Source organism: Chenopodium quinoa, unplaced genomic scaffold, assembly GCF_001683475.1.
Source record: "Chenopodium quinoa cultivar QQ74 unplaced genomic scaffold, ASM168347v1, whole genome shotgun sequence".
Classification (NCBI taxonomy): domain Eukaryota; kingdom Viridiplantae; phylum Streptophyta; class Magnoliopsida; order Caryophyllales; family Amaranthaceae; genus Chenopodium; species Chenopodium quinoa.
The window spans coordinates 4,355,486-4,427,574 of NW_018744502.1; the positions used below are offsets into that span (position 1 = coordinate 4,355,486).

The 72,089-nt window shown below is 36.0% G+C and overlaps 1 protein-coding gene and 1 long non-coding RNA gene across 3 annotated transcripts; one reads left to right on the top strand and one right to left on the bottom strand.

Annotated features, from left to right (window-relative positions):
• Positions 1 to 6,172: 6,172 nt before the first annotated feature.
• On the top strand, positions 6,173 to 8,901 carry LOC110698017. 2 transcript variants are annotated; one of them, XR_002506637.1, is made up of 3 exons: positions 6,173 to 6,928; positions 7,016 to 7,241; positions 8,022 to 8,901. XR_002506637.1 is itself a non-coding variant. In XM_021875420.1 (2 exons), the coding sequence occupies exons 1-2, from the start codon at positions 6,713 to 6,715 to the stop codon at positions 7,238 to 7,240; spliced, it is 441 nt and encodes a 146-aa protein (XP_021731112.1). In that variant the 5' UTR covers positions 6,173 to 6,712; the 3' UTR covers positions 7,241 to 7,660. The 2 variants fall into 2 exon arrangements, 1 of the variants encoding a protein (XP_021731112.1); XM_021875420.1 differs by lacking the exon at positions 8,022 to 8,901 and having other exon boundaries at positions 7,016 to 7,660.
• Positions 8,902 to 17,518: 8,617 nt separating this feature from the next.
• LOC110698193 lies at positions 17,519 to 19,247 on the bottom strand. The gene is made up of 3 exons (XR_002506681.1): positions 18,790 to 19,247; positions 18,589 to 18,656; positions 17,519 to 17,609 (listed from the first exon to the last, which is right to left on the bottom strand). It is a non-coding gene; the product is annotated as an uncharacterized LOC110698193 (long non-coding RNA).
• Positions 19,248 to 72,089: the final 52,842 nt, after the last annotated feature.

Sequence of the window (72,089 nt, forward strand, 5' to 3'; positions counted from 1 at the left end):
ATAATTTTTATAATTAGTAAAATATTTGGTAAATTAAAGTAGAGGTTACAACAAATGTTATCAAATGATATCAGTTATATCACTTACTAGTATAGAAGTATATGTTAGTAGAGTTGTAAATTTCTAACCCGAACTGTTAAATCCGATTGCTTCGAACCGATCCGAAAAGGAATCAAGCCGTTAAAAACCCATTTTTTTATAACTGAAAATGACCCAATCCAATTTTTTCCAACCCGAAACTAAACTAAACCGAATTTGTGCTAACCGTTAATGACCTGACTTGTTATCAAGTCAAACCGTTACAACCCAAAATCGAAAGCAACCCGAACCGATTATATCCGAACCCGATAGTAACCCAACCCATTTTAAACCGAAAACTGTTTAAATCGGCAAAAATCCAATAAACCTGAACTGTTCCAACATGTAACCCGTCGTGACCAAACCGTTCATAATCCATAACCCGTTAGGACCGAACCGTTTTCAACTCGTAACCCGTTGAGATCGAACAGTTTACAACCCATAACCCGTTGAGACTGACCCGTAACCCATTATGACTGAGTCGTTTACAACTCGTAACCCAATATGTTTATAATCAGATCCGTTTCAACACACTATTCGATAAACCCAACTTATTTAAGACTTAACTCGATAATAACTTGACCCGTTCCTACCCATTATTTGATTAACCTGACTCGATAATGATACAACTCGATTTTAACCCAATATGATTTAAATTGAAACCCGCTTCAAATTACCCAGTTCAATCCAAACCGATTATGACCGGAACCAATAATGACCCGACCTGATTTCACCCGATCTGTTTCGAACCGGATGTCGTTTTCAAATCGACCCAGTTTAACCCAAACTGATTACGACTTGAACCGATTACAACCCGACCCGATTAGGACCCGAACTGTTTTAAACCAAAACCCGCTTTAAATTGGCTAAACCTGTTTTCAAACCAACCCAATTTAACCCAAACTGATTATGACTCGAACCGATTACAACCTGACCCGATTAGAACCGACCCGAATAGAAACCGCAACTAAAAATAACAAACCGAATTGACGTAATAATTTTCAAAACCGACTCAAACCTACCTGTTAATCATTTCAACCCGTTGTAAATCAATCCGTTATAACCCGAAACCGACAAACCCAACCCAAAACTAAACCGTATACCCGAATTGACACCCTTATATGTTAGTTATCCTTTCTTGAATAGGAGATGAAATTAAAGTGGGTCCATTGCCATAAACTAAGCTACATAGAAATAGCCAACACATATCACTACATGTAGCTTAAGGGTGTGTTCTAATCACATGATTTTCACTTATCTAAACTTATCTGAATTTAAATGAATTTATCTGAACTTATCTAACTTTAATTGAACTTATCAAAACTTTTTTTAATTGGGATTTGAACTTGGGTAACCCTTATCAACAGAACTTATTTTTCCTGAAACGAACTTATTAAAACTTATTTTTCCTGAACTGAACTTCTTATAATCTGAACTTATTAGACCTGAAATAAGTGAAAATAAAGTGAACAGTACAACTTCTCCTTATTTCTGCTAAACCAAAATTAATTTTACTGAAATGACATTATTTTCATTGAACTAAAATTATTTTTACTAACCTGATATTAATTTTACTGAACTAAAAATTAATTTTACTGAACTAAAAATTAATTTTGTTGAACTAAAATTAATTTTATTGAATTGTAATTATATTTGCTGAATTGATATTATTTTATTGATTCTCTATAATATTTCTTCTTGAAAGTTACTGATTTTAATTGAACTGAATGTATTTTTACTCATTTAATTTTTTTTTACTGAATTAAACTTTATTTTCAATAAACTGAAATTATTTTTACTGTACATTTTTTTTACGATATAGTGTACAGGGCCTTACTGTGATTATTATCCTTTCAAGTCACATAATAGAGGTTATTCCTATTCAAAATTTCTATTTTGATGATCTTAGAGTATTAGACATTCCTAATTAGAATAAGGAAAAATTGGCTTTGAATAACTCGTATTTTGGGCGATTTTATTTTTAAAATCCCAATAACTTTCAATTATTCTGGAATAATCCCAACTTTAGGGTGCATTTTTTTTTATAGTCCAGATGACCAGCGACCAGATGAAAAGATTAAAAATTTTTAAGAAAAAACTTTGCCGCATGTCGAATGCTAGCTAATTGGTAAAAAAAATCAAAAAACTGGCAACCTATCCACCAACCACCACATCCCCATGGATACCCTCCTTCCCCATCCTCACCAGAAACCACCCCTTTCCCCCAAAACCACCTGCAACCTTACCCCTTCCCCCGAAACCACCGATTCACCTGTCCCTTTTTTCCTTCGAAACCACCGCAACCTCACTCCTTTCCCTCAAAATTAAACCACCAAACCTGAACCTAGGTTTTTAAGGGGGTTTTGGGTGGCTGGGGTTGGTATCTATGTGGTTTCAGGATGGGGCTAAGGGAGGGAAGTCAGTGTTTTTTTGGGGGGAGGGTGGGGGGAAGGGAGTGGTTCCGATTGTTGTGTGCGGCTAACGAGGGGTGGTTGCCGACAGTGGGGTTGGGGTGGGTGGTTTTATTTTTTAATTTTTTTTTTATTGTATTAGACCAATCGTGTGTTGACACGTGTTCATGTAACCTGGTATAACAAGTTGTTGATTAGTTTTTGGCCGGTTGAGCTTGATAAAAGAAAATATCCTCTAAAGTTTGGATTATTAAAGAATAATAAAAAATTAGAATTATAAAAGGAAAATTGCTCAAAATTAGGATTATTAAAACCAAATTTTCCTTAATATTATGTCACATCTTAACTACCTAACATTCATTTGTCCTTGTCCCTTTATTTGCCTCATACCATGAATTTCTTCTCTGATCTTAAATAGGTATATATTCTTTTCCTCTTTTAGGAGGAGGCTTTAAGACCTTTACTCTTTAGGCATTACCAAAATTGTCGGCAAACTTTCAATTGTACTGCTGAAAATGGAGCATGATGATGCAGCATAGCAAACTCTAATTTACAATTATTTTTTTTGTTTTTTTTTTTTTTTTTTTTTTTTGGTCTTAAGGAGGATCATTAATTAGTAGCTGATCTTATGAGTTAAGTATATTAAATAATTGAATGTGCTGATCAGAGCTCCTATTTAAATAACCTATATAAATCTTGACTGGAATAGACCAACACATGGAGGGATAAGAGCAAAATCGATCAAAATGTTTTGTTTTTTTTTGTTTATATTAGCCACGTACAACCAAACTTATAAGGAAGGTAATCCCTATTAGAGATGGCAATGGATCGGATTCGGATCGGTAGAGTTCCCGCATCCATCCATTATTCTAATCGCTCTATCCACATTCATCCATCACCCGCTTCACCCATCATCCATATCCATCCGTCCATCATCCGTGGATGAAACGGGTGGAGCGGATGACTAATAAATGAGTATTAAAGTGAAAAAAAAAACTCACATAAACTCTAATTTTCGATTATTTATACAATAATTTTTTTTTATTTTATTCATAAAAAAGAAAATAATAACAATGTATTGTTTGAAAAATTAATTTGCAACAAAAAAACAAGTAATAACCTTATACATTTCATATTTTATTATTAAAATTCTTAGATTAAAAATTTAATGTATGTTAAACGGGTAGGTGGATGATTAGCGGGTGAAAAAAGTATCATCATCACCCGCTTTATCCGTCACCCGTTTCTCATTCATTTAATTCGGATTTTCGTACATTTATTTTAAATGGGTGGAGCGAGTTAGCGGATATCTACTTAATATTACCATCCCTGCTCCCTACGTTTTCTAACTTTTTCTAGAAAAAGTGTTAAACTTAAAAAGAACGGATGGAGTGTCATGACTCTTGAATGACATCATATGTAGTCATGAACTCATGATTATAGGTTCACTTGTACGGAGTATACATTTCTCACTTTCAATTAGAGGTGGGCAACGTAACCTGCTCGGTTGTCACGGGCCGTGTCTGATGGTGGCTCGTGTCGTGCCGTGCCGTGCTTGCATCTTGACGTGTCGTGTTGTGCCGGGCCATCATTTAATATACCTTACTCCACGGTACGGCACGGCCCACGTGCCTGGCGTGCCGTGTCGTGCCGGATATCAGGCCTATAATTTTTTTAATTTTTTTGAGCAACTTTTAAAATGGATATACTACTTAAATAATTTATTAATTTATATTTATGTTTTTTTATTTTTATATTTTTATTGTTTATTTTATTATTCTTATAATTATTATTATAGTTCTTTATAATTATTTATGTTATTTTATGGTCGTGTCTGGCGTGCCATGCTGGAGGGCCAAACTATCGTGCCGCCAGCGGGTTCGTGTCGTGCGCTTGTCGAATTCTTGAAATCGTGTTCATAGCACGGCCCACGGCCCACTCCTCGGTCACCATGCCGTGTCGTGCCGGGCAGGGCCAATCTCGTGCTGGGCCCGTGCCGCCCGCGAGCCGGCACGGCCCATGCCCACCTCTATTTCAATAGCGATAATTTATACTAGTTTTTTTTTTTTTGAACTATTTATATAAGGATCTTGCTAATGAACTTCCTTAGAGCGTTAAATAAGTATCTAACATATTTTCTAAAATAGTATTAAATTATTAATTTGGGAATACATGTCAAAATCGCTAAAATAACAGTTTGCACAAAAAGTAATTGTTCCTGAGAGTGGGGGGTAGCTTAAGTAGTGGTTGGAGCTTCCGTTTCGATTTCAGGAGATCCTGGAATCGATTCTCATCATTTGCCCTTATGACTCTCTAAACACAAAAAGTTATTGTTCCTAGACATGTTGTGTACATTTTATTTTAATTAAATAATGTCCAATAAGTGAGATTAAGAATTACTATATCTTGTTGCCTAAAGTTGATTAATGTGCGGTTTGAAAGTTACGGTGTAATTTTCAAATATACTTCGTAATAGAAAATTACTAAAAATATATTTAATTTAATCGGTATAAATAATTTTAGTTTATTAAAAATATTTTTTTTTTAGCAGAAATCAAGTGAAGAGCTAGATTTGACTTGTACCTTATGTACTTCTCATATTACAAAGTAAAAAGGTTCTATAATAAATGGGTTACAACTTATTGCAAAACATTGTGTTTGGTGTCCAAGTTTTTCTTTTACTTTAGTATTTGGGGTCTACGGTGGAATTTTCGATGAGTTAACCTCACTTTAGCTCACCGTTAACCATATGCAAAAATAGTTAGACCCTTGTTAAAAAGTTATACCCCTAAACAAATAAGTTAGTCCCCTAAGCTAATAATTGAGTTTAATTATAACAACAATTAATAATTGGGAAGACTATTCAATGGCTACAATAAGGGAGTGTTTGATATAGGGATTTTATAGGGATGGAAACGGAATCATATTAGCGTTTCCGTTACATTGTGTTTGGTTACGGACTAAAGTAACACAAACCGTTAGTTAGGGGTAACCCAATCCACCCAATTGTTTCCCCTGTAATAGGTGAGGAAACAAATCCCCTTTCCTTCCTCTAACACAAAAAATAAAGAAAATTCTTGTCTCTCCTCTTCACTTGCTTGATAATTTTTTGAAAATTCCCAAAAAATTTCGACGATTCTACGAGGAAGATGCAATTCTCCAGATCTTACTCCTAAATTTTCGATTTTCTTCTGCAAATCTTCAGAAATTATCACAGGTTTGCTATCTTCATTTCTCTCATTCAATTTCTAGGGTTCATGTAGTATCAATTTTTGCGTTTTTGGTATGAATTTATTACTTGCGTGTTCAATTGTAACTTCAGAAAGTTGTTTTCGTTCAATTTCTAGGGTTCATGTAGTATCAATTTTTGCGTTTTTTGGTATGAATTTATAACTTGCGTGTTCAATTGCAATCTTAGAAAGTTGTTTTTGTTTGATTTTTGATTGTATTATTATAATTACTTCAAGTTTCAGCTACGAATGTTATTGTTTTAAGCTTCAATTCACTTGAAATTATTTAACAAACATTGGAGTTTTGTATAATTTCTTCATTTGGTAATTATATCTATGTTATGAATGTAATAGATTATTGGTGGTGCTGAACATGTCTTATTTTGCTCCATATGTATGCATTACGATGAGAAAGTTGCTGCTACTATTTTGAGTATATAGACCATAGTTTTCTGGTGCTATACATGTCTTATTTTGCTCCATATGTGTATGCATTACAGTGAGAAAGTTACTGCTACTATTTTGAGTATATAGACCATGGTTTTTTGCTTAATTTTGCTTGTTTCTTGAGTAGTTTACTCCTCATGATTTGGTTGACAATATTTGTTATTTGATTAACTAGAGATTGATATAACTATTGTTTTGCCATTTATCAGGTTCAATTGCCATTTATTTTCTGTGTTTCTTGTACAATGCCTCGACTTATGCATTCTATAAGGAAGAAAAAGCTAAAACAAATACAAATAGTAATTGCAATGGTTATTATTATGTTGATGATGTATTGGATGTGGTATATAATTAGCGTTGTTACAATAAGGGGGGTTCAAATAAAAGATAGGAAAAGAAACAAAAAATTGTTACGGATGTTAGTATTGAGAGGGCTTTATAGGAGAGTGATGTGAAATGCAAGAGTGAGCTTCGCGTTAATAGAAAAACTTTCAATATTATTTGTGAGATGCTTAGAGACATTGGGGGTTTGAGTGGAACAAAAACATGTCGCTTCAAGAGATAGTAGCCATGTTTTTATACACGTTGGCTCATCATAAGAAGAATAGGTCTATTGGACATTACTTCTATAGAAGTGGAGAAACCGTGAGCCGACAATTTCACCTTTGTCTAAGGGCTTTTCTCAAGTTGCATGAAGTACTACTTTACAATCCCACACAAATATTGGATGATTGTGAAGATGAAAGGTGGAAATCCTTCAAGGTATTGATATTTTCAAAGCCCCTAAATTTTGCTAGGATTTTCTTATTTTTGCTTGTTTGTAAGTAATATTTTTTTCTATTTTTGTAGAATTGTTTAGGGGCATTAGATGGGACTTACATTAATGTAAATGTGCCTTCAAAAGAACGACCAAAGTATAGAACAAGAAAAGGAACGATTGCTATGAATGTATTGGGTGTTTGTGCACCTAATATGCAATTTATTTATGTTCTTCCTGGTTGGGAAGACTCGGCCCATGATATGCGTGTACTTCGAAATGCTCTTTCTAGACCAAACGGTTTTAGAGTACCTTGAGGTAAGTGAAGGCCTTTTTTGTGAGTGTATATGTTTTATTAGTTTTGGTTGGAAGTAATTATTTTTTTCAATAACTTTGAAGGTAATTATTATTTGGCTGATGCGGGGTATACGAATTGTGAGGGTTTTCTTGCTCCATATAGAGGTCAAAGATACCATTTAAAAGAATGTTTTATTAGTGTGTTTTTATGTATTGTTGTAATCCCATCATTCTCAATTCAAGATTAGTTAATCCTATTATGTTGTTTTGATTGTAAAGTTTGGTGTACATTGATCTTGTATTGAAACATAAGGCTTCATTGGTCTAGATTTTCTATTAGGATTTTGTCTTGGACATTATATTTTCTAGTTTTCATTGATTTGTACTAGTGTGCTTCATTGCCTTCATGGTTATAGGCTAGGAAATTTTGCTAAGGCACTTTAATACTAATGCATCTTAGGCACTCCAGCCTCTTTTGACACAATTGATGGATCTTTGGGTGCTAATTAAATTTATGTACCTTTTAAATCTATTGTTGAAAAAAAAAAACTCATTAATCTCATAATCTCGATAATTTTACTCTTAAGTATTGACATCTCATAACCTCTACTAGTCTGCTTGTTATCCTTTCAGTCTTTATTGCATCTGTACCACTACCTTTTTTATGGTGTTATGTTTTTGTATGTTAACATTTTCAATGGTGATTGTTAAATGATGTCTTTATTTTAAAAAAATCAGCATTAGGTCAGTAGTAGCTTCAATTGATTTTTGGTTTTTTATTTTTTGTTTTTAATTTTTCAGATGGAGGCTAGTCAAGCTAAGGGTGAGGCAAGCAATCGAGGTAGAGGTAAAAATAAAAGGTATTGGACGTATGAAGCTCATCATCTTCTATCAAGCTCCAACTAATATGAAGAAACAATATGCAATTGATCTTCTTAAGAAGAAGTAGAAAGTTTTGTCCTAAGTTGTTATTGGAGTTAATGTTTTAATGGTTTTTAAATACTTTTTTTTTATTATTTTTTTTTTTTTGAGAATACTAGAATTTCAATGCTTTTGTAGTCAACAACTTATGTGACTTTGCCTATATATCTAGCATATGATATATTATGGTAATCGGTTCAAAAAATATATATATGTATATTATGGTAATTAGTGTTGCTCTACATTGTATAATGTATATCAAAAGTTAGCCAAGACATCAAAAATTAGAAGGAAAACTATTTGTTTCCAAGTTATCTATGCCAAACAAGAGGAAAGGGATTGATTACAATTATTTACGTTTCCTTAGTAATACCAAACAACTAGTAAGGGTAACACTATATATTACCCTTTCCCCTTCTAATTTGTTTCCATTCCCTTACATTTACTAATTTGATACCAAACACCCCCTAAATGTGTAACCATTGTAATTGTTTTCAATCTCAACCATTAAAATTTTAAGGATAAATCTTGTTCACTTATTTGTTTGACTATGAAAAAAAAAAATATTTTAAAAATAACTGTTTGTTTTTATGAAAAAAATATCATGTTTTTGTCGCCAAATACAAGCAGTTTCGATTTCTCTACCAAGCAAATCTCTCAATCTCCATTAATGGTACAACAACAAATTACCATTGTTAAATTATCATCGAGAATCGAAATATTAGATATTTTATCCTTAACTCAGTAAGTCAGTATCATCTTTCCCACAAATATTAATATCACCAACACTATTGTTATACGAAATACATTTTACAGAAGTCGAGTTTCGGAATCAAACGAATCAATGGATTATGGAATAAAGGGTTCGAAAACAAACTTTATGGCTTTCTTTTAGAAGTAATCAACTGATTATCATCACTCATTTTATTTCAAATAAAACTAATTTTTTTATTTTTATTTTATACAAATATGAATGGTCAAGATTTAATATCAAATTTTAAAGGTCCAGATTGAAATTAAAGATTATAATGGCTACAATATTATTGTGGTCATTGCAAAATTTTCCCTAATAATTGTCATAGAAATATTCCAAATTCATCAGCTTATAATAACTGTCAATTTTTTATTTTTTTTATACCAATTTTCCAAATTAATTTGATTCAAGAAATTAGTTTGAATTGTTTTGTATGTAATTAGTAATGTTAAAATTTTATCATCTAAAACTAATATTAGAATTTTATATCAAAAAAATAACATTAGAATTATTTACAAAATCATTTTTATTTTTCGTTGTATTGGGATTTTCTAAAATAAGGGTACGTAGAAGCATGAGATAAAAAATGACTAATCAGTTTAATCTTTTGATTGAGTTCCTCCTTCCTCTCTCCTAAACCCTAGCCTCCATTGTTGTTTTTTTTAAGAGGCTTCCATCGATTTTAACCGGTGGAAAGCCCCAATCCTTGTTTCTGTAAAAGTTTTTTTAGGTTTATAATAATGTTTCCTCCTTTTGGGAAGAATTTTTCTTCCCTGAAAGAAAGGGTTTCCGATCTCTTTCGAAAGACAAGGATTTTTCGACCTCCTACGAAAGACAAAGTTTATCTCCTCTTTTTGGCGGAGAATTTTCTTAGGTTTGAATCCATGATATTAGATCTAATGAATTGTCGTGAAATTATTTCGTTAGTGAAAAATTATGCGAGATCGCAAGAATTATCAAGCTTTCAAATACAATTGGATGAATCAGAAGGAAAACATCCTCATGGCTACAAAGGACCGTTAGATTGTCTCTCCAACAAGGCTGTATTTACCAGCGATATAAGTGGGAGATGTTCCACGATACAAGATCTACTCGACGATCGTAGTTTTTATAAATTTTTATTTGATTCAATATCTTATGTATTTGTTAAAGTCGAATCTCTTTTGTAGATGTCATATGAGTTTTATTAATGAATTTTTTTACTATAAAAAAATAAAAAATAAGAATGAGATAAAATCTCACAAAAAAATAACACAATAACTTGATATATCAGTTATGCAAAAAAATAAAAAAATAATAAAATAAAATAATAAATAAATAAATTTGGAAAAAAAAATTCTTCTTTTGAAATCTAAGTGTATAAAAAAGATTCATATTTTATTGATTTCATTTGAAATTTGATTATATATTAGAAGATTTATATTTGAAATTTGGGGTGTTTTTATCCCAATTAATTGTTAGCAAAAAGTTAGACCCTTAGTTTAAAAAGTTGGACCCTTCTAGTTAACCAAAAAAAAATATATATATATATTATTTTTCTTTTTTTTTTAATAAAACAACCAATCAAAAAAATCGAAAAACTTGGACCCTTTCTAATATTTTTTTTGGTACAGTTATATCAATTTCTATATAATACTTACTAGATTTAAGCCCGTGCGATGCACGGGTTTCTATTAATAGTTAAATTTTAACATTTAATATTCAATCATAATAACAAAATATAAATACATAATATTACTATTTTTTAATCTTATACACAATAAAGGTTCACGCATATATAAATACGGTATATTTTGTAAATTATTGTTTATACAACAATACAAACTAATCCTTGAAGAAAAATAGAATGAAAATAAAATATGTGAAACTATATGTATTTGTTTAACCAAATTTTTTTTTCAAATTGTGAACACCCGGTGAAAATATAATCTTCCAAGCTTCCATCATCCTTTGTAAATCAATCGTTGATCGTGTCGATAGATAAGTTGCATAATTAAACCCGCCCCTTTGCAAAATTAACACTTATGACTGAATTGACTTCTTAATTATGAACATTGTTCATCGTGTTGGACATTAGATGAGTTTATATAGGATTTAAAAAATAATGGATTTAAAGTGGTTATAAAGTTTATTATTAGCTATGATAAATTTTGTTAACGTAGAATTTAATCTTTTAAACGAATATATAATAAATGATGAACATTTTTTTTTGCTAGAAAATGAGAAAGGATATTATTTTAATTTCAATGTTTTTTTCTTATTTTTTTGTATCTAATCCAAAACTGATATTTTTTTTTTTGAGAGAAAATTGATATTTTTCTTTTAGTTGAAGTGATTTCATTTTTTTTATTAGTATTTTTTTATAATCACTTGTCGTATTTTCATTATTTTTTTTATCTAATCCATTTTTTTTAAAATATCAATCGAACGTGAATTTCATTTTTTAAGTTTAATACAATAGTATATATATATATATATATATATATATATATATGTATATATATATATATATATATATATATGTATATATATATATATATATATATATATATATATATATGTATGTATATGTATACGAAATAAAATAAATTGTTTCTTTTCTCTTAGATAAAATTTCCAATTTAAAAAGATAGTATTTTATTTCTATAATAAATTAAAAAAAAAAAATTAATCTTACGTGGCACATTAAAATAATAATCCTATGTGGCATAATCCTACACGTAACGCTCTAAAAATACTAATCCTACATGGCGCCGTAATAAATTAAAAAAAATCAGAATTCTAGGTGGCTCTCTACAATCTTGGGAAAAAACTCCCCTTTATATACATACTAGTTTTGTGCCCGGGCGATGCCCAGATTGTTGATAAAATTTTAAGATGAATATTTTGACTTGAATGTTAATTACGGTCATATGATCCATTTGGATAATATAGGATATTTAGACATACGATACAGTGTAGTTTTTGTAGTTTTGTTTCTAAATAGATAGCTATGTTATTATAGACTTGAAATTATTTTATACATACTAAAATTATTTTTACATACTGATTGAAACTTATTTCTACCAATTCTGTATTTTTCTTTTTTTTTTTTGAAAAAAATTAAATATAATTATAAATGGATCTTACTTTAAAGAACTATTCAAAACTTATAGGATATTTATTATTAACTTGAAATTATTTTTATTGAACTTTTTTTTTTTTTTTTTTGAAAAAAGGTAATTTTTTTTTTATTAATCACCAAAAAACGAATACACACAAACAAAGTCCCCTAGATACAAGGAACACAAAAACAAACAGCCTAATAGCCCCAAAGTCATCCAGCAACCCAACTCGAACAAAATAGACAAAAACAAAAGAAACTACACAATAAGTTTCTTAATCCAATCCCTATTCTTCCTACTAGATTTCATAGGCATGATCTGAGTCAGTATATTGTAGATGTCTCTTAAGAGATTCTTCACCACTCTTTGAGGACTCTGCAAACATTTATCCCAAATTGCCTTATTCCTTTGCTGCCATATCACATATAGCATACCAGTGTAGCAGCTGTGAGCAACTCTTCTCTTGAATCTGCCTGTAATACTCAGAAGATTTGAGTTGCAATCTTCCTAAGATTTTGGATTCTGCATACCCAAAATCGACCCCATAGCACTGCAGCAAGCTTGACTGTACTGACAATCAAAAAACAGATGATCAACAGTTTCTTCATGCTGTGAACATAGAGGGCAATCCTTCTGAGCTAGTCTAGATCTCACTCTTATTCTTCTCCACATAATCATCCACCCAATAAAACTATGTTTGGGGATGTTAAACCTGTTCCAAATCCAGAAACACCAAGAAATATCAGGCAAGTCAGCTTTTAGCCATCTGTACCCACTAGCAGCAGTATACCCTTTCTCATTTGCAAGCCAACTTTGACCAATATAACCCACTTTAAACCTTTCCTTCAGCGCCAAATCTGCTTCCAGTTCCATCTAGCAGTTTTGGCACAAGGAACTCTTTTCCAGCATCTATTTCTCATACAACATCTATTTCTCATATATAAGTGGTCAATCCATCTAAGCCACAAACTATCCTGCTTCGTTGCAATATTCCAAATCTGCTTTCCTAAAGCTACTAAGTTCCAGAGCTGACAGTCATGAATCCCTAGCCCACCTTGTCTCTTACTTCTGCATACAATGTCCTAAGCAATAGGACGGGTCCTATGAGAAACATGTTTCCTATCCCAAAGAAAGTTTCTGCAGACAGCAATAATACCATCCAGAATACTCTTAGGTAGAATAAAGATGCTAGCCCAATAGGAATGCAAAGTCAATAGGACAGAATTCACCAATTGAGCTCTCCCTGCATAAGAAAGAGTTCTTGAACCCCAGGACCTAATTCTTGCTGTTATTTTATCAACTAGCACCTGGCAATCAGTCTTATTCAGCTTCCTTGAGCTGACATTAACCCCTAAGTACTTAAAAGGAAGAAAATCTTCCTTAAAGCCAGAATTCAAAATAATCTCCCTTTTAGTACTAGGATTAAAATTGCAGCTGTAAATGTTTGATTTTCCACTACTAGCAACCAAACCTGAGGCAGCGGCAAAAGTAGCAAGGCATCTCATAAGCATCTCAACTGCGCTTTTAACACCCTTACTAAACAAAATTAAATCATTTGCAAAAACCAGATGATTTAACTTCAAGCTTCTACATTTTGTATGAAAAGAGAAATTTCTGTTATCTCCCACAAGCTAAAGAATTCTGGTTGGATATACCATGCATATCACAAATAAAAAGGAGACATTAGATCTCCTTGCCTTATCCCTCTCTTGCCTTGAAAGAATCCCTCCAATCCACCATTGATACTCAAAGAGAAGGAAGTAAAGGTCACACATGTCTTAATCCAATGAATGAACTTCTCTGGAAAATTCAAAGCTTGCAACATCTCCTTCAAAATATCCCATTTCATTGAGTCATATGCTTTTTTTGATGTCAACTTTCAACAAGCAATTACTTAGAGCACTTTTCCTCCCATAATGAGCCACAAGATCTTGGATAATACTGATATTATGTAAGATATGCCTATTTTCAACAAAACTAGTTTGGTTAGGAGAGATCAAATCAGGAAGCACACCCTTCAATCTCTTGCATATTAGCTTTGTAATGCATTTGTATACTACATTACAACAAGCTATGGGCCTAAATTCCATTACAAAATTTAGCTGATGTACCTTTGGGATAAGAGTCAAAGTGGTGCAGTTCACTTCTTTAAGTAATTTGCCATTATCAAAGAAGCTAAGAACAACATATGTAAACTCCTCTCCCACAACACTCCAAGCTTTCTTGAAAAAGGTACAAGAATACCCATCTAGACCTGGAGCTTTGTCACCTGGAATGGAAAAAACAGCATCCCTGATTTCCTTCCTTGAAAAAGGAACACAAAGATTCTGAGCATGCTCATCACTCGGAATACTTCCCTTCTGAAAAATTTCCTGTGCCTGAGCTTTATAATACTCAACAAAAGCTGAGTAATAGAATCTGGAGTATTACAATCAACACCCTTTCCATCTTTAACAGCCACAAATTTCTTTCTAAATTGTCTAAGCTTTATGCTTCTATGAAAATAGGTAGTATTCTCATCTCCCACCTTCAACCAATTAATTTTATCTCTTTGTCTCAGAGAACCAAAATAATCTTTCCTGACTCTCCCATACTCCTATAAGGTGATTAGCTCTAAAGCTCTCAAATCCTCATTCTCAACATCAGATTGCATCTTCCTTTGAATAACTTCGAGCTCAGATCTTAGCTTCATGTATTTGATATCCAAATCAGCATATGACATCTTATTCAACTTTCTCAATTCATACTTTAACTTTCTCAATTTCACCACCATTCTATACATAGGGATACCAATAACATTGGTATTCCACACCCCCTTTAACAATGTCCCCAAAATTCTCATGATCTGCCCATATATCCAGAAATCTAAAAGGTTTTCTCCTCTCATTATCTTGTGTAAACAGATGCAACATGGCAGGACAATAATCAAACCACTTTTCTGGCATGTAATGAAAATAAGAGCAAGGAAACTGTCAAGCCCAGTCTTCATTTATGAGAGTTCTATCAATTATGCTGTAAACCATACTCTCCCCATTCTGCTTATTATTCCAAGTACCTACCTTATTCAAGTCTGTAACACCTTAGTACTGCACACAGTCCCTAAACTCAGCAATCTCACCATTAGTGATACTGCTGCCCAATCTGTCTTCAAAATTCAATGGACAATTAAAATCTCCAGAAACCACCCAAAGAGAAGTCATGTTATCACTTATAGAATTCAAGCCTTTCTAGAGTTCAACCCTTTCAATAGCATCATTCATTCCATAAACCACAATCATGCAAAAAGTCCTATTCACAACAATATTATTTACAGACATGTGAATGTATTGTTTAGTAATATTTACAGTATTCACTTGGAAGAATCCTAGTAACCAAGCAATCAAGATTCTACCTCCTTTGCAACACTGAAAATTAGTTGAAATACAATAACCTTGCAGCATTGAGTTATGAATCTTAGGAAAATTCTTAGCCTTGATCTTAGTCTGTAATAACCAGCAAAGACCAATCTTATTCTGCAAAAGGAAAAAGTTCACTTCCTTTTACTTATCAGGGCTATTCAAGCCCGTAACATTCCATATTAGTATCTTATCCATGATCTAAGTCTATCTCCACTCCATTTCCAGGAGCAACACCCAAATTTTCATCATCTATCCCATTCAAGTTGCTAAACATCAGTCCTTCCTTCTTTAAGCTGCCAAAGGTATTTCTGCTAGGAACTTGGACAATAATTTTATGCACTTTTGCTGCCTTCCTATGAGTGTCTATCCATCCTTCTTTCTCCCCTTGAACACTCACACTCTCCACAGGTTTCTCCACTTGCGTAGCAGGTTCCACTTTGTCCTGCTCCTGTACTATCTTAGGTCTCCAGACTTTCTTTCCATTCTTGCAGTCTCTAGCTCCATGACCTATATTCTGGCATACCTCACATTTTAATGGCTTCCATTCAAACACAACTTGTTTTTGAATGCAAGTCCCATTTTTAGACTCAAATTCAATAATCTCTTCAAAATCCCCATTAACATCCACCTTCATCATCTAGCATATGCCACTCTATCCTTCATCTGAGCAGCTGAGTCAGGCTTAAGAGGAGACCCAATTAAGCTTACAATCTTTTCTAGGCATGATTATCCCCAATACTTCAAAGGTAAATTTGGATGATGCACCCAAACAGGGACCTTCGTAAATTCAGCTACATTCAATTCCATCCCATCTTCCCATTGTTTCAAGAACATAGGTCTCTTATCAAACAACACTTGAACAACATTCAATGCCTTCTCCTTCGTTTCATTATTCAGGAATCGAATTAGGAAAATACCCTTTTATAGTGGTATCACCTTATCAACATTCTTATCCCCCCAAATTCTCTTACATAAACACATAAAAGCATTCAAATAAGGTTTATTACCCATGACATAAGCAACAAACCCTAACTTCCATTAATCAAGTTCAACAGAAACATCATCAGATGATAGTTGCAATCGAGGTTTAATCGGATTTCTTACCTCAACCTCAAGTGCTCTGTTTTCCTCCAATCGAATAGTACCTTGACCCGAAGGAGTAGCCATTACATTCAACCACTCATTTAGCTGAGATTTTTGCCTGGATCCCTGAATCAGCTCCTGAATCGATTGAGCTGGAGATAGAATGAGATTCTCCAGTTCATCAGAATAATCGAAGTTCAATTGCAGAATACCTTCTCTAATCATTCTCGATTTTGTCTTTGAAACCGTGTTCAATGGATTCGCCATCTCAATCCCTTCACGAATCTGTGATTTTTCTTAACTTTCTCGCACTCTAGCCAATTCTTTGTTTGCTCGTTTCCACGCCATGGCAGAGGTTTAGAGAGAGAAAAAAGTATCATGCCTTTTTTAAGGATCTTCTTAAATTAAATTTAATTTAATTTGTTGAACTTAAATTAAAGTATTTTTACCAATATGGATCTTCTTTGAACCAAGTTATAGGATATTTATTAAAAGTTATGATAATTTTGTATCTATAAAATATTAGATGTATATCTAATACAACTCTTTATAACAATTTTATCTTAAAAAATCTATCCAAAATTCTTTTACTTAGCATCATGTGTCACAGTAGTACCTATTTGTCACCTATGTGGTGTGACACTTGACAAAAAAATGAAATGCATATGGTTGATAAACTTTTATGGTTAAAATAGTATTTAGCCCTTGCGATCCATTGGTTAAACTTGCTAGTTAAATATTTTTGAATAATTTGATTAAAGATTTATTGTATTGTACACTTGGATTGCTCTACATTTGATTCAATTCAAATTATATGTTTATATAAATTGCATTGTAGAAATACTACTTATAATTTAATTCATTATTCTTAATTAAAAAGTTGTATTATATCATAAGAAATATGCGTGTTTATTGACCGTCAAGAACAATTTATATTTTTATTTATGCATCCAAAAACATCATTAAGAATAATTAAACACTAATACTTTCAATTTTGATTATTATATTATTTAACACTATTGAAAATGCAAAGGAATATACAATCATTTGTACATAACTAATCATATAAATAATCTTTGATGTAGCTACCATCCAATATATTGTTCAGTTGTTGAATAATGAATTTCACCTGCAAAACACACAAAATCACAATTAATAAAAAAATAAATCAACAATACTTAGAGAAGTAAACCAAATCAACCTACCAATTTTTCATATGAATTTTGTCAAGTATAAATTTTAGAGAAGTAAACTATTATTACTTCAAAATAGTACATTTAGAATCACTAAATTTCGGAGAATAGCCATGCCTACCTCACCTTCTAATGATCCAAAAATAAAATGAAACTATATTATAGATACAATTGAATTTGATTTTCATTTGTCAACAAAAAAAAGGGGGATTATACAGAGGAATTCATTATGATATTTCTTAAAAAAAATAATTACAATAGAGGTATTCATCAATGTATTTCTTAAAAAAATAAACCCATCAAATAATAATATTAATCTTCATTAACAAAAAAAAAAAGAGTTAAAATAGAGAACAAAATCAAGGGAACAAACAACATTATTCATGCATCTAGCCCAGAAAATTATGGAAGATATCAAATGAAATAAAACTTTCTATCATCCTTAAAGCAAAATAAATTTGTAATAACATCGCCTTATAAACTTAAACTAACCATACATGTTCAATCCTTTCAATACTGTAAGATTTAAAAAAAACATAGAATCAGAACAAATTCAACCTTAACGCATATGAAACATGTTTTTGGGAAAAAAAAAAAACACAAAATATATTTCTGTCCTAACAAATCGACTAAACAAGCCATATAGAAATTGAAAAAATAATATAAAACACCTGAGACAAAATGTTCTCAAATTTCTAATAATTTTTTTTTTAAAAAAAAAACAAAAATAAAAAGTAGAATCAAAATAAGGAAACACCTTGAAAAATAAAATAATTGATTAAACTCCAAACCGGGAATGAGAAAAGGCAAGAGAGATAGTATTCTAACCCAAATTTAATTAAGGGTAGTAAAGAGGGAATACTGATTAAATTCATTGGTAAAACTAAATTAGGGAAGAAAAACTAAATTCATTACCAATTAATTGAAGAATTGTCGCCTCAACACCACCAACATTCAATCAATTAAATCCATTTATCATTTCCCTGCAGCCAAAAACAACATTTTAATCAACAAATTGAAGAATTTTTGCCTCAACACCATCAATCAACACAATTATCAGAAAAGGAATTGTTTAAAAAATATGAGAAATTCAAGAGAAGGAAAATCATAACTAACCTTGAAAAATCAGATTAAATTGTGAGGAGAGAAAAAGATGATTGATAAAGTAGTAGTGAAGAATTTGGAATCAATTTATCTATGAATATTTAAGGGAGGAATTAGAGGATAATAGCGTAGTTTGGGGATTACAAACTGATAAGAACAAATACATCGTATTTTTTTTTTTTTTTTTGAAACCGAACAGATACATCATTTGGGAATTGGGATAGAAGGAAAAAGAGGATAGAAATTAGAAACAACGTTTGATTGAGAATTTTTTGTAAAAAAAAAAAGTATTAAAAAAATGGAAAAAAATGTTCTTTTTTTAAAAAAAAGAAAAAGCAGAAATATTTTTAAAGCAGGAAAAACAGGAAGAGGACAAGTGTCCTTCCAACTTCCTGTTTTAAAATATTAGTGTTAATTTTTGGCTTGAATTTTATATACGGTTATGTAGTAATCCTTTTTGATAATGCAAGATATTTAGACATACTAATATCGTATTTTTAGTAATTTTGTCTGTAAATAGAAATCTATGTTGTTATTAACTTGAAATTATATAAATTGATTCTCTACTATTATTTTCTTAAATAAATTAAATATAATATAAACGGATATTATTTTAAAGAACTTTTTAAAACGAATTTTATAATGAAAATATAATCAAGTTATTGGATATTTATTAAAAGTTATGATCAATTTTGTAATATGAAATATTAGAAGCTTATCGATGATAAAATTCTATACGATATTTTTATCTTACAAATTCTATCCAAACTTCGCTTAATTAGCATCATATGTGTCACAATAATACCTATTTTTCGTCTACGTGGCGTGACACTTGGCGAAAAAGTGAAATATCAAGTGTCGCGGTCTCATGGCCTGGCTGCGAGACCGACTATATATATTAGGTTATTATAAATTTAACTTATTGTTGTGTTTTTTTGGCAGTGTTGACGTACTTTTCAATACATATTTAGCTTATAAGATCATTTAATTCATATTTCATTTTAATAAATATGTGAGATTTTGAAAAAATAAATAAATTAATTAATTATATTTCATAATATTTATTTTTAGACATTTTCCTTAATTTAAATAGTGTAAAATTGAAAAGAATATCACAAACTCTTATATGTGGTTGGCCACACTGTGTGACTTGCTATAATAGAGGTTACTTTGTTAGTGTTACTGACTTATTGGGGTTACTTAGTCAGTGTTATAGGGGTTACTTGCTCTTGTAAAAAAAAAGTTATAGGGGATACTTAGTCAGTGTTACAGGAGTTACTCAGTCAGTGTTACATGGGTTACTTTGTTAGTGTTATAACTTTATAGGGGTTACTTTGTTCTCTTACAATCGGCCACACTGTGTGACCAGACACACACAAAACGGGCTGGAATAATATTTAGAATTAAACTAACAAAAGATCTTCTAATATCTAATCAAATTTCAAATGAAATCAATAAAATATGAATCTTTTTTATGCACTTAGATTTCAAAAGAAGATTTTTGAAAAAATAAAAATAAAAACTGATATAAAATAACATAAGAATTATTTATAAAATCATTTTTATTCTTCATTGTATTGGGATTTTCTAAAATAAGGGTAGAAGCATGAGATAAGATTTCAAAAAAAAAAAGGTGACAGTATAAGCTGATGAATTTGGAATATTACTATGACAATTATTAGTTGTTGTTATAATTGAATTCAATTATTAGCTTAGGAGACTAACTTATTTGTTAAGGGGTCTAGCTTTTTAACAAGGGTCAAACTTTTTTCGTATATGGTTAACAGTGAGTTAACCTTAACTCACCGGAAATTCTTCCATAGACCCCAAACACTAAGTAAAAAAAACTTGGACACCAAACACAATATTTTGCAATAAGTTGGAACCCATTTGTTATCATAACTCACAACATATATATCTCATTCTATATACTTATTAAAACTTCGCTTTCAACTATTTTTTTTTTTTTATCAATTGTCGAAATTCCTTTGCAGAGTTCTCATGTGACATGAGGGAGAAAGATAGGAGAATAATACCCTTATAAGTTAGAGAAATGAGCTATTCCTATTATATATTATCAGCAATTAATTAATTTTAGTATGAAGCTTTATTGGACTTGTAACTGATTCTCGAACTCTCTTCCTTGTTTAGATAGCCGGACAATTTCGTGTTTTCTTATACTTCGTATTACATAAAACATCCCTTTCTCTCCTACTCTCCTTCCGCTCATTCACCCTTCATCTCAATTCGTTACATGACCCAAAAGATCATGGTCATATATATCATGGTATCAACGACACAATCAAAGTAGTGATCACCACATTACCATTAAAAATATCACTATATTTAGTGCTTTAGAGGAATCGTTGGTGCGTGGCATGTATAACAAATCTTCAAATTCAAAGATTAAACAATGAATATGACTATTATTATTCGAATGTTTGAACGAGAAATATAAAATAATGTAACTTTTAGAACCTCTGTTTATATGCTTGATGCATGTGTATGGTTCAAATTAGATGTACTCTTAGAAAAGTAAAAACCTTAGTATATATAGTGATGAAATGGGCATCTAATCTTGCTGTACCCTAAGTCCCTAACCTACCAATTAACCTGCTAATCTCTTCCTAAATTACGTTAATTTGTAGATTAGTTTCAATATTCTGTAAAATTATTATTGGACCTCTTATCTTTCTCTAGCCCTTTTTTACACTTGTACTTTAAGTGGTTTTACCTTTTGAGATATTTATCTTATAAAAATAAAAAAACTTTAAAAATGGTTTTCACTTTAAGCCAATGTTTTTTGTGACATTATTTAGAGAAAATGCATGGGGATCCATTTTTATAGTTATAATAATGTGTCGTAACACTTTTAAATTCTACCCCTTAGAGCAAGATTAGCCCATACCCGTAATAATAATGTGTCCCACTTTAAAATTCTTGTTATAATAATGTATGGGCTAATTTTGCTCTTAAAGTCTCATTTGCAAATTGTTGCACTAAGGGTAGGCTTGTGTGAACTTAGTAGATGATATGGGGTTGTGTTATGTTGTGTGAGTTGTGACTTGTGTCTTATGTTAAGCATGTGTATCTTGGGGATAACCTATGTTAAATGAACTCAGGTAGTCGGATACCCATGTTCGAAACAAGTACGTGTCAAGTATCGTGAAAAAAATCTATGATTTTGAACTAAAAGTGATGTAGTCAAGAGTCATACCCTCCTTCATACCCATGTTTGAGAGTCAAAGATCCAATATGGGTATTTGAGGAGAAATGAAAAGTCCATGTTACATAGCCCACCATCTAACCCATTAGTTAAGTATCATGTTGTGTTATGTCACACATTTCAAAAGAATTGCTCAGTCACCAATAAGTCTTAGCTGCACATTAGTGTAGCCACACCATATAAAATGAACATTTAGATAAAAAAAATATGAGCACGTTAAAAAAAAAAAAAAACATTCATTTGTAAAATATGAACAAATAAACAAAAATGAACATGTTAAAAAAGTGATCATTTAGTATTAAAAATAAATATGATTATCATATCATTATAAAATTGTTGGACCACAACCATAAAAATGAACATTTAGTAAAAAAAAAAAAAAAATTTATGAACATGTAAAAAAAAAAAAATAAAAAAAAAAATGAACATCTAGTAATTATTAGAAAAATGAACCCGTAAACATTTAGTAATAGAAAGTGAACACGTAAAAAAAAAAAAAAAGAACATTTAGTATATTAAAAATGAAAATATACCATACAATCATTGAATAACTAGACCATACCTAATAAAATGAACACTTCATAATAATATATGAACACGTTAAATAAAATGAACATTTAGTATACAAAAATAAACACGTAAAAAAATGAACACTTAAAAAGTACAAAAAAAAAAATGAAGATTAGTATATTAAAAATGAACATGATTTTCATATATTCATATAGGTTCAAAATCATGGTATATAATTGTTAACGAAAAATAAAGATAAAATAAATTATTAAAATATGTTCATAAGTACTAAATGTTCAATTTTAAAATACTATGTGTTCATATATATATTTTTATTTTTTATTTTTACAGAAATTATACACAAGTTTGATATTAATTATTTTAACTCTAAAAATTTGAATACCCAACTTAAATCTAATCTTGATTCATCATAGACACAATAATTATGGATCAATAACATAATAGATTAGGAATCACAATTGCAAAATTGTTTTGACATTCACATATTTATAAACACAAAAAATAACCCTCAAAATTACCTCAACATTCACGATCGCGATGAAGATAATGACAATGGAGAATGCTATAATGGTGACGAATTATAGAATATCCGAAGTAGAAAGACAAGAAAGTTTAAAGATTGAACGAAATTTCTGTCAAAAAAAAAAACTTGAACGAAAGTGAGGTAAGAAAGAAAACTAACCTATAAGAAAAGGAAAAAAAGAGGAGAGAAAAAATTTCGAATGGAGCAGAAAACAAAGGAGAGAGAAAATTAATAGAGAAAAGAAAGAAGAAGAGAGAGAGTTAAGATAAAAGGAATGGAAAAAAAAACATATGTTCATTTTTCAACTGCTATATGTTCATATATATTCTTGTTGTAGCTAGCTTAGCTACACAAGTGTAGAGATGACAATTGATTGAATTCGGATCGGGTGGAGCTTCACCCGCATACATCCATTATTCTAATCGCTCCATCCACATCCATCCGTCACCCGCTTCACCCATCATTTATATCCGTCCGTCCATCATCTACGGATGAAACGGGTGGAGCAGAGGACTAATGGATTAGTATTAAAGTGAAAAAAACCCACATAAACTCTAATTTTCGGTTATTTACACAGTAATTTTTTTATTTTCTTAATAAAAAAGGAAACAATAACAACGTATTGTTTGAAAAATTAATTTGTAACAAAAAAAAAACAAGTAATTTTCTTGCACATTTCATATTTTATAATTAAAATTCTTTGATTAAAAATTTAATATATGTTAAACAGGTAGGTGAATGGTTAACTGGTAAAAAAAGTATCATTCACATCCAATCCGATTTATCACCTGCTTCATCCGTCACCCGCTTCTCATCTATTTAATTCAGATTTTCGTCCATTTATTTAAAGTGAGTGGAAGAGTTAGCGGATATCCACTTAATATTATTTTTTCTACACCAGTGTATAGCTAAGAATTTACCCCACAATCATGATCTAAGCCCTAAGCCTATGTGTCCATAATATATATAATCATGATTGTTAGATATAATTGGTATGATTTAAGTGGGCCAAATGTTGGGCCGAGTATTGAATATTTGGCAATAGTGTTTTCTGGTCCAGAAAAACTTCGAACTCAACGTATATGCACAAAAGGAGCATTTTAGAAGTATCTCAAGTGTTAGTGTGTGCCAATCATGTTAGAAAATTTAATTTCCTTAGCTAATTATCTTAGCAATGTCTAGTTAATTTACACTTTATGGAACATTGAAGGCACAATTAATATAAATTGTTAACTAATTATCTTAGCAATGTCTTGTTAATTATCCTAGCAAGTATAAGCTCGTGAACAAACTCTCGAATTTTTTTTTTATTTTTTTTTTGGTGTGTAAGCTCGTGAACAACAATATACTTCATTAAATAATTTGGTAAGGTGTATATCATCAATATTCAGTTTGGTGTAAAAATAAAAAAATCCTTGACTAATCTCACTTTTTTTTTTTTTGGACCAAAAATATAATTACTTCATTTAATATTAATAAGTTGACACATTTTCTTAGACTCGTTTGTCAATGCATAATTTAAAATATTATTATTTTCAATCATGTATAACAAACTATTACGGAGTATAAGATTTTGATATTCGGAAAATAGACGTTGAGACTTAACACAGTTCGGGTGACAACTCATCCCTACATTTGTGGGTCGGGAGCGTGCCAACTCCTAAAAACAAAGAAAAAGAGTAAAAGGAGCTATCGCTCGGCCCACCCTTGAATCTTTTTCTTTGTTTTTCTCGGTTACTAGGGGTGTTAACGAGCCGAGCTTGCTTGTGAACTGCTCGAGACTTGGTTCAATTAAAGCTCAATATAGGCTTGGCTCGAGTAGGCTCGACTTGAACTCGGGTTTGGTTCGAAATCTTAACGAGCCAAGCCTGAGTTATCCTTGGCTTGAGGCTTGGCTCGAAAGCTCATGAATAAGCTCAAGTTTTTTGTATAATTTTTTTTTTATTTTTTATTTTTTTTGTAATAAACCAATTGTTAACGTAAACTTTGATTCATATTCAAGACTTAGGACGAATCTAAAATTAATCTTCAAAATTCTAGTTTATGTTCTCGCTGAGTGCTAGAGGTTTCGTTCATGGCATATGTTGTTGTTTATGTAGTAGAAGAACTAACAAAAGAAAGAGAAAGGAACTAGTTCCACATCGAAAGATAATAGTTAGGGATAAAATATACTCCCTCTGCATTTTTTTATGGTTTTTTTATCAGATACCCTTGAGTAATTCGTTGATTCACCATATACCCATGAAACTTTTCAAATACACCACATACCCCCCAATTTAACAACAATGTCACCAAATGACTAACGACCGTCAACTCCGTTAGTCATTAAGGTTAATTATGCCACGTGTCAACATGTAATTGACTCTACTTTAAATTATTTAATATATTATTAAAAATTAAAAAATTAAAAACCAAAAAAACCCACCACCCAGCCAACCACCCTCCCCCTACTCCCGGCTAACACCCAAACCCTTGCCCCCACCTTCTCTGGCGCCTAGACCCACCCTTGCTGGCACCCAAAACCTTACCCCTACCCTCGCCGGCGCCCCTGGTAGCCCCCACCCCCAAGTCCTCTTTTATTTACGCAAAACCCTAAATCCTATCCTTCCCCTGCGACGGGCTGACGACCCCGCCTTGTTCTCTCCCCTACGTTAGGTGTCGTAGGCTGTTGCCCCTCCCCTCCCCCGACGCTGGCGGTCTTTTCCCTCCCCTATGTTGCGGCGTCACCCCTCCTCTTTCCCCTCAAGCCATAGAACCCGATTTTCGATCTAGGGTTTAAAAGGTGAAGGATTCTCGATCTAGGGTTCGAGATGGTGGTTAAATGGGGAAGGGGGCGATGGAATTGGGTAGTGAGGGTGCAATGCTGGTTGTGGGAGAGGGGGATGAGCTAGGTAGGGGCTGTGCTGGCGTCGGAGCGCCTAGGGTGATGGTCGTCGGCGTTGGGGAGGCTTGGAGCCAGCGGGAGGGAGTGCGGCCGGCGTCGGAGTGGGGTCGGAGGTAGGGGGGCTGGTGGTAGTGGGGCAAGGAACGTGGCTGGGGTTTGGGTTGTTTTTTTTTTTTAATTTTAATTTTTTTTTTAAAAATTAATTAAATAAATTTAATAAATAACCAATCAGCGGATTCCACGTGGCACAATTAACCCTTAATGACTAACGGAGTTAACGTTAGTTAGTCATTTTAGGTATTTGGGGTATTTTTGTTAAACTCGAGGGTATATGGTGTATTCGGAAAGTTTCATGGGTATATAATGAATAAGCGAATTACTGAGGGGTATTTGGTGAAATAACCATTTTTTTTAAGTGTTACACTTTGACCGCCATATAGTTTTAGGCAATTTGATTGATTTAAATAAAATAAGAAGTAAGTGGGGTAATTAGAGACTTGGAGTATTAAAATATTGTAAAATAAAATAGTGGAGTTAATAGTTTATTAAAAAGTAATGAAGTGAGAGGAAAGAGACATATTAAGTAGATATATTACATGAAACAAATGTTTTCTTTCCTTTTTTACTTATCATTTACTTCTATTTCTCTCACACCACATATAACTTTATTTTTCTCCCTCCATTATCTAGCTCTCACAAACAAAGTTTACCTAGATGTTGGTGAATGTTACATCGTTGTAAATAAATTGAAACGGAGGTAGTAATAAAAAAGTAGTAATTGTTTAGGTGGGAACCATAAGAGGAGAGAGACACATTAAAATGTATTTTTTTTTTGCCAAAAAAGGATATGTAACACTTAAAAAACACAGCCATATTTGGTAAGTATAACGCTTAAAAAAAACACAGAGAGAGTAAGAGTTATAAAAGCAAAATTTGATTGTTTTTAAAGCAATGGCTATGGGCAGTTGGGCATCATTTGGGCTTGAAAAGCCTTGATTGAGCCTAGATCCTTGAGCTGACCCGAGTAGAGCTCACCTTAAGATGTCTCGAGCTTGTGCCAAGCTTAATTTTTCCAGGCTCGCCGTGCTTCGAGCCGAGCCTGAGCTCACAAGCTTCGAGCTGAGCCTACTTACGTCTCGCTCGACTAATTAAAACCCCTACCTCACCCCTACCTCAGAAAAATTATTCAAGACCTCATTTGACTGTGTTTTTAATATTTTAAGATTAAATCACAAAATAGAGTCAAAGTAACTTATATGAAGAGTGACGAAACTTAAAATATGTCTACATTGGAGCAAAAGAAGTAATTTTAGTATGTATTAAAATCATGGGAGAAGCATCATTGGGGCCTAAGAGGGCCATGGCCCTGTGTTACTTCGTCTTACTAATCGCTCAATAGTCTAGTCATTCTCCAATGCTGGCATTTTTATATTTAAGTGGCCCTTGTGGCAATATATCTTTATTAGACTGACCCTCCTCCTCAAAATCATATCTGGCTTCACCCCTTGTTAAAAGGTAGCAACTTAGCAAATATTAATATAACGCTGAGCATTATTATAATCATTGATTACCAATTGTTACATCTAAAATTTAAATTTTTAACTTTTCTTGACTTTGGCCTGTTGACCAAGGAAAATGGACCTTAGAATTATATTAAGGGCCTTTGGTCTAACGATGGATGTTAGGAGAAATGGGTTGGATTCAGTCAAAAGGCCCAAGAAGATGACCGAACCAGTTTGGAGGCAAAATAAGGCAATTCGATTTCAAAAGGGGTTAGCGCCAAGAGGTGTAATTGCACAACAGTTACTTGAGTCAGCAATAACCGCTCTAAATTGTCTATAAATAGAATTGAAAAAATCGAAGGAAGGACATCAGCAAATCAATCAACAACAAGAATTTTATTTTTTGTAAGCTTTCTTCTTAGCTTTCTTAGTTTATCCTTGGCTTAATAGCCAAGCGATAATTCAGTTTTCCTTAGCATGTATTGTAATACCCTGTAAATTTCCTTCTTTTAAAACTCCCTTTTTACTCTAAATAAAACTCATTTTAGGAAATAATCAAAATATTATCGCCACTGTGATGATGGCTAAGGCTCTTTCAAAGTCACACAACGAAAGTCTAAAATAAAAACTAACTTTTTAAAGATAAATAACTTGAGTTCACAACCTCAAAAAATAAGTAATTTAAAACGTTCACAAATGTGAACCAATATAAACATGACCCTTCAAAAACCAATTTAAAATAAAGCATAACAATGTTAGTCTACAAATAATAAATCAAACAATTCAAAATATAAAACTAAGAAAGCATAACAAATTACTCTCTGCACTCATTCTCATCATGCTTCAAGTACCTGTCACTATCTCTTTATTTCAATCCCTCTACTCACCATATAAATGGGTCGTAGTAGGGCCTATTCAAAGGAAATCCAAACACAAACACAAAAGTACGAATCAGCAAAAGTTGGGTACATATGCACCTATGGAGCTAACACACTATCATGATCATCCTAGCAATAATAATTAAAACATGCTCGCCAAATAATTTACAAGTCAGCTTACATTTGACTCATAACTAACAATATTAATTATTAATAAATAGGTTTGGATTATGCATCGAACGAGTTTTTTTTCCTAAATAGCCCTTTTAAAATATTGAGCTTCCAATTAGGGAGCTACCTAAATTGGCACCTACTATGTCATTCTTGTGACGGAATTCCAGCGCATTAATAATAAAAGAAAGTACAGTGTCCTATACCCTTATAAAAGCTATGGTTAAATATAAAACCCCATAATTCCCCCCATATGTTCGTACTCTAGGTATATACGTTCCTAGAGTTTTGGTGCGTATCCTCTTACACTTTAAGTGATTTACCAATTTAACATGTGATGACTCCAACCAATCAATCAAGAATAAACATAACACTCATCAACACATACTTCCATTTTATTCTTGAATTAATTAGTGAGCACATAATTTATTTAATTCAGGTTCCTTGCCTAGTTTTGTGCACAAAATTTCACTATTACTACCTTGGTGCATTAGATGCACCAATAAATTTCCTTGACTCAATCTCAACTTATATGTGAGTAAATAAATAAACTAACTTCTTGAATCAACTCCAATAATATATGGGTGAGAAATAAATCATGAATCATTCTCAATAATTATAATCTTAGCTCTTTTAAACATATATAAGCCTTGCTTATTAATTTCATGCTTCCTTGATACTTCAAAATAAAACTTACTTCCATGATTCATACATATTCAACTTGTATCATGCTCAAATAACATATTCACATGTTAGCATAATAATTCATTATCAACTAACATCAAGCATTTAATCAACCAAACATTCTACTAATTCATCACTTAATACATACTTTACATCCTTAACATGATACCACGCATACACAATCACCTTTACGCGCATACGTACCTTGAATAATGCCTAAACTCGGCCACACTCGCTAGAAATCACCTAGCTAGAAACTTTCTACAAATAAAAATACATAACCATAATCAATCCATTGTTCTCACAAATTTCCGGCTACTATTATGTTCTATAAACCTCACTAATTAACCTAATTTGATGGTTTAAAAGCTTTAAAACCTTTTCTTTAAGTGGGTACTTAATATTCTTTCAAAAAGAGTTAGTTTTCATAACTTAAATAAAATCCCAGCGTACTTATTTAATATAAAACATCACTAATAAACCAAAAAATCATATTTAAATCATTAAAATCCTTTTTCTTTTTATGGTAATCAAACCCTAACATAATAATTAAAATGTAGTGTGTGTAATAAAATTACAAGATTAATTGAGGGCTTAAAAATCATTAAAAACATGTTCTAATCATTAATTTAACAACCACAACAACCTAGTATCAAACCCTAATCATAAACATTAAATTCCCAAATTCCAGGGTTTGTAAATTGGAGTTTTCAATTAAATTAAAATATGAAAATATTAATAATAAATTAACAACATCAATTACCTAAAACAACATCAAAATATAATTAAAATCATGGTTTGAATTATTTAAACAAGCTTAGAAATTAAAATAGGAGAAAAGAGTTCTTTTTTTTTTAATACTGAAACTGCACAAGGGGAGAGAGAGAGAGGAGGGGACGACCGCCGGTGCTAGTGGCTGCCGCTGGTTGCCGGCGTGAACGGTGGCCGATGGTGGTCGCCAATGGGTGGTGTCGGCCCTGAGAAAAGGAGGAGAGAGAGTGGCGTGGAAAGAGAGGAAAAAGAGAGAAAAATAAGAGAGAAAAAGTTTGGGTCTTGTGAGAAATCTGAAAAATGATTTTTGAGTGTAAAACCCTTGAGTTTTTCGGGTATTAATTCCCCTTTTAAAAACAAAAGCCATTTATTTACACAATTGCCACTACTAATCCTATTCCTCATTGAACTCTTCTTTGGGGCTAACTTGTTGGGTCCTTAAAAACTCTTTCATTCCCAGCAAGCTAGTCCAATATTTTGAGTGATGTTGACCCAATTTGAAATACTGTATTTCCCTAATTAATAACTCATAGTATTTTGTACAAACTTATTTTATAATTAAGTAATTAATTTATTTAAAATGAAATGAATCATTTTAATTTATAAATAAAATAAAATTTATATATAAAATATTATAAAAATACAGAGTATTACAGTCTACCCCCCTTAAAAGAAGTTTTGTCCTCGAAACTTGAGCACGAAAATAGTAAAACTCTTGTTTAAAATTGTTTAAAATTGCACTTTTTCACCCCTTTAATTAAAATTTTCTCTTGATACTCATAGTTGTTGTACTATTTGTAACTCTTCTTGCGACTTTCTATCTAAACTTTGTATAAAATTGTGCAAAATATTCTAAAAATGCACAAAAATACTTGAAATGAAGGTAAAAAGCGCGAAATTCTACCGCATTCTAACCCCCTTAAAAGAAAACGAGTTACGACCCCGTAACACAACTAACCTAAAAAAATTCTAGGTATTTCTTTCTCATTTCATCCTCGGCTTCCCATGTCGCTTCCTCAGTTTCTTGATTCGACCACAAAACCTTTACTATCTTAACATCTTTCTTGCGTGTACTACACACTTTACTATCAAGGATCCTTAGAAGTCTTTCCTCATAGGTTAGATTTTGATCTAGTTCTATGGTTTCAGGTTGTAACACATGCGACTTATCTGGGATGTACCTTCTTAATTGAGAAACATGAAACACATCATGTACCTTACCAAGGTCTATAGGCAATGCCAATCTATAAGCTACTTTCCCTATCCTTTGCAAAATCTCATATGGTCCAATGTACTTTGGACTCAATTTCCCTTTCTATCCAAATCTCATGACTCCTTTTATTGGTGATACCTTAAGCAATACTTTGTCATTAACTTGGAATTCCTCTTCCCTACGCTTCAAATCTGCATAACTCTTTTTCCTGTCCTGAGCTGCCTAAATCTTAGCTTGGATTTCTCTCACTTGCTTCATGGTTTCTTCTATCAATTGAGGACCTAGAATTATTGTCTCACTTATGTCACTCCAACATAGTGGACTTCTACACTACCTTCAATACAAGGCCTCAAATGGTGCCATGCCAATACTTGCATGGTAACTATTATCATAGGAAAATTCTGCCAAGTCTAAGCTATCTTCCCATCCTCCTTGATAATTTAAAACACACGACCCTAACATATTTTCTGGATAGTTCTTTCAGATTGTCTATCCGTCGCAGGGTGGAATGCCGTACTCATCTTCAATGTTGTACCAAAGTTCTCCTGCATGGTTTTCCAGAATTTCGAAAGAAACCTAGAATCCCAATATGAAACGATATCCTTAGGAACTCCATGTAGTCTCACAAGTAGTTCCATTTTCCAAGTCTCTTTTATTGGTATAAACACTACCGATTTGCTAAGTCTATCCACTACAACCCAGATGGTATCATTTCCATTCTTCGACTTAGGTAAACTAGTGACAAAATCCATCAAGATGCAATCCCACTTCTATCCTGGGATCTAGAGTGGTTGTTGCACTGTTTCCTGTGATCTCTTGTGTTTTATCTTGACTTTCTGACAGGTTAAGCACTTAGCTACGAATTCAACTACCTCTAACTTCATTCTAGGCCACCAATACACCTTTTTCAAATCCTTATAAAGCTTATCTCCTCTTGGGTGTATTGAATAGAGTGTATTATGTACTTCTTCCATCAGTTTATTCTTTAATTCCTTACACTTTTGTGGTACACACCACCTGAATTCAACTACCTCTAACTTCATTTTAGGCCACCAATACACCTTTTTCAAATCCTTATAAAGCTTATCTCCTCTTGGGTGTATTGAATAGAGTGTATTGTGTACTTCTTCCATCAGTTAATTCTTTAATTCCTTACACTTTTGTGGTACGCCAGCTAGCACCAGCCAGCAAGCCCCGCATCACCCCAGCCAGCATATGCGTGCTGTGCTGGGCAATGCTCGTGCTGCTGCTGCTGCTGCATGCTAGTGCTAGGTGCTGCTAGCTGCTAGCGTTGGCCCTAGCACTCACACTCGCACGCAAGGCCCTGCTAACGCGCACACCCATGCAAGGCCCAACATGCGTGCTGCTAGCGAGCCACGCATGCTGGATGGCTTGATTCTTGGCGATGATGCTTGACACACACGCACACGCACACACGCAAGTGCCCAACACTGCGATGGTGCTATGTTGCGTGCTGCGATGGTGCGACAAGCCTAGGCACAAGCACACGTACACACGCACAGGCCCATCAATGCGATAGTGTTGTGCTTGTGCTGCGATGGTGCGATGGGCTACGATAGTGCCTAGACACCCATGCATGCATGCTGCGGTGCTGCTGTGCCATGCGAAGGCACGCAAACACGCACATGGTGCTGCGATGGGCAGCCTAGTGCGCCTAGCACTCATGGCTCGCCTAGCACACCATGGTGCGCTTAGCACACACATGGTACGCTTAGGCTTGCGATGAGTTAGTCTAGCCTAACACTTCACATGGCTAGGCCAATGTGATGCTACGGCTATGCTCGTACTTGTTGCTTGTGATTTTGCGACGCTCGGCCTCGACGCCCTAGGCTCGATATCCGACGTGTGTGTTCGTAAACCTACGACAACTCATTAAATCCTTCGGATTAATTCTTCGTCTTGGATTGGTTGTTCGATTGGATTCGACCCGAAGGGTTCAGTTAAGATTAAGCCGTGATAATAATTATACCTTAATATTACTGATACCTTAATATTACTGATCGGAAGCGACCTCCACCTAGGCATTCCGATCACTTGACCTTACTGAAGAATTAGCTTTGTAATAATTATGAACCCTCTATCAGAATAATACACTTGTTGAAAGGACACCATTCCTTTCACATTTATGCATTTGTCAGTTTTCTCCCCGAAAACTTATTTGCGATCGATGAGTCTTTCACCCTTCATGCAAATTAATCAAGTTTCAAACATGATTTTCAAACATGGAGTCTATTTCGGACTTTATGGCCTCTAACCATTATTCGGAATTTGGATTTGTCATAGCTAATTTACAAGACACTATTCCTTCACCATCCAATGGGAAGTAGTATGCTTGTAAGTCTTAGGTTTATTTCTAACTTAATAGAAATTTATAGGATTCAATCCAAGCCTTTGGTGAATTCTATATCTATACGGGGTAATTGCATCAAACACTAAGTTTTAAGGTGCTTTTAAACCCCATGATTATATTGATCTTACTCCAACACTTCTAAAGTTTTGTGAGGACTGAATTCTCATTTAAGGCACTTGTGAAGTCCGTTGAGTATTCTTGATCAATCATTCTCATGAAGCCCTTCTAAAGTCTTCGGAGATTCTCAGTTTAAGTTTGTTGCTAATCTCAATAGTCATCAAGTTCATTTTCCACCCACTTGTCGTTTTGGAAATGTGTTACTTTCTAGAAAGACACCACTTAGAGCAACAAATACCATGTTCTCAATTATGTTGTGGAAGTAATGCCCATAGTCTTACTTGAATGCTTACAAAGAGACATGTATATAGTCTTTGGGTAAAAGTTCTTTGTGAAACAAACAGTTAACTCCCACTCGAGCTACCTTAGCCCTTATGAGCCACTTAGCTCCCACTGAGCCAGTGAACTACCACTAAGCTATGAGCCCTAGACATATACTTGAAAAGATGCTAGAAACTATTTCTATCCATAACTAAATATAGTGTCCTTTCTTAGCTTCGACAATTTTGTTTAGTGTAACACTAGTCATTTGTGCTAATCTTTAAGAACTTTATAAGAAGTGATGTGATCCATCATCATTCGAGTCATTTCAAATGGCTTCGAGGTCTCCGTCAAGATACTATATATTCTTTGTAGAGCTAATTATGAAATTTCAATTTCATAACTTTGATATGATCACTCTTGGCTCAAGCAAACATTGCTCGATCTGATCTAGACGTTTTTGATATCTTGCCAAGTCGATTCTATACTTCACTAAACTTTTGAGCTACTCAAGGTCCAGTTTGTTCACATTTGATGAACATAGCCATATTTTTTCAAATTCTTGTGAGACATTGAAGTAATGGAATACTCTTTAGCTTTCGGAGTCAATTGTGTATACCAAGTACAATAGATCCTTTCTTTGTCGATTTTAACAAGTAAGACTTGCTTGTCTTAGAACGATTCCGAATAGATCAACTATCAAGAGTCTATCTAATAGAGCCTTGAGTACGTTCTTGTCGATGTCATATTGCTAAAGATGTTTGGAACACAAATGATGTCCATGACTTGAACTTTGTGAGTTTTTATGTTAGGGAAATTTTGTTTATAATCTAGCATTCTTGACTCATGGCTTAGACAACCATGCCATTCAAATAAAACCCGCAACTATTTCTATCTCCAACCCAGGTCTTCAAACCTTGGTCCGTGGGTCACACCATGGTTCCGGGAACTCGTAGTAAAGTTCCTCATCTCCTTGCAACACAAACTGATCGAGCGAGCTACCCTTGCGTGCAATGATGTGGTGGTGAATGTACGTCGATTATTGTGGGATGCAATGGACTCTATTCAGTGGACTGTCCTCGCACGTGTAAGATTGGCTACCCTTCTCCGAAAGCTCCGCAGGACCACCTACCACTAGTCTTCGGCCGGCATCGATCGATTGGCTTAGAAGTTGGAACCTTCTTTTCTCAACGCGAAGGCTTGGTTCCTACCTCGCAGTACCGAGGGAAGCCCCAAATTCGAATTGGTTCCTGGTCCTGGTCAGAGACCACTGTGTTCGCGCCGCGCTCCGACCCGAGTCCCCACGTCCGCTTTTTCCGCCCGCAACCCAAGAAGTTGAGAGAATCAGCATCCACTTCTGGCTTTCATGGCCACCTTCTCCTGTTGAGCCAGCCTGATTGGTCGAATGAAAAGCCCTTCAAAAGCAAGCCGTGAACCGGGCGTACTACTTCCCAACCTTCTGGCCCAGATCGTACGCTAAGGTCCCTAAGCAATCACTTAGTGGAAAAGGAAGTGATCGAGCGATGACAACCAGGAGGTGGGCTTGGAAGCAGCCATCCTTTGAGGCGAAGACTGATCAGTGGGCGAACACTCGGCCCAGCGGGCGAACTTGCCGGGCTCCGGCTGCAGGCGATAGGGGCTTTGGGGGATAAGATTCATCGTATAAGCCTGAACCCTATTAGCGAGCCTATACGCGAGGCGCATCCCCTCCCTTTTCAGCTAGCGCACACTACATTTCAATTAGCTGCCCTGCTCTTCTTTCTTTATTTCCTCACTGAGCTCTCTCCCCTCTGCCAGCAATTCATTGAGCCTTCACGGGAAGAAGAGGATCGCCTTGCAAATGTCGCTGCCTATGATATGCCAACAGGTTTGAAAGAAGCTTTCTGGGAAGCCATCAGGCCCAGGAGCTTTGCCCGAGAGGGAAACAACCCAGATCGTACGCTAAGGTCCCTAAGCAATCACTTAGTGGAAAAGGAAATGATCGAGCGCTGCTCGAAAACACCCAGTGCTGACCACACTGAGAGACGCGAACGCGCAGGTAACGCCAGTTGGCGAAGTGGCGTTAAGCATCCCTAGCGGTACGAAAAGAGGGATGGATTTAGGAGTCTTTGTGCGAGCCGTATGCGGTGAGAGTCGCACGTACGGTAACGAGGGGGGTTCGGTAGAGGAGCGTTCCGTGTTAGGGAGAAACGCGCGCGCGAGCCGTGTTGGACGAAGGCGGCGCAGGACGTTCGCGGAGTCCATGCCTTCCGTACCACCACAAGAATGGTCGTTCTTGGGGGATCCCGCTGCGAGGAGCCAACCCTAGTACGAGAGGACTGGGTTGGGCCAACCTATGGTGTACCGGTTGTTATGCCAATAGCAGCGCCAGGCAGCTAAGTTGGTATGGAAGAACTGCTGCGCCGCGGGGCTCGCTTCGCTTTTGTTGCGCCGGAGCTTGCTGCTTTTCATTTTGTTAGGAGTAGGTGCTTGCTGCTCGCTCGCTGTCTACTAAATGAGCCTTCACGCCTCGCATATGGGTAGCAAGAGGGCGCTTATGCTCAGACGGTGGGGCCTTATGGGGAAGAGCCCGGCCCAATAGGGGCAGCACACCCCCCACTTCAAGCGCACCGCTCTAGAAAGCCAAAGCCCTTACGGCTTGAATTCCTGATTCTGATTGTATGGGCACCCCCCTTTTGAAGATAGGGCTAGCTCTGGGGGGTCGAGTCCTCGCCTGTACTTTCATTTTTTGGGGCCTCCCCGGGGGGCTTACCTTACGGCTCTATAGTAAGCTCCGGATAGTTCGAGGAAGCCCCGAGCGCTTCCCATGTGTGGGGCGTGAAGGTCTCTCTTTCCCTTCTCTTGAGCTTTGAATGTGAGTTTTTCCGTGTGTAAACGAATCGCTTGTTGATTATGGAACACAATAACCACTATTCGTTCCAACCTTAGCTTAAAAGGTCTTTAAACAGAACAAATGACCTTACAACTGATGTAGCACTACTTGCTTCATTCTAAGCTTGTAAGTCAATAACTTAGATTAACTTCAATGGTTAGAGGTCACTTTCAAAGTAAAACACTCAAGCAGTATCTGATACCTGTGAAGATAACAAGTCGCTAAGTTAACTACAATAACATGAACTCATGGGTATAAAAGGAATCTTATACCTTTTCTTTGGTCCTTGCTTCCTATATTTCTTATCATACATATTCTCACAACTTTAAGAACCATTTCTTTAAGTAATTTGACTTTTATGCTTTGTTAGGCATAACTAAGCGTATAATGCGCTGTAATACAAAGTTCCATCTTTTCTTTAATTCATACATGAATTACTACATAATTGAGTCCTACTCATTAGTGTATGAAGCGAAAAGATATGTTGGTTATCAACTATCACTACAAGAAAATAGCTCAATTCTGACGGAATTAATCCGTCAAAAACATTGAAAAATCTGTCGGAATCGGCCTTTCCAATGGAATTTCGCCGGAAGTAGTCTATCGCAACGCCCCTTGTCAAAAAATGAACGTTTTCCTATGAAAATTCCGTCGGAAGTTACCTTTTCGACGAACTTTCAGACGGAATACCGTCTATCGGAGCTGATTTTGAGTTAAATTGAAAGTCCATCGCAACGTTTTGACGAAATTAATTTCGTTGTAAATGGAAGGCTTCCGACGGATATTTCTGTCGTAACAAATGATCTTCCAACGGAATATTCCCTCGGAATATCTTACCTTCCGACGGAATTGTTCATCGGAAAAGTAGTTCTTCCAACGGAACTTTTTGTCGGAAATGAATACTTTTCGACGGATTTATTCGTCGGAACATAAACAATTCCGACGGAATATTCCGACGGAACTGCTTATGTTCCGACGAATAAATCCTTCGGAAGGTATTCATTTCCGACAAAAAGTTCCGTCGGAAGAGTCCTGTTTAATAAGCAAAAAACAAATTATTTAATTCGATTTTGCTCACCTATATCCTGCACCTAATTTGTGTTAATTTTGAATTGACGATTTAAATACGAAAATATTTTCATATATATATTAACAATAATATTAATGTATATATTTTAATTTGTGTAACTATACAACATAATTTAAAACTAAATACATGTCCAATTATGTACACAAATTCTAAGCTACAGTTGGAGTACCTATCCCTACACCGCCGCTACCAGGGTCGTCGTTCGTGGGGTCTCGACGCTGATGTGGAATGTTGGAACATGAGTCGTTGCTGGAGAATCAACGCATCATCTCTTCATACCTCTCTTAGTTTCTCCTTGCTATTTCGGCCAATCGAGTCTCCATCTCGACTTCCATTTCACTCCGCATAGCTTGCACCCTCTCCTCCAACCTCTGCTCCACCCTCTGGTCCATCTGATCTTGCATCTGGGAAAGAAAGGAAGGCGTGTACTGCTGGGAATACTTGGAACTCTTCCGGCTGCCGTAATACAGCTCCGCACCTTGGCCAAGTCCCTTCACACGACCCTTCTTGTTTCGACCACCTACAGTTTCCCAGTACAACTCATTTGGACTCTTCTGAATCCCTTGGGTTCTTGCTTCTTCAAATTTCTTCTGGTAGGCCTCCTACAAGATATACATATGAAAAGTTGCACAAATTAAAGATGTAAGTTAAAATCAAAATTCTTTGCCTATTTTCTACATTTCTTAATAAATGAATCATTTCTTTGTCATACCATGTTTATTATAGATAGTTTTAGATGTATATGCCGTGAAATCACAAAAAAAACTGACACCCTAAGTTTTAGGGACAATTTTGACCCAACTAGAACCAATAAACCCCTAAATGACCTATCCTTGGCCTATTTTCTACATTTCTAACCAAATGTACAATTTCTTTGTCATAAAATGTCTATTATAGGTAGTTTTAGACATATATGCCTTGAAATCACAAAAAAAACCAAGTCTCTAAGGTTTGGGAGCGAATACGACCAAAGTTCAACCAATTGAGGCCTATATGACCTATCCTTTGCCTATTTTCTACATTTCTAACTAAATGATCCTTTTTTTTTGTCATAACATGTCTATTATAGGTATTTGGGGTTTTATATGCCTTGAAATCGCAAAAAAAAAACCAATTCTCTAATGTTTGGGAGCGAATTGGACCAAAATCCAACCAATAGACCCCTATATGACCTATACTTTGCCTATTTTCTACATTTCTAACCAAATGAACCATTTCTTTGTCATAACTTGTCTATTATAGGTAGTTTTAGACGTATATGCCTTGAAATCACAAAAAAAAACCAAGTCTCTAAGGTTTGGGAGCGAATACTACCAAAATTTAACCAATTGAGGCCTATATGACCTATCCTTTGTCTATTTTCTACAATTCTAACTTAATGATCCATTTCTTTGTCATAACATGTCTATTATAGGTAGTTAGGGTTGTGTATGCCTTGAAATCACAAAAACAACCAATTCTCTAAGTTTTGGGAGCGAATTAGACCAAAATCCAACTAATAGACCCCTAAATCACCTATCACTTGCCTATTTTCTTCATTTCTCACCAAATGAACCATTTCTTTGTCATAACATGCATATTATATGTATTTTTAGGTGCACATGCCTTGAAATCACAAATACAACCAAGTCTCTAAGTTTTGGGACCCTAAAATACCAAAATTCAACCAATTCACCCCTAAATGACCATTCCCTTGCCTATTTTCTAAAGTTCTCACCTAATGAACCATTTCTTTCTCATAACATGCATATTATAGGTAATTTTAGGTGCACATGCGTTCAAATCACAAAATCAACCTATTTTCTAAGTTTTTTTTTTCTTATAACATGCATATAACTGTTGTAGGTGTTATTGAAGTTAATACCGCAATATGCTGTGCTTTGGTGTTGGCTGGTACCGTGCCTTTCCCGGGCACTTCCTTGAACTGCGTCTTCATAAACAGCTCATGAGCTGTTGGGAGCTGCCCTTTATTCTTCGCCGCCTTTGATTATACATGTAGAATATGATAAACTTTAAATGTTAGAGCACCTGTATAAAAGAATAAACCCGACCCTCCAATTTAAAAGGAATATTCAACAAACTTACCATTCCTTTAGCATGTTGTACAGCTGACATCGAACCCTGATAGTGGGTAGCTTCAACCGGACTTTCCATTGACCCACCCCTCCTGTTATTCTTGTTTTGGGACGACCTTGCCTTGAAAGTTGGATCGGCGGCAACAATATCCATCATCTTCTTGTGGACGTCCTCAATGAGCCAGGCTCGCCTTGCGCCTCTCATCTTGTGTGTGACTGTGTAGAACATGTCACGCAACCGAGTAGCAAGCCTCTTTTCAAACGTGTGCTTAACATCCTCGGTTAACTGAGGTGCCCACGTGAATTCCTTCTGCAATTTATAAACGTTATGTCACATTTCCAAATTCAGCTCAACATTTTAAAAAAACATGTTTTCAATTAAGTTTATAATAGCTTACGCAGAATAGGTTCCACCAATGTTCCTTGGTTGCTGCATCCACCTCGCCGTAATTCCTCCAAGGCTGTCGATAGTACCCGGTTATCGCCCGGATACCGCAGTCCTGACCTTGTTGTCGTCAAACCTACATGCAATGAGGAAACCACAAAGTTAGATGATCATGAACTACAAGTATTGAAAAACTTGTTACAGGTAATAAATAGGTTTTTTTCTATAAAAAATATTCAAATCCCAATGCAGAAAATGTATGTACGTACTAGAGCACAGTAGGGTCTAATACCGGCAAATGTGAACGCTCCTGATTCTAACCTCGTGATGAGCTCGAAGTCGGCTCCTGAGTATTATCCAAATTATAAGCATCCTCCATGTCATCATCGGAATCGTCGATCTGCCTTCTCCATTTACCTGTGTCTTTACCGCCCGCCATGAACACCTACAATTGTTGATAATAACATTACATCATACTATAAGTTACAAGGGACTCAGACAATGCAATAACATTTCAGCGTAAAAGTAATGATCGATTTATTAAAAGACCAATTCATTTGTCTATTTTACAATAATAAGCAAATTCAAAGAAGGAGAGTAACAAATTCCCCTATTCATTAATGTCATCACTACTACTATCACTACTGGAATCATCGCTACTATCATCTAATAATACATCGATATCAACATCCTCGTCACTATCACTGGAGTTGATGCTAGATTCATCATCTTCATCGCTCGAGATAACAAAGCCATCGTCATCTTCCTCATCATCATCATCTTGGATATAGTGTTGAATATCATTCGGTGGGAAAAGTGTTGCATGTAATTGTGGGGATGGTGCCTGCAATAACTCTAAGTCCACCGGAGCATCAACCACTGATCTTGCTTGTGTTTTAAAAACAGCCCACCATTGTATTCGATCCTGTTTCAGGCTTGGGTATGATGCGTAGTACACTTAAGTCACTTGGTAAGACAAAACAAAGGGATCGTACTTGGGGTAATTCTTAGTATGATTCACTTCGACAAGCTTATACTTTTCATGTATGTTCATTCCCCTACCACAATCCATCCAACTACACTTAAACAAAATAGTCTTGTACTCTTTTTCAGGACCAGTGTAGACCAGTTCTATAATGTCGTCTAAAATGCCGTAGTACTCTCCACCATCCTCACTTGATACACACACCCCGTAATTCATCGTAGATTTGTGCTTGCCAAGGGCATATGTATGGAGACTAAAGCCACCAACAAAAATCTGCTTCCAAGTTCGAACACGCTTGAAAGGGCGCATGCACAATGCTCGCAGGACATCCGAGTTTTGTTCCTCCTCAATAACCTATAAACGTTTTAAATATAACCGTCACATTTCCCTAAATGAGTAAATTAAATAGCAACGAATAGTAAATCATAATTATCCTACGTTTAGAAAGTGGACATCACCTTGCGATGAAACCAATCAGGGAATTCAGCTTCGCATTTCTCCATTACTTCTTCTCTACGCAGATAAGGTCGAGTACTAAGGAAATAGTCCTCAAACTTCCTACGAGGGAAAAATTAATGTAAATAAACATTGTAATCATTTTAGATGATCATATCATCCAACTACACTTCATTACTAAACTATGTTATACCTTTCATATTCACCAAGAATTCCGGTGTTTCGTAGCACGAACAGATGAGCACAATCTAGTTATTTTTCATCCAAAAACCGAGTTTTGCCCTCAGTTGACACACGACCGCTATCCTCCTTGAACAACTCTGGAATTTCAGCGTCGTCCACTGTGGAGTCCACGTCGGCATTCACATTTTGACCGAGATCTCGTGTTTTAGTGTCAACCATCGCCTGGAAGTAGTTACTACAGAAGTTTTCTATCTCTTCGGTGAGATAAGCATTGCAAATGGATCCTTCAACTCGAGCCTTGTTTCCAATTTTTCGTTTCAAATGGTTGAGGAACCTGTAATCATATTTATGTAAATATATAAACACGACATTACATTGAATTTGATGTAAGAAATAGGATGTGCATGGGTCTTTGATTTACCTTTCGAACGATACATCCATCTATATCGCACAGGACCACATAACTTCCGTTCTTATGGAAAATGAATGGGTAAATGCTCCATGGACTTAAAGAATGCAGGGGGAAAAACCTTCTCAAGCTTGCACAGTATATCAGCTATGTTATTCTCCAATCGCTCCATGTCACTAACCGTTGTTGTATAGCAACACAAATCGCGAAAGAATTGGCTGATCTATGTTATTGCATTCCAAACATGGCAAGGGAGCAATTCCCGCAGAGCAGTAGGCAACAACCTCTCCATGAACACGTGACAGTTATGGCTTTTCATTCCATGGAGCTTACATGCTTGCAAATCGACGCATCTGCTCAAATTGGAGGTGTAACCATCAGGAAACCGCAGCTGTTTAACCCACTCACACAAAACTTTTCCTCTGAGCATTGTCTAGAGCAAATGGAGCCATTGGCATGAACTCTTTTCTCCTATCATCCTGTTGAAGAAGAAGCTGCGGACGTTTACAATATTTGGCAATGTCATTTCGAGCGGATGGCGTGTCACACGTCTACTTTTTCACAGCCATTACAGTGTGAAATAACTGATCAAAGAAGTTCTTTTCAATGTGCATGACATCTAGGTTGTGACGAACAAGCAGATGCTTCCAATATGGAAGCTCCCACAGTATGCTTTGCTTGAACCACCCCTTCTTTTCTTTTTTGAGGCGTTGAAGTGACTCGGGCCCATCTGTAGCCTTCGAAAGGTCTTTCACACATTCCCACAACTCCTCTCCAGACATAATATGTGGAGGGGCACCCTTTTCGACTTTGTTTCTGCAGAACGCAGTTCTACTATTCCGAAAAGGGTGATTCGTCGAAAGGAACTGGCGGTGGGAATCAAACCAAGACACCTTACAACCATTTTCTAGCCAAAATGCTTTGCTTTTGTCCATGCAATATGGACAAGCTTTCTTACCAGATGTGGCCCAATCGGACAACATACCGTGAGCCGGGAAGTCACTAATGGTCCATAGGATGGTTGCTTAAAGATTGAAATTCTGTTTCATGGAAATATCGTACGTATGTGCACCAACTTCCCACAACTGTTTCAACTCCTCAATCAACGGTTGCATGTACACATCTAAGTTGCCCTTAAGATTTTTAGGACCAGGAATGAGCAACGAAAGGAACATAAATTGTCTTTTCATACACATTGAGGGAGGCAGGTTATAAGGGGTCAAAATGATAGGCCAACAATATTGTCCCCCAAACTTGCCATGAGGAGCAAAACCATCTGTACACAAACCAATCCAAACATTACGAGGCTCGGAGGCAAACTCTGGAAAGTAGTTGTCCAGGTGTTTCCAAGCTTCACTATCACTAGGGTGTGCCATAGTGCCTTGCACACGAGGATTTTTCGAATGCCATGTCATTTCCTCCGAAATAGTCTTGGTTGTAAACAACCTTTGTAACCTTGGTGTGATCGGGAAATAAAACAAGACGTTCAAAGGCACTAGGCTACCCTTGGAAGTCTGCTTGTATCGATCGCTGCCACACGCCCTACATGTAGACAGCTGGGCATCATCCTTCCAAAACAACATACATCCCTTCGGACAAGCGTGAATCCTTTCATGAGGCATTTCCAAGCCCTTCACAATCTTTTTCACCTAATAGAATGTGTCGACCACTTGATTGTTGTTAGGAATTGCTTCAGTGAGAAGTGAAACAAACCCATCGACACATTTGTGCGGAAGATAATACTCGCACTTTAGACTTGTGATTCTAGCGGCCATCTCCAACACAGACAACGAACTACCTTCGTATAATGGCATTTCAGAAGCCTTCAACAAATCCAGAAAATGCTTAGCTTGGGCATTAGGCTCCTCCTCTGATGAAACACTAGCCTGCTCATAATTCCCATGATCTTGACTTTGACCAAATGCATCGAAAACCATTTCACGATATTCGTTGGACCCACTTGGAGGAACTGTCGGAAACCCTTCCCCGTGACACATCCACTCATAGTAATTAGGTACAAAACTCGCCCGAAACAAATGAAGTTTAACCGTATCTGGGTCCTTAAGCCGTTTGTTCTTACATTTAGCACATGGACACCTAACTTCATCCGGGTTACTACTTTCGGGATTATCTTTGACGTATTGCATGAATTCATCAATCCCTTTCATGAACTCTGGACTAACATATGGCCCTACCTTCCTTTCATACACAACTATGTTCTGTTCGTTTCATGATTACAACTTCTACACAACTCACGCATATTAGTCACAAAGCGTACTTCCTAAGCATTATCCATCAATCATTCATGAAAATGCAAATGAGATATGAAATGCTTCCAAAGGGTCCTTATCACTCCAACCTAACCCATCCTTGTACGTTTAATCCCACTAGTGAATGTAAGCCAGGTTTTCAATTCTACGGAAAATCCGCCAGCATTTCCCTACAGTTCTCCAAGTACACGATGTAGGCAATTAAACACACCTACATATGTACCCAGAGAACACTGTAGAGAAATGAAAAGACACGATGTTCCGTAGAATTAAAAACAAGGCTTACATTCACCACCTAAGTGAGAATAAGCGTACAAGGACAGTCCCAACCAGGGAATATTCAAGACATACTCCTACTGTGTATGCCTTGAACGGGTATCTAGGCAAATGATTATGCAAATGATTCATTTATTATATATATATAAAGTGAAGGTCACATGCATTATACTAAACAGATATTTATCATAATTAAACTAAACTAAGCAAATATATTAGCACAATTACTAAATATTATATTCAACATTATATCAAAAAAAAAAATTAAACTAAATACACTAACAAACACTACATTAAACTAAACTAATGGTGAAATAAACAAAACTAAAATAAAATAAACTAAACTAACATACATTATCATAATGAACTAAACAAAACTATGTTAACATGTTATAATACAACAATTAAAAACTAAACTTAAATAAACTTAACTAAACTAACATATCATAACATAAAGACATTCATTTCAAATATTTCAACATATCAAAATATAAATAGAACTGATTGTATACACTACACAAAAAACAATAATAAACTAACATATATCTAAATACATTTATCGACTAACATGCCAAGTATAAAATAAACATATAATTTTTGGTTTTATATAGTCTCTAACCTGTAGATCTGCACTAATTATTGCCAAAGAATCAAGAAAATCTACAAATCCTACAAAAATATTCAAATTAAACAATTAGGAACTAAGTTTGTGCTGCCTATGTATATTGAAAAACGAATAAATGCTATAAAGTTATAATAAAAAAAACCAAAAAAAAAATAAAATTGAAACACAACCTGCTGTCGGCGGTGGCTGGGCGTCGCTTTGGTTGCAGACCGGCGGCAGGCTGGTGTCGTGGTTGAGGGGGTGGTGGCTGTTATTAGGCATTCCATAATCACCAAAAACCCCCAAAAACCCCAAAATAGTAAATTTTTTTTTTTAAAAAAGGGCTAAACACTTACCACGGCGGCGCTTTGGGTGAATTCCGGTCAAGCCTCGGTGTTTGTGGTGAAATTTGGCGCTGCTATAGTGATTTCCGGCAAACCCTAGATGGTGGTGGTGGTGGTTAGGGTTTCCGCAATTTAAAAAAAAAAATCCGTAGACTTACCTACACCGGCGGCGACCACAGGCGCTAGTGGTGGAGCCGGAGGCGAGGTCTCCTTCTCCCTTTCTCCTTCTCTCTTTCTCTTACTCCCTTTCTCTCTCTTCCTCTTTTTCCCTTTCTCTCTCTTATTCTTTGATGCTGTTTTCTGTCGCAAAAAACGCAGAAAACTGAAACCTTTTTTTTTAATTTGCTGTACGCTTCCGACGGAATTAATTCCCTCGGAATAAAACCTGTTCCGACAGAGTATTCTGCCGAAAATATTTTTCCGACGGAATATTCCGTCGGAACAGGTTAATTCCGAGAGAATTAAATCCGTCGGAAGTATACCTACGAACTTTTCCATCGGAAAGTCCCGGTTCCGACGGATTTTTCCTACAAAGCCAAAATCCGCCGGAAAGTTTAAAATTACCGAGGGGATTGCAGTCCGTCGGAAGCATTCCGTCGGAATTTAACCTATTTCTAGTAGTGTATTGACAATTTGAGTTTTTCAACTCAATACTTTATGTTCAACAAAACTACCTAGTAGTTTGAATACATGATATCCAACCGTCCTTTCGGACTTTAGATATAAAAGTCATTTATGAGAGTTGTATTTTAGAAATGCTTTTCCTTTCTTTGATAACCATCCTCAAAGAATTCCTTTACCAATCATTGAAAACAATATATTTGACTAAGAATTCTACAAATATAAGTTCAAAGTATAACCATTTATCAAGATACTAACATAATAAGTTTGAAATTTAAAGCATACATGCAAATTTTCAATCTTATTACGCATCATATCCAAGCATTAAAATTTGTCCCTTTTCGGCGAGAATAAAACGATTCCAAGATCCCAAAAATCAAAAAGTGATTAAGCATGATATGGCTTGTCTTAACACTTAATATTTTAGGGTAAGCAATCCAATTGCTAATAGCTTTAAGCTACTTCTAGTTCGATAAAATGTCGCATCTAATGCTTCCTTGACGTTTTATCTACAGTGCCACGACATCTAAGGACTCCTTACTGATATCGTTGAGCTTAACCAAGACCAACTTCTATACCTAGTATACCTTACATTCCTAGGGAAGTAGTGTTGCCTCGCTTTGGCATAGCCCATCACTTTGCGCATTAGTTCGGTAAGTGTTGTTCATGGAATGACAAATTTTTGCTCAATTTTAAAGGGATCTAGGCTTTCTATGTTGGTTGATTTAAGTGAACTTAATTAATCATCGCAACATTCGAAGTCCTAAACATGCATCTATTATACCATTCATCATATATAAACACAATTATATATATAAAACACAAGTAAAAGATGCATTTGGCAACTAGCATGACCCCTTGAGTCTTCAAGGATCTTCGTTGCATCCTCTTGACTTGACTTCTTAGAAACGCCGTCTTCGAGACCTTTTAACCAAATATGCAATTTGTTGGGTTTCGTAGCGTCTAACATTACGCGGAAGAGAAACCCGCCAAGACCCGCCCACTAATTAAAGAAACTAAGCATGCAATCACATAATCAAACAACAAAAGAAAGAGAAAAGGAAATGACATTCTTACCCTTGATGCGTGCTTCGATCTTATAGAGCTCGGACTTCAAAGCCTTAGCTCCGCAAGCGCGAGAACCTCCAACGGAGTCCACCCTTGAGACCCGAACCGAACGACCTCTACCCCGAAGGTTAGTCGGGGCTAGAACAAGAAAATACTAGAATATTACGAACTTAAAGGTTTTCTTACCTATAGGGAGATGCCTTATTGAGTTCAACTCAAGTGATTTTTCCCAAACCCAAAACTTGGGTATTTATAGGGAATAAAGACTTGATCTCTCTTCTCCCATCAATGTGGAAGATTTGCACTTTCCTCTATTTTATTTTAATAAAAAACAAAATAAAATTGCAAGGCAATCAACAAGCTCCAAGTGTTACATGCAAGGAGAGAGTAGGTGAGGACCACCAAAAGGGGGGGACCAAATCACCTTGCTCCCCAAGCCAAACACCAACCCCTTTGGTCCCTTCCCCTTGACCGGCTGACCATGCCACATGGCTGCCTGGCAGCCTGCCTTGGCTACCAAGGCTGCTAGCTGGCGCCTAGCACAAAGGCTAGGCTGCCCAGCCAGCACGCCCACGCATGCGTGGAGCTATTAAGCCACGACTGCGGGTTGATTCTCCTAGGCGCTACTATGTGCGTGTGCTGGTGCTATTGCTATGCGATGCCTAGCACGCATAGCCCACAGAACAAGCACGCACAGTATATTGCTATGGCTGGGGATGCTAGGCTAGAAAGCACGCACAACCACACACACGCACGCATGGCTTGCGATGCTCGGTGCTTTGATGTGTGATGCCAAGCTTGCTACGATGGCTGGTGCTGCTTAGCTAGCAAGAATGCACAGACATGCACGCATAGCCACAACACACACACGCATGGCACGCAGCTTGCTATGCTCGTACTGTACGATGTGCGTGTGCTTGGGGATGCTTGGCTCACTACCATGCAAGCGGTTTGTGGCCTTGCCTAGCTTAGCACTTGCATGGCTAGGACAATGCGAGGCTACAACTTATCACGTACTTATCGCTTGTTGATTCTACGTCTCGTCGAATTCTAAATTCGACTTACCTTGCGATGCTCAGTCTTGACGCTCTAAGATTGATATCTGACGTCTTTGTTTGTAATACTCTAATGACTCGTCTAATCCTTCGGATTGATTCGTCATCTCGAATCGGTTACTCGATTGGGTGTGACCTAAATGGTTCAGTTAAAATTAAGCTGTAATATTAATTACACATTAATATTACTGATCTGAAGCAGCCTCCACCTAGGCATTCCGATCACTTGACCTCACTGAAGAATTAGATTTCTAATATTTCTGAACTCTCTATCGGAATAATACACTTGTTGGAAGGACACCATTCCTTTCAATCTCCAACTTGTCCTCCCGGACAAGTGTGCATTTAGTGTATAGCCCGTTTCTTATGTCGTTTAATGTCTCTTCGTAAACTATAAGGTAAGATTCTTTATCATCCTTATTACGTCCAGAAGTGTTTCTCGATTCTCGAGTTTGACTGTCAATAAGCAGATGATTTCTAAAATCCATCTGAGCACGGTCATGCATTTTCACAGTCTCGCTCTTCGAGAGGCCTTGTAAACAACAAATACATGTTCCCTATTATTAGTAGTGGGACATTACTAGTCTTTCATTGTTAGCTTCCCTTACTAAGAGGACCTAGCTGCCCGAGTTTTGCCATTATAATCCCCATTTACGGCAGACATTTGACAAGAGAACTTACAATACTCATGGTCGAGGAAAAAGGTTCCGATAACTATAATAAGAAATATACTTATGACGATTTTAAATCCCTTAAAGTATTCTCATAGGTCGATCCGGTATAGTTCCAAACCAATACCTGTGCAAATGATTTATTACAATCATGTCCTCGTAGCACAAGAAACGATGCTATTAATAGTACTACACAAAAATCTCAAGTGGTCATTAATTGTCCATCATTTAAATGACCTTGATTAGGGATAATTTTCAATTGTAATATTCAATATTCACTTATAGGTGTTTCTTTATCCAAGAGATGGTCTTGATACCTTGTTTTTAATATTCTCAGAAATCAAATGAACTCATTATTTAATTCTAACCACATTTTAATAGTTTGTGGAATTTTATTAGTAAAAATTTATTACATCATGAAATTTTTCAACGTTTCATCTTATGATAAATGGTTTCCCCCAAATGTTTTAAGAGTAACACTCTTCACAAAACATTTATAGAAATCACACCCATATATTAATATGCTTGATTTCTTTCATGCAATTCTGGTGAATGTTGTCATGCACTTATTGCACAGGTTAAGATATGATTACTTTGCAAATCTTAGCATCTTCATTATCGAACACTTTCATAATAAGATGATAAAATTTTGAGAGTTATGGATCATATGTGATTTAGGATTTATTGTCCTAGTTATGGCTCCCACTCATTTTCTTGATTTGAGATCTTTTAACTTGACAACCTACAATCATCAACGTGTGACAACGAACTTTCCATTGAACACTTTCTTATTATTTCCTTCCAGGCAACAATATTCTCAACATATATTTCAGTAGACTTTCTAATGGCGCTTTGGTCGAATTTCATTCTAAACGGCTCACAATGATTTGGGAGACTCTAATCACATGTGATTTGGAAATTTACCTTAAATTTCCACACATTATACATGGATGCGCGTCCATGTTACCATTCTCAAGCGACAGCGCATTCTAGCTCGTGCTTATAAACAACTTCCTTATTAAAGATCTAATCCTTGCTGAGGATGTGCTTGCAACATCAATTCTCAAATTACATTTGTTTCCATGCGTCAAGAACTTATCCCCTTTACTTATCAAAGTACTTTGGATTTTTCTTGATCATAATCTCACAATTCATTACTTAAATTTAAATTGATTAGTATTTGATACTTCTTATGCTCTAAGCATGTAAGTTGAGTGACGACTCCATATCATAGCACACATGATGGTTTCAATTGCAGAATTATTCCCAATTTATTCCATTCATGTGACCTTTTAGCTCATCCAGTTTCACCGAGTCTTGCTAAAATGTTTGCTATGTTATACGGTTGAAAGTCTCTACTTCTTGTTTGACTTAGTATTTGCCTAGCTTATACTTAGTTCAAAAATTTACTTAGTTTTATACATATGGGTTGAAAGCCTTTCCAAGTCCTTCATGTTTAACACGGTAAATTCCTCTACTCGTTTTAACATTTCATTCAGTCTATCCAATAGATCTTAATCTCCACTATGTACTAAGTATCGCCTTTTGCTTGGTCCATTGTCGAAAATCCTTTCAAATCTAAGCATTTAGCATTTAACAACAATTTCACAATAGAGTTCGTAAACTTCTTGTTGGATCACACAAGATTGACTCTTGCTCCCACTAAACTTGTTGTTCATAAGAATTTATATGATTCTTTATAAACCAAACCTTTTATTAACTTTATGAGAATACATGTTCCAATTCCTACATGCAATGCTTCACTTAATCCCACAAGGGATTTCTTGAGCTTGCTTTCAAATCTAGCATTATTTAGATTCTCAAAACCCTTAGACTATTTCCATAGTCTCTTCCTAAAATCCCATTTTAGGAAGACGGTTTCGTTATCTATTTTGCCATATTTCATATGCGCAATTTTGCTAGAATAATCACGAAAAGACTTAAGCGTTCTGATTGGTAAATAGGTTTTTATTAAAATCAATGCTGTGAATTAATTGTATCCTTTTCAACCAATCTAGCTAGTAAGTAGTATGCTTGTAAGTCTTAGGATTATTTCTAACTTATTAGAAATTTATAGGATTCAATCCAAGCCTTTGGTGAATTCTATACATATACGGGGTAGTTGCATCAAACACTGAGTTTTAAGGTGCTTTTAAAGCCCTTTGATTATATTGATCTTACTCTACCACTTCTAAAGTTTTGTGAGTATTGAATTCTCATTTAAGGCACTTGTAAAGTCCGTTGAGTATTCTTGATCAATCATTCTCATGAAGCCCTTCTAAAGTCTTCAGAGATTCTCAGTTCTAGTTTGTTGCTAATCTCGATGGTCATCGAGTTCATTTTCCTCCCATTTGTCGTTTTTGAAATGTGTTACTTTCCAGAATACTATGTTCTCAATTAGGTTATGGAAGTAATGCCCATAGTCTCACTTGAATACTTACAAAGAGACATGTATATTGTCTTTGGGTAAAAGTTCGTTGTGAAACAAACTGTTAGCTCCTTCTCTAGATATCTTAGCCCTTATTAGGCCACTTAGCTCCCACTAAGCCAAAGAACTCCCACTGAGCCAATGAACTCCTTGTGAGCTAATAGCCCTAGACATATACTTGAAAAGACGCTAGAAAGTTTTTCTATCCATAATTGAATATGGTGTCCTTTCTTAGTTTTGACAATTTTTGTTTAGTGTAACACTAGTCATTTGTGCAAATCTTTAAGAACTTTATAGGAAGGGATTTGATCCATCATCATTCGATTCATTTTCAAATGGGATCGAGGTCTCCGTTAAGACATATTATATTCTTTGTGGAGCTCATTATGAAATTTTAATTTCATAAATTTGATAAGATCACTCTTGGATCAAGCAAACATCGGTTGATCTAATCTAGACGTTTTGATATCTTACCAAGTCGATTCTATACTTCACTAAACATTTGAGCTACTCAAGGTCTAGCTTGTTCACATTTGATGAATGTAGCCACATTCTTTCAAATTCTTGTGAGACGTTGAAGTAATGGAATCCTTTTTAGCTTTTGGTGTCAATTGTCTATGCTAAGCACAATAGCACCCTTCTTTGTCGAACAAGTAAGACTTGCTTGTCTTAGAACGATTCCAAATCGATGAACTATCAAGAGTCTATCTAATAGAGCCTTGAGTATGTCCTTGTCGATGTGACATTGCTAAAGATGTTTGGAACACAAATGACCATGACTTGAACCTTATGAGTTTTCTTGTTAGGGAAATGTTTGTTTATAATCTAGCATTCTTGACTCATGGCTTAGAGCACCATGCCATTCAAATAAAACTCGGAACTATTGCTCTTTTACTTTGAATGTGAGTCTTTCTGTGTGTAAACGGAGCGCTTGCTGATTATGGAACATAATAACCATTATTCGTTCCAGCCTTAGCTTAAAAGGTCTTTAAACAGAACAAATGACCTTACACCTAATGTAGTACTACTTGCTTCATTCTAAGCTTGTAAGTCAATGACTTAGCTTGTCTTCAAGGGTTTGTGGTCACTTTCAAAGTGGAACACTCAAGCAATATCCAATACTTGTGAAGATAACGAATCGCTAAGTTAACCACACTAACATGAACTCATGGGTAGAAAATGAATCTTGTTCCTTTCCTTTGTTCCTTGTTTCATATGTTTCTTATCATACACCATCTCATAACTTTAAGAACCATTTCCTTTAAGTGCCTTGACTTTTACACTTTGTTAGGCATAATTAAGCATCTAATGCGCTGTGAAACAAAGTACCATCTTTTCCTTCAATTCGTACTTGAATTGTTACATCAATGAGTCCTATTCATTTGTGTATGAAGCGAAAATATATGGTGGTTGTCAACTATTGACAATTTGTGTTTTTCAACTCAATATTTCTTGTTCATCCAAACTACCCAGTATTTTGAATACATGATATCCAACCGTCCTTTCGGACTTAAGTCATAAGAGTCAATTTATAAGAGGTTGTATTTTAGAAATGCCTTTCCATTCTTTGAGAACCATTCTCAAAAGATTTCCTTTACCAATCACTGAAAACAATGTAATTTAATTAAGAATTCCACAAATATAAGTGCAAAGTATAACCATTTATCAAGTTCATAACGTAATAAGTTTTAAATTCAAAGCATACAATCAAACTTTCAATCTTATTATGCATCTTATTCACGCATTAAAATTTGTCCCTTTTAGGCGAGAATAAAACGATTCCAAGTTCCCAAAATCAAAAAGTGATTAAGCATGCTTTGTCTTGTCTAAACACTTAATATTTTAAGGTAAGCAATCCAATTGCTAATAGCTCTAGCTAAGCTACTATTGGTTCGATAAAACGTCGCATCTAATGCTTCCTTGACATTTTATCTATATTGCCACGATATCTATGGACTTCTTACTGATATCGTTGAGCTTAACCAAGACGACTTGTATACCTAGTATACCTTACGTTCCTAGGGAAGCGGTGATGCCTCGCTTTGGCGTAGCCCATCACCATGCGCATTAGTTCGATGAGTGTCGTTCTTGGAATGGAAAATTTGGCTCAATATTGTAAGGACCTAGGGTTTCTATGTTGGTTGATTTAAGTAAACTTAATTAATCATCGCAACAATTGAAACCCTAAAAATGCATCTATCATACCATTCAATCATATATAAACACAATTATATATAGAAAACATAGGTAAAAGATGCATTTGACAACTAGCATGACCCCTTGAGTCTTCAAATCTTCAAGGGTCTTCGATGTATCCTCTTAGCTTGTCTTCGAGACATCTCCGCCAAATATGCAATTACTAGTTACTATAACTAGGATTAATCTAAATATTAAGGTACAAAAATACGCAATGATACGCAGACCGTATTTAGATTTACAACAATACATAATGAATTGCAGTCCGTATTTATTATCCTAGTCGGGCCCTAGTAGTTGCCATTTTAACAAAACCTGTGAAAGAATATACATTCCATTCATCCATTCAATATTTTTGAATGCCCTATGCATTTTACAACGAAAAGCAAGTAACAATGCATAACACGCGCAAACTAGTAACTAACCTAGGTGGTTAATCCGATTAACACCCTTAATTAAAACTAGTCAATGCTGTTTAACATTTTATGTGATTAAAACGCAATTAGTTCAAGTAATTAAAGAAGCTCCCACTAAATTCCGTATCCAATTTAATTAATCCAATTAATTAAGCCGGTTAATCCATATTTTGCCAAATTGTTTTGCTAGTGCCGGAGGAACCGAGGCCTAGCCTCGTTAAAATAATTAAATAAATAATTAAAACGACCCAATTACGCAAAACAATAGCCCATTGCAACCCCAAGTGCCTAGCATCAAAGCCACGGGGCTAGGCTTTATAGGCACCAAGGCTCAAGGTTTGCATGCCTAGGGAGCTGGCCTGCCCACCATGGCTGGCTTGCTGCCTCTTAGTGCCGAGGCTATGCGTGCTAGCATGCTTGCCTAGCAGAGCACACTACGCTTGCTGGAACTAGCAGCATCGCGGCATGCATGCTTGCGTGCATGCTGGCGATGGCAGCGTGTGGCTGGGGTTGTTGTGGCTCGCATGCTTGCTGCCCACCAGCACTTGCGAGCATTTTCCAGCTGCCACACAGCACACAGCAATCACACAAATAGCAACCAAAACGTAGCAACAAGTGTGCACTAGCTTGCACACACACACCACACATTAGCGCATTTATAGGACAAGGCACCTCACACACACGCATCTTGGCAGCCACATGTGGGTTGCGTGAGTAGCCTGGCTAGCCCAAGGGTGCGTTTTTGAACGGTCCTTGCCTTGAATTACGTGCACTTGTCTCGGGATTTTAATTCTCGATTTATGTGTGATAAAAATTAATTCTAAATTTATTTTAAAACCTATTTAGAGCGAAAATGAAAATAAATCATGTCTAACTTATTTAAATTCAACTTTAGTAGTGCACAAGCCTAAATTATTCAAGAACCATTCTTTAAATTAATTTATGTTCATCTTGATGCTACAAAATTGAAGGGCTATACTTATAATTAATTTAACCATATATAATTTAATAATGAGATTTGACAAAATTAAAGTGGTTGGAAAAATCAACCCATTCATCTAATGAAAAATTTCCAACACTAACTTGATTATAATTGAAAAATTACATCTTCTAATATGAAGACTAATTAAATATCAATCACAAGCTTTGAACTTTAAGGACTTTAATCAACTCAAAAATGATGAAATCCAAAAATTAGTTCAACATGGAATTTAGCAATCAAAGTTCCAACCAAATAAACAATTAAAGATTGGATCTTTAACATATTAGGGACTTCAAAATTACAAGTTCTCCATAAACATTCACACTTGAAGCAATTAATTTGCAAAAATGTGAAAATTTCAAGTTCATGTGAAAAATGAACTCACACTATTAAGCACCAATTATGACTTCATAAACATGCTTAATCAGGTTTATAATTGCAGTAGATTAATGATGCAACCATACATTTAATCATCCTTTAACATGCCATAATTAATCAAGGTTTAAAGATTTAAAATTCTTCGTAAAAAACAAAAAACCACTCGAAAAACATGTTTTTGGGTGGATTTTGACTTCTGGACAGTTTTCAACGAGGGTCAAAAACGATTTAGAACATTGATTCCACCCAAAAATCAATATTTTTGAGTCGAAATCTGGGTTCGTTTGCCAAAATTAGTAAAAATACAAAATTAAAACTAATTAAAACAAGCTTCTAATCTAATTAGAAAGCAAAACAAGAATTTAAATCCATTTTAAATCACCTTAATTAATTATTAGTTACAATAATTAAAATGAGCGCGGCTCTGATACCGCTGTTGGGTTTTGTAGCGTCCAACACTATGCGGAAGAGAAACTTGCCCAAGACCCGCCCACTAATTAAATCAACTAAGCATGCAATCACATAATTAAACAACAAAAGAAAGAGAAAGGGAAATGACATTCTTACCCTCAACGCGTGCTTCGCTCTGATAGAGCTCAGACTTCAAAGCCTTAGCTCCGCAAGAGCGAGAGCCTCTAACGGAGTCCACCGTCGAGACCCGACCCAAACGGCCTCTACCCCGAAGGTTTGAAAATACTAGAGTATTACAAACTTAAAGGTTTCACACTTATAGGGAGATACCTTATTGAGTTCAAGTTACGCAATTTTTCTAAAACCCAAAACTTGGGTATTTATAGGGAATGGAGACTTGATCTCCCTTCTCCCATCAATGTGGGAGATTTTCATTTTCCTCTATTTAATTTTAATAAAAAACAAAATTAAATTGCAAAGCAATCAACAAGCTCCAAGTGTCACATAGAGGAAGAGAGTAGGTGAGGACCACCAAAAGGGGGGGACCAAATCACCTTGCTCCGCAAGCTAAACACCAACCCCTTTGGTCCCCTCCCTTTAACCGGCTGACCATGCCACATGGTTGGCTGGCAACCTTCCTTGGCTGCCAAGGCTGCCAAATGGCGCCTAGCACCAAGGCTGGGCTGCCTAGCCAGCACACCCACGCATGTGTGCAGCTAGCAAGACACGCATGCGGGCTGATGCTCCTAGGTGCTGTTATGTGCGTGTGCTACTGCTGCTGCTATGCGATGCCTCGCACGCATAGCCCTGCTAGCAAGCACGCACAATATGCTGCGATGATTGGGGCTACTTGGCTAGCAAGCATGCACAACCACACATACGTACGCATGGCTTGCGATGCTGCGTGCTATGCTGTGCAATGTCCAGCTCGCTGCGATGGCTGGTGCTGCTTTGCTAGCAAGAATGCACATCCATGCACGCATAGCCACAACACACACACGCATGACGCAGATTACGATTCTCGTGCTGTGCGATGTGCGTGTGCTTGGCGATGCTTGGCTTGCTAGCATGCATTCGTTAAGTGCCCTTGCCTAGCCTAGCACTCGCATGGCTAGGCTAATGCGAGGCTACGACTTAGCACGTACTTGTCGCTTTTTGATTCTACGTCTCGTCGAATTCTAAATTCGACTCGAATTGCGACGCTCGATCTCGACGCTCTAAGATCGATATCTGACGTCTTTGTTCGTAATACTCTAATCACTCATTTAATCCTTCAGATTGATTCGTCGTCTCAGATAGGTTACTCGATTGGGTGTGACTGGAAGGGTTCAGTCAAGATTAAGTTTTAATATTAATTACACATTAATAATACTGATCAGAAGCGGCCTCCACCTAGGCATTCTGATCACTAGACCTCAATGAAGAATTAGCTTTCTAATAATTCTTAACCCTCTATCGGAATAATACACTTGTTGGAAGGACACCATTCCTTTCACAATTACTAGTAATTACGTCTAGGACTAATCTAAATATTAAAGTACAAAAATACGCAACGGTACCAGACGGTATTTAGATTTACAAAAATACATAACGAATCGTAGTCCGTATTTACTATCCTAATCGAGGCCCACTAGTTGTCATTTTCACAAAACCTCTGTGATACAATATACATTTTATTCATCCATTCACTATATGTAAATGGCCCATGCATTTCACAGCGTAAAAACAAGTAACAATGCATAACACGCGCAAACTAGTAACTAACTTAGGTGGTTAATCCGATTAACGCCCCTTATTAAAATTAGTCAAAGTTGTTAACCGATTATGTGATTAAAACACAATAAAATTAGCTCAAGTAATTAACGAAGCTCCCATTAAATTCCGCATCCAACTTAATTAATCCAATTAATTAAGCCGGTTAACCCAAATTTGCCAAATTATTTTGCAAGTGCCTGCAAAACCGAGGACTAGCCTTGTTAAAATAATGAAATAATCAAAACGGCAAAAATCGCAAAACACATAGGCCAACGATGCTTTACGATGCCCAAATGCTTAGCACCAAGGCTCGAGGTGCCTTGCGTGGCCCACCCGCACAACCGCTTGTGGCCCGAGCACGTGGGAGTGACTCCAATGTCGCATACGCTTAACACCGACCACATCAGCGCACTTGCACACACACAAGACATGGCCTCAAAGGTCCTAAATCATGCGAGCTTATGCTGCCTAGCAACACATCGCAACACCAACGCACCCCTATCGTAGCATCTTGTGCGCATCACCCTCGCATCCTCGATGCACCAAACACGCACATACCGCACTATGCGTGTAGCAGCAAGCGTGCACCTAGCCCAACACGCCACACAGCAGCAGGCCTTTAAGGCATGAGCAGCCCCATGCGCACCTCAACAGGCACATGCACGCAGCCCGGCTAGCCGTAGGTTTTGCTTGGGCGATCTTTGCCTCAATTTACGTGCTTTTATCTTGAGATTTAATCCTGATATATGTGTGGCATAAGATTTATTTTAGAACCAACATTGAGCAAGAATGAAAATAAAACAAGTCTAACTTAAATAAATTCAATTTTAGTGCACAAACCAAAATTATTCAAGAACCGTTCTTTAAATTATTTTTGGTTCATCTTGATGCTTCAAAATTGAAGGGCTATACTCACAATCAGTTTAATCAAACATAACTTAATATTGAGATTTGACAAAAAAATAAAATGGGTTGGAAAAATCAACATATTCATTCAATGAAAATTTCCAACAATAACTTGTGTAAACTTGAAAAATTACATCTCAATATGAAGATTTCAATCACAAGTTTTGAACTCTTAGGACTTTAATCAACTAAAAAATGATTAAATCCAATAATTAGTTCAACATGGAATTTAGAAAGTAAAGGTCCAACTAAATAAACAATTAAAGATTGGATCTTTAACATTTTTAAGGGAGTTCAAAATTACAAATTCACCATAAACATTCACACTTGAAGCAATTGATTTGCAAAAATGTGAAATTTCAAGTTTATGTGAGAAATGAGCTCACCAAATTAAGCACCAAATATGACTTCATAAACATGCTTAATAAGGTTTATTATTGCAGTAGATTAGTGATGAAACCATACATATAATCTACCTTAAACATGCCATAATTAATCAAGGTTTAAAGATTTAATATTTTTCGTTAAAAACAAAAAACCCCTCGAAAAACATGTTTCTGGGTGGATTTTGGTTTCTGCACAACCCTCAAACAAGGGTAAAAAAAGATTAGATCATCGATTCCACCCAAATATCACTATTTTTGGGTCAAAATCTGGGTTCGTGAGCCAAAATTAGTATAACTACGAGAATAAAACTAATTAAAACAAGCTTCTAATCTAATTAGAAAGAAAAACTTGAAATTTAAATCCATTTTAAATCACCTTAATTAATTATTAGTTACAATAATTAAATGAGCGCGACTCTGATACCGCTGTTGGGTTTCGTATTGTTCGACACTACGCGGAATGAAACCCGCCCAAGACCCGCACACTAATTAATGTAACTAAACATGCAATAACATAATTAAACAACAAAAAGAGAGAGAAAGAGAAAAGACGATCTTACCCTCAACATGTGCTTCGCTCGTTTACGAGGTCTTACGTAAAAGCTCTAGCTTCGCAATTGCGTAAGCCTCCGACGGTTTGCACCCTCGACTCGACTTGAGCGGTCTCTACCCCGAAGGTTAGTCGGGGCTAGACCAAGGAAATATTAGAGTATTACGAACTTAAAGGTTTCCTCAGTTATAGGGAGATGCCTTATTGAGTTCAACTCAAGTGTTTTTTCCCAAACACAAAAAATGGGTATTTACAGGGAAGGGAGCCTTGATTTTCCGTTTCCCATCAATGTGGGAGAATTGCATTTTTGCTAAATTTATTTTAATCAAAAAACAAATTAAAATGTAAATGAATCAACAAGCGCCAAGTGGCAAATGGTGAGCAAGGGTACATGAAGACCACTAAGGAGGGGGGACCAAACACCACTTGCTCCCCAAGCAACGCACTAAGACCGGTCTTCCCATTGATTGGATTCTGGCCCACGCATAGCTACCTGGCAGCCTGCCTTGGTTTCCAAGGCTGCCCAGTTGGCGCCTAGCACCAAGGATGGGCAAGTTGGCCTGCTCGCACACGCATGCGCGCAGCAAGCAAGCCATGAACGTAATGCGGGATGTTGCTGCTGCTGCGTTGCGTGTGCTGGGCGATGCCCAACTGTTGTGATGCTGTGAGTGGCTGGGTGCGAGGCCTAGCATTCTAGCACGCTAGAACGCATGGCACGCCAGATGCTAGCTTGCTTGCGGCCATGAGTTCAATCCCTGCAAGTATGCTTGGCCAGCAAGCCTAGCACGCGTTTGCATGCGTGGCTTGCGGCATGCCTTGCGATGCGGATAGTTTCCTAGGCTAGGCCAATGCGAGGCTATGACTTAGCTCGTACATGTCGCTTGCTTGATTTCTCGTCTTGTCGAATTCTAAATCCGACTCGACTTCTAACGCTCGGTTTCGACGCTCTAAGCTCGATATTCGACGTCTTTGTTCGTAATACTCTAATGACTCATCTAATCCCTTGGATTGATTCGTCGTCTCAGATCGGTTACTCTATTAGGGTGCGACCCGAAGGGTTCAGTCATGATTAAGCTGTAATATTAATTATACATTAATATTACTGCTCGGAAGCGGCCTGCACCTAGGCATTCCAATCACTTGACCTCACTGAAGAATTAAATTTCTAGTAATTCCGAACCCTCTATCGGAATAATACACTTGTTAGAAGGACACCATTCGTTTCACTTATGATTAGAAACTATAGTATATTTTTGGTTTATTTGTAACTAGTAGTTTCTTGATCTAATTAGCACTAGCTAGTGTGTTTTTTAAAGATGATTTTCATTCTCTCTTGGTTTTGCAATAGAATAATTTTCGATAAACATATTTATAATTTTCCATTTTATGTTTATTTATTAAGTTAATAAAGTAGTATCATTTCATTTTTTTTATCTGTTGCATTTATATAAAACAAAGCTCTTATTTTCTTGTGCTTAGTTTAGTCAAGTATAGTAATGACTTGGTTGGATTATATTGGGATCACAAAAGCAATGCGTGAATCTATAGTCTAATGCTAAGTTGATGCATTATTTGGTTTGGAAATTAGCTGACTCTATGAATGTTATTGTGATTTATAAATTGCCTGATTCTTAATGTCTATATGTACTAATGATGGGTTACATGAAAGAATGTGGTTATTAATTTTAATTTCAATTTACACGATCTAAATAAATCGTGTAAAAATGTGTATGGTGGCAACACTAGTGTTAAAATTGTGCAGATTGTGTATATAAAATTACAATGTTTACACTAGGTCTTGTAGGAGAAGAATTGCACAAATGGTTGAGACTCTCGAACAACTTGCTGCTAGGTTGAGAGCTCTTGAGCAAATGAACTAGAACCTTGGAATGTTGTTGCAAAACCAACAAAACAACAACAACAATGACAACGACCCTCAAGCTGCCATGGCTAAGAAACTTGCTACATCGAAACCACCACTATTCATGGGGAAGGAAGATCCCATGTTGGTTGAGAACTGGGTACGTGACTTTGACAAGATTTTTATTGCTGCTGGTACCCCTGATGCTTAGAAGGTGGACCAAGCCACTTTCTATTTACGTGAGGCTGCTAATATTTGGTGGGAAAATGAAGAAGCCACTATAAGAGCTTAATAGAACTTTAACTAGGAGGTTTTAAGAAAGCAATCAGGGATTGTTTCTTTGCTGAGCATATTAAGAGTCAAAAGTACAACGAGTTTAGTAGGTTTAACCAAACTACGGGTATGAGTGTGCAGGAGTATGCTGAGAAATTTAATGAGTATGCTAGGTTTTGTCCTAATGTAGTGCTTGATGAGAGATCCCAGGCTCAGAAGATTGAAGATGGATTGACTTTTAGGATCCAAAAGAAGGTGATTGGGGCTGGTACTACTGCTGCCTATAAGGAGGCCTATGATAGAGCTTACAATATTGAAAGGATTTTTAAATGTGAGTAGGAAGTCAAGGATAGGCATAAGAGAAAGGGGAATGGTGAGAGCTCATCAAACCATTAAGGATATGACAAGAGACCAAGCCTTGGGGGTAATAAATATGGGAATGGTGGAAATAATCAGCAGGGAGTCCGTAACAACAGCAATCGAAGCAATAACAATGGCAATGGTAGGACCAGTTGTGGAAGCAATAACCATGGCAATGGTAGGACTAGTAATGAATGGCAATGGTAGGACCAGTTGTGGAAGCAATAACCATGGCAATGGTAGGACTAGTAATGGAATGGCCAAAACAACAACAACAATGCTCGAGGTGGGAATGGCCAAAACAACAACAACAATGCTCGAGGAAGCAACAACAATGGAAATGGTAGGACCAGTAATGGAAGAATCTATGTCATGAACCAGAGCGAGATTGACTCTAATGCCAACGTTGTGACGGGTACTTTTCTCGTGAACTCAAAACCTGCTTACTTACTTTTTGATTATGGGGAAGCTCATTCTTTTGTAGCCACTTATTTTGTGAATAAACATTCCTTAAAACCTTCATCTTTGTATCAAACCAATATAACAATTCCCTCTGGGGAGGTAGTTCCTTGTAAATCCATATACCAAGACATTCCAGTTAACATTGCTAGAACTGAGTTGCTCGTAAATCTTATTCAATTTGACTTAACTGACTTTGATGTAATACTGGGAATGGATTAACTTAGCAAGTACAAGGCTAGAATTGAGTGTCTATCCAAAAGGTGTCTCTTAGGGGGCTAAGGGGTAATAGAATCTCTTATCAGGGAGTTATGTCAAAACCAGGGGTTAATATTGTGTTAACCATGACTTTCGATTCTTATATCTGAGAGGGCTACACTATTTACTTATGCCACTTGCAAGATGTGAGTGTAGAAGGGAAGTACATAGATCACATTTTAGTAGTGAGAGAATTCCAAGATGTGTTTCTAGATGAAATTCCAAGGATGCCACCAATTAGGGAGATGGATTTCAAAATAGACTTAGTGCCTAGGATTGGAGCTATATCTAAGGCACCATATAGAACGGCACCAACAGAGATGAAAGAGTTGAAGGTACAGTTGGAGGAGTTGCTTGAGAAGGGTTCTATTAGGCTAAGTGTCTCACCGTGGGGATCACTGATTTTGTTTGTGAGGAAGAAGGACGGAACCTTAAGGTTGTGTATTGATTACCGAGAGTTGAATAGTGTCATTATTAAGAACAAATATCCATTGCCTAGGATTGAGGACTTGTTTGATCAACTTAAAGGTGCTAGGGTCTTTTCAAAGATTGACTTGAGGACGGGATACCATTAGTTGAGGATTGTTGAGGAAGATATACCAAAAACAGCCTTTCGCACGAGATACGACCATTATAAGTTCACTGTTATGCCTTTTGGACTCACTAATGCGCCGGAAGCTTTTATGGACCTCATGAATAGAACTTTTTCAGCTATATTTGGATAAGTTTGTTGTGGTATTCATAGATGATATTTTGGTGTACTCGAAGGATAGAGAAGAACACGAAGGACATCTAAGAAAAGTGTTGGAGATTCTTAGAGAAAAGAAGTTGTATGCAAAATTTTCAAAATGTGAATTTTGGCTAGAGAAGGTAGCATTCCTTGGCCATGTGATTTCAAAGGAAGGAGTTGCGGTGAACCCATCTAAGATTCGGGCAGTTTCTGATTGGCCAAGACCAACAAGTGTGACTAAAGTGAGGTGTTTCTTAGGGCTTGCTTGATACTATAGGAGATTCGTGTAAGACTTTTTGACGATAGCTCAACCCTTAACAAATATGATGAAGAAAACTACTAAGTTCCAGTGGGATGAGAAGTGTGAGCAATCTTTTCAAGAATTGAACGAAGACTCACCTTAACACCAGTCTTAACCTTACCATTAGGGACTGAAGGGTTTGACTTCTATAGTGACGCATCTAAGAATGGCTTAGGGTGTGTACTTATGTAACATGGGAAGGTTGTAGCTTATGCATCAAGGAAGCTTAAGAAGCATGAACAAAATTACCCCACTCATGACTTGGAGCTAGGAGTTGTAGTGTTTGCTCTTAAGACTTGGAGACACTACTTGTATGGTGTGAGATGTAAGGTGTATACACTAGGCGAAAAATGTAAATTAGCACCGGTTCAAAACCCCCATTTAGCACCGGTTTTGAACCGGTCCAGATTTGAGGGATGTCAAAAACAAGAAGCTTTCGCACCGGTACAAAACTACTACTAAATGGGGGTTTTTCGCACCGATTCTTACTGTGAACCGGTGCGAATAATGGCCCAAAAAAATAAAATAAAAAACTTTTAGCACCGGTTCTATTTCAAACCCGGTGCCAAAAATGCCCCAAAAAAATAAAAAATGTTTTTTTTTGTATTTTTTTCACCTAAATTGATATAGAAACACTAACATATATATAAAGTTACATATTTTCATTAAAAAAGGCTATAATATTACAATTTTGATCCTCTTTTCATATGTATGTATATAAAATTCAGAATTGCGCATGCCTATACTTATTAATAACCCATAGGAGTAACAAATGCATCGCACAAACACAACTTACAGATCAACCAGACCAAAATATATAAAAATGAGACTTGTAAAGGGTGTTAATCTAATTATGATTTCTAATAAGCAATCACTCTGTATTTAAGAAGGTTTGCAAGGATCTACGCGCCTGTATCCTTCAGGAGCTCATATACGTGGCAATATGCAGACTTATATATTGTTCTTATGACAACCAACAGGAGCTGGTGCTTCATTCAGTTGCCTGTCCTGAAAGTGCACATCCTACATGGTGAAATCATATACTTCATCAAATCAACATCAATTAAAGAGTTATATGGTAAGTTGATAATAGAATACTGCCACAGCTGATCAGGTGACAGAAGGCAGATGTCTAAATGCAAAATTATCTGATGAAAGATAGGAAGACAGTTCATTAACAAGCCCATGGATCAGTAAAATGAAAGGAATGGTGTTATTCCAACAAGTGTATTATTCCGATAGAGGGTTAAGAATTATTAGAAATCTAATTCTTCAGTGAGATCAAGTGATTGGAATGCCTAGGTGGAGGCCGCTTCCCATCAGTAATATTAATGTGTAATTAATATTACAGCTTAATCTTGACTGAACCCTTTGGGTCACACCCAATCGAGTAACCGATCCGAGATAACGAATCAATCCGAAGGATTAGAAGAGTCATTAAAGTATTACGAACAAAGACATCGGATGTCGAGCTTAGAGCATCGAAACCGAGTGTCGCAAGTCGAGTCGAGTTTAGAATTTGACGAGACGGGAAATCAAGTAAGCGACAAGTTCGAGCTAGGCCGTAGCCTCGCATTGGCCTAGCCATGTGAGTGCAAGGCTAGCCTTAGCTACCATGCGCTTCGAAAGGCGTGCCGCATGCCTAGCATGCATTACGTGCTAGGCTAAGCATGCTAGCATGGCTGGTGCTGCTGGTCGCAAGCATGCTAGTAGCTAGCGCATGCTAGCGTGCTAGTGCGGTGGGCCACGCACCTAGTCGTATCATCGCTAGCTTAAGCACAGTAGTAGCATGTTATGCGTGTTGTGCTGTGGCGATGTATGCTAGCATAGCAGCCTTTCGCACCTCGCACCCTCTTGCATAGCAGCCATGCATTGTAGCGTGCTATGTGTTGTGGCTGTGCATGCTTGCGTACTGGGAATCGCAGCATGTTATGTGTTGTGGCTGTGCATGCTTGTGTGCTAGGTAGCACCTGGTACAAGCAGTAGCTGCCAGGCAGCGCCTAGCATATGCTACGCAGCAGCAGCAGTCCGCATTGCATGCGTGGCTTCTTCGCTGCGCGCATGCATATGTAGGCTGGCTAGCCAGCCCTGCCAAGGTGCCAGGCGCTAGCTAGGCAGCCTTGGCATCCAAGGCAGGCTGGTTGCCAGCTACGCGTGGGCTGGTCATGGGTTTTTGGTGGGGACCGATTCTTGGTGGCTTTGCTTGGTGAGCAAGGAGTATTAGTCCCCCCCTTTGAATGGTCTTCACCTACCTTAATCACCCTTTGCCACTTGGAGCTTGTTGATTGGTTTGCATTTTAACATTTTTTAAATTAACATAAATTGGTGGAAAAATGCGATTCTCCCACATTGATGGGAGAAGGGGAGATCAAGGCTCCCTTCCCTATAAATACCCATGTTTTGGGTTTGGGAAAAATCACTTGAGTTGAACTCAATAAGGCATGTCCCTATAGGTGAGAAAACCTTTAAGCTGTAATACCCTAGTCTTTTCTTAGTCTAGCCCCGACTAACCTTTGGGGTAGAGGCCGTTCGGGTCGGGTCTCGAGGGTGGATTCCGTCGGAGGCTCTCGCGCTTGCGGAGCTAAGGCTTTGAAGTCTGAGCTCTATAGGAGCGAAGCACGCGCCGAGGGTAAGAATGTCATGTCCCTTTCTCTTTCTTTTGTTGTTTAATTATGTGGTTGCATGCTTAGTTGCTTTAATTAGTGGGCGGGTTTCTGTTCCGCGTAGTGTTGGACGCTCCGAAACCCAATAGCGATATCAGAGCCGCGCTCATTTTAATTATTGTAACTTATAATTAATTGAGGTGATTTAAAATGGATTTAAATTCTGGTTTTGCTTTCTAATTAGACTAGAAGTTCGTTTAAATTAGTTTTAATCTCGTATTTTACTAATTTTTGCTGACTACCCATATTTCAACTCAAAAATAGTGCTGTTTGGGGGGAATCAATGTTCTAAATCGTTTTTGACTGTCTTTGATGGCTGTCTAGAAGCCAAAATCCACCCAAAAACATGTTTGATTAATTATGGCATGTTAAAGGTAGATTAAATCTACTACAATAATAAACCTTATTAAACATGTTTATGAGGTCATAATTGGTGCTTGATTTGGTAAGCTCATTTTTCACATAAACTTGAAATTTCAAAATTTAGCAAATTAATTGCTTCAAGTGTGAATGTTTATGGTGGATGTGCAATTTTGAAGTCCTTAATATGTTAAAGATCCAATCTTTAATTGTTTATTTGGTTGGAACTTTGATTTCTAAATTCCTTGTTGAATTAATTTTTGTATTTAATCATTTTTGAGTTTATTAAAGTCCTAAAGTTCAAAACTTGTGATTGAAATTTAATTAATCTTCATATTGGAAGATGTAATTTTTTAATTATACTCAAGATGAATGGGTTTATTTTTCATACATCTTTAATTTTATCAAATCTCTTTATTAATTTATGTATGGTTGAATTAATTGTGATTATAGCCCTTCAATTTTGTAGCATCATGATAAATCGAAAATTGATTTAAAGAATAGTTCTAGAATAATTTTGGTTTGTGCACTAAAATTGAATTTATTTAAGTTAGACTTGTTATATTTTCATTCTTGCTCAATGTTGGTTCTAAAATAAAGTTAGAATTGATTTTAGGTCACACACATATCAAGATTAAAATCCCGAGATAAAAGCACACAAATCGAGGCAATGACCGCCAAAGCACACCACATGGCTAACCGGGCTGCTAATGTGGTTGCAGTGGTGTGCATGGGTTTCTTATGCCTCGAAGTGATGCTAATGTGTGGCAGTTATGGGCTTGGTGCACGCATGTTGCTACACGCACAGTGCGGTGTGTGCATGTTTGGTGCATCGAGGATGCAAGGGTGATGCGCACAAGGTGCTACGATAAGGGTGCCTTGGTGCTGCGATGTGTTGCTAGGCAACATAAGCTCGCATGATAATGGTACTTTGAGGCCATTTCTTATTTGTGTGCAAGTGCGCTGATGTGGTCGGTGTAACGTGTATAAGACATTGAGATCACTCCCACATGCTTGGGCCAAAAGCAGTTGTGCGGGTGCAGCCACGCAAGGCACCTCAAGCCTTAGTTCTAAGCACTTAGGGATCTTAATGCATCGTTGGGCTATGTCTTTGCTATTTTTCCGTTTTAATTATTTATTTAATTAAATTTAACGAGGCTAGGCCTCGGTTTTGCCGGCATTTGCAAAATATTTTGGCAAAATTTGGGTGAATCGGCTTAATTAATTGGTTTAATTAAGTAGGATGTGGAATTTAGTGGAGCTTCGTTAATTACTCAAGCTAATTTATTTTGTTTTATCACATAATCGATACACAACTTTGAGTAGTTTTAATTAGGCGTTTTAATTGGATTAACAACCTAAGTTAATTACTAGTTTGCGTGTGTTATGCATTGTTACTTGTTTTCGTTGTAAAATGCATGGGCCATTCACATATAGTGAATGGATAAATGGATGTATATTCTTTCACAGGTTTTTGTGAAAATGGCAACTAGTGGGGCTCGACTAGCATAGTATATACGAACTGTAATCCGTTATGTAATTTTGTAAATCTAAATACGGCCTGCGTACCGTTGCGTATTTTTGTACCTTAATATTTAGATTAATCCTAGTTATAGTAATTAGTAGTTGCATATTTGACGGAGATGTCTCGAAGACGGCGTTTCTAAGAAGACGAGCCAAGAGGATGCATCGAAGACCCTTGAAGATTTGAAGACTCAAGGGGTCATGCTAGTTGCCAAATGCATCTTTTACTTATGCTTTCTATATATATTTGTGTTTATATATGATTGAATGGTATGATAGATGCATGCTTAGGGTTTCAAGTGTTGCGATGATTAATTAAGTCCCTACAATATTGAGCCAAATTTATCATTCCACGAACGACACTTACCGAACTAATGCGCGTGGTGATGGGCTACGCCAAAGCGAGGCATCACCGTTTCCCTAGGAACGTAAGGTATACTAGGTATACAAGTCGTCTTGGTTAAGCTCAACGATATCAGTAAGGAGTCCTTAGATGTCGTGGCAATGGAGATAAAATGTCAAGGAAGCATTAGATGCGACGTTTTATTGAACCAAGAGTAGCTTAGCTAGAGCTATTAGCAATTGGATTGCTTACCTTAAAATATTAAGTTTTAAGACAAGCCAAAGCATGCTTAATCACTTTATGATTTTGGGATCTTGGAATCGTTTTATTCTCGCCTAAAAGGGATAAATTTTAATGTGTGGATAAGACGCGTAATAAGATTGAAAGTTTGCTTGTATGCTTTGAATTTCAAACTTATTACGTTATGAACTTGATAAATGGTTATACTTTGCACTTATATTTGTAGAATTCTAAATCATATTATATTGTTTTCAATGATTGGTAAAGGAAATCTTTTGAGAATGGTTCTCAAAGAATGGAGAGGCATTTCTAAATACATTTTCTCATAATTGACTTTTATGACTTAAGTCCGAAAGGTCGGTTGGATATCTTGTATTCAAAATACTGGGTAGTTTTGATGAACATGAAATATTGAGTTGGAAAACTCAAATTGTCAATAGTTGATAACCAACGTATCTTTTCGCTTCATACATAAATGAGTAGGACTCATTGATGTAGCAATTCAAGTACGAATAGAAGGAAAAGATGGATCTTTGTTTCACGGCACATTAGATGCTTAATTATGCCTAACAAAGTGTAAAAATCAAGTCACTTAAAGAAATGGTTCTTAAAGTTATGAGATGGTGTATGATAGGAAATATAGGATACAAGGAACAAAGGAAAGGAATAAGATTCCTTTTCTACCCATGAGTTCATGTTATTATGGTCAACTTAGCAATTCGTTATCTTCATAAGTATTGGACACTGCTTGAGTTTTCCACTTTGAAAGTGACCTCAAACCATCGAAGTCAAGCTAAGTTATTGACTTACAAGCTTAGAATGAAGCAAGTAGTGCTACATCAGTTGTAAGGTCATTTGTTTTGTTTAAAGTCCTTTTAAACCAAGGCTGGAACGAATAATGGTTATTGTGCTCCATAATCAGCAAACGATCCGTTACACACATAAAGACTCACATTCAAAGTAAAAGAGCAATAGTTGTGGGTTTGTTTTGAATGCCATGGTGGTCTAAGCCATGAGTCAAGAATGGTAGATTATAAACAAACATTTCCCTAACATGAAAACTCACAAGGTTCAAGTAATGGACATGATTTGTGTTCCAAACATCTTTAGCAATGTCACATCAACAAGAACATACACAAGGCTCTATTAGATAGACTCTTGATAGTTGATCGATTTGGAATCGTTCTAAGACAAGCAAGTCTTACTTGTTGAAATCGACAAAGAAAGGAGCCATTGTTTTCGGCATAAACAATTAACTCCAAAAGCTAAAGAGGATTCCATTACTTCAACTTCTCACAAGAATTTGAAAGAATGTGGCTACATTCATCAAATGTGAACAAACTAGACCTTGAGTAGCTTAAATGTTCAGTGAAGTATAGAATCGACTTGGCAAGATATCAGAACATCTAGTTTAGATCGAGCAATGTTTGCTTGAGCCAAGAGTGATCATATCAAACTTATAAAATTGAAATTTCATAATGACTCCACAAAGAATATAGTAAGTCCTGACGGAGACCTCGATGCCATTTGGAAATGACTTGAATGATGTTGGATCACATCCCTTCCTATAAAGTTCTTAAAGATTTGCACAAATGACTAGTGTTACACTAAACAGAAAAATTGTCGAAGCTATGAAAGGACACCATATTCAGTTATGGATAGATATAGTTTCTAGCGTCTTTTCAAGTATATGTCTAGGGCTCTTAGCTCAGTGGGAGTTCATTGGCTAAGTGGGAGTTCTTTGGCTCAATGGGAGTTAAGTGGCTCAATAAGGGCTAAGGTAGCTCGAGAAGGAGCTTACTGTTTGTTTCACAATGAACTTTTACCTAAAGACAATATATAAGTGAGACTACGGACATTACTTCCACAACCTAATTTAGAACATTGGTGTCTTTCTAGAAAGTAACACATTTCCAAAACGACAATTGGGAGGAACATGAACTCGATAACCATTGAGATTAGCAACAAACTTAAACTGAGAATCTTCGAAGACTTTAGAAGGGCTTCATGAGAATGATTGATAAAAAAATACTCAAAAAACTTTAGAAGTGGTGGAGTAAGATCAATATAATCAAAGGGCTTTAAAAGCACCTTGAAACTCAGTGTTTGATGCAATTACCCCGTATAGGTATAGAATTCACCAAAGGCTTGGATTAAATCCTATAAATTTCTATTAAGTTAGAAATTAACCTAAGACTTACAAGCATACTATTTACCATTGGATGGTGAAGGAATAGTGTCTTGTAAATTAGCTACGACAAATCCAAATTCCGAATAATGGTTAGAAGCCATAAAATCCGAAATAGACTCCATGTTTGTAAATCATGTTTGGAACTTGATTCATATGCATGAAGGGTGAAAGACCCATCAATCGCAAATAAGTTTTCAAGGAGAAAAATAACAAATGTGAAATGCATAATGCATACATAGCTTGATTGGTTGAAAAGGATACAATAAATTCATGGCGTTGATTTTAATAATAACATATTCACCAGTCGAAACGCTTAAGTCTTTTTGTGATTATTCTAGCAAAATTGCGTATATGAAATATGGAAAAATAGATAACAAAACCACCTTCCTAAAATCGGATTTTGGAAGAGACTATGGAAATAGTCTTAGGGTTTTGTAATTCTAAATAATGGTAGATTTTAAAGCAAGCTCAAGAAATCCATTGTGGGATTAAGTGAAGCATTGCATGTAGGAATTGGAACATGTATTCTCATACAGTTAATAAAAGGTTTGGCTTGTGGAGAATCATAGAAATTCGTATGAACAAGAAGTTTAGTGGGAGAAAGAGTCAATCTTGTATGGTCCAACAAGAAGTTTACGAACTCTATTGTGAAATGACTGTCAAATGCTAAATGCTTAGATTTGAAAGGATTTTGACAATGGACCAAGCAAAAGGTGATACTTAGTACATAGTGGGAATTAAGATCTATTGGATAGACTTAATAAAATGTTTAAACGAGTAGAGGAATTTACCGTGTTAAACATAAAGGGCATGGAAAGGCTTTCGACCCATATGTATAAAACTAG

Bases quoted from the DNA above. Each gene is read 5' to 3' on its own strand.
- LOC110698017 (XM_021875420.1), top strand. From the start codon at position 6,713: ATGTCGCTTCAAGAGATAGTAGCCATGTTTTTATACACGTTGGCTCAT. The intron at 6,929-7,015 runs GTATTGATATTT...CTATTTTTGTAG, and splicing joins AAAGGTGGAAATCCTTCAAG to AATTGTTTAGGGGCATTAGA.